The sequence below is a fragment of the Chenopodium album genome, chromosome 6 (assembly GCF_948465745.1).
Source record: "Chenopodium album chromosome 6, dcCheAlbu1.1, whole genome shotgun sequence".
Classification (NCBI taxonomy): domain Eukaryota; kingdom Viridiplantae; phylum Streptophyta; class Magnoliopsida; order Caryophyllales; family Amaranthaceae; genus Chenopodium; species Chenopodium album.
This window is the reverse complement of record NC_137839.1, coordinates 53,916,510-53,988,319: the sequence shown is the minus strand read 5'-3', so window position 1 is coordinate 53,988,319 and position 71,810 is coordinate 53,916,510. Positions and strand designations below refer to the sequence as shown.

Here is a 71,810-nt window from a genome sequence, read left to right as displayed (position 1 = left end):
TCTGATCAATGAATGTGGGGCAGTTGACCTTCCTAGTTTCAGGACTCGGATCGAGCAAAAACTAGAAGGTGAAGCCAACACCTGAATGGCTAGCTGAGAGGAAAGAAATCGGTAAAGGGTCGAGAGCTTGGAGGGTGATGTGAAGCGTCTCAACAAGGATGTTGAGAGTAGAGAAAACCGGCTCGACGATGCTCGTACCTAATCTGAAGCCCAAAATAACAGGCTGGCAGACTTAGAGACCGAACTGAGAGAAAGAAATTGAGTTGTCTCAAGCTTAGACTATTATGGGTCGAGATCAGCTGAAAATTCAAGGGGAAGAAGATGGGGGGGTTCAGCTCTAGCTTGATGAAGTCAAGAAGCAGCTGGCTGATGCTAAGAAGGAGCTGAAGGTTAAGATCTATACCCAAGAACAATATGACCAAGGCTATGACTACGACTTCAACGTGGTCAGGAGACTGGCCCATCATGCCGATCCTACCATTAGCTGGGACCATTGTGAGATTTGGGCCCTGAATGCAAATGACCCCTCACATGATCGCTCCTCATCAAGATGAAATTGAGCTGATGATCAGGTTGGATGCTGCTGAGAAGAAGGAGGCTCTTGCTAGGAAGGAAGCTGAAGAAAAAGAAAAGGAAGCCAAGTCAAGGGCTCAGCCTGCCTCTTCCACAGCTGGAGCTAAGACTGAAAAGGAACCTACCATTGCTGCTCAGCTAGATCCTCCAGCTGAAGCCTAGAAACTCGCGCAGTCGTCTTCAGAATCTTGCGGACTAACATGTGCTTAATCTTTAAACTTGCCGCTTCTGAATATTTTTTGCCTTGTCTGTTTTTGCTTCACCTTGCCTTAATGTATAAAACTTTATTTGTTTTTGCCTTGTACGTATTTCGGCAGTAGTAATTTTCCGCTTGTGGGCGGCTGCCGATATTATTTCTATGTTCTGAAACATTTAACTTCTTTGTAGCTCGGAATCCGAACATTCTTTTCATGAATCTACTGCTTTTCTCTTAATTGCCTTGCTTTAGACATTTTATATCTTACTTTTCTGATTTTTCGAAAATTTCTAAAAATCTTCTAAGTAAGAAGCTTTAGATTAGGAAATTTCAGCTAAAGATAATTTGTACTTGTACACTTGTTGCCCCCCCCCCCCCCAAAAAAAAAAAAAAAAAAAAATTGAAGGCTCTGTCTTCGGATTTCTAAGATGACTGCTTGCCCTTTTTTATTCAGACAAAGCTTTTTAGTGTTAACAATATTTTTAATACTTGTGCTATTTTTTTTGGTTTTTTAGTCTATCCGAAAGTATGGATATTTGAGACACAGGGCCAACTTAAAGGCTTTGTCTCAAACAATAACCCTCTGAGGTACAAGGCTCAGTTAAGGCAATACCCCAGATTCGTCCATGGACTCACTGCCCTGAAGAACAAGTCTTGCTATCAGAAGCATTTTCTTTGGTTGGGAGACAGATGTTCCGTTTTAGGCAGGTTTGTCAGCAATCCGAAACATGGTACCTGCAAGGCGAATGTTTCGGATAGTGCCGAAGAAGAACCCTTAAAGAGTAGGTGGAAGACAGAAAAATAAAAGAATAAAATATTTGCAAGTATTTATAGAAATGGTGGCTCTAAGGCCCTTTCATTAATAATAGAAGATGCACTTACAAAGATTGTTCAGCCCCGAAGGGTTTACACATGATATTTCTTAAGTACATCAGCATTCTAATGATTTTTTAGCTTGGTACCATCCAACCGTCGAAGTTGGTATGTTCTAGGCTGAAGCTCATCATAAATTTCATAAGGTCCCTCCCAAGTGCCTAGAGAGTTTCCCATGGATTCGGCTCTACTATATAGTTGCAGCATTCCAAAGGATGAAGTCTCCAATTTTAAGAGGTCTCTCATGGACTCTTTGGTAGTAAAATTTGCTGATTCTCTGCTTATATGCAACCATTTTATCTCGTGCTGAATCTCTAACCTTGTCTAGGAAATCGAGGGATTCCTTAATGAGTTATTCGTTTTTAGCCGAGAAATGGTGCAATCAAACACTTTCAGTGCCGATTTCCAATAGAAGGACAGATTCAGATCCATACACCATTTCCAAAGGTGAATGACCTATAGCCTCTTTTTCGATTGTCCGAGGTGACCAGAGAGTTTCAGGAAATTCCTCTAGCCATTTGGACTTTTGATCTTCAACCATTTTCTTGAGAGCTTTAAGGATCTGTTTATTAGCAGCTTCGGCTTTACCGTTACTTTGCGGGTGGCACATTGCTGAGTGTGCCAACTTAATGCCAAACTGATCAGTATATTGCCTCAGCGGTAAATTATCAAATTGTCTTCCATGATCAAAGACAAAAACCTTCAGGATACCGAAGCGAGTGATGAAGTCTACTTTGTAATGTTCGAGGCTGCCTCGGGCTTGATCCATTTGCTGAAATAGTCAATGTCGACTATCAGCCATTTTTTCTGGTACGGAGCATCAAGGAAGGGACCCAAGATATCTAACCTAATTTGAGCAAACGGAAGCATATTCAATATTTGCTGAAGATCTCGGGTGGCTGATGGACAACTAGTGCGAACTTTTGACATTTTTCGCATTTTCTGACCAGCTCCTTAGCATATGAGATCATGGTGGGCCAGTAGTACCCTGTCCTCAATGCTTTATGGGCTAAAATTCTTCCCCGAATGTGGTTCTCACATATGCCGAGATGAATTTCTTGAAGGATGTAATAAGCATCTGCTGGTCCCACGCATTATAGCAATGTGGCTGAGAAAGATTTTTTCAAAAGCTCCCCTCTAAAGATGATGAACCTTGAGCAGGTTCTCTTCAGCTTGGAGGCTAAATTTCTGTATGTCTTCGGGAATTTCTCCCCGAAGTTTATAAGCCAAGATAGGGTCCATCCAGCTTGGTTCTGGGTCGACGCAGCACACTTCTGGTGCTTCATTAACACTTCTTTCTTGGTGCATTTCCACATATACAGATAGGTTCAGCTCGGTTAAAGTTGAAATTGCAAGTTTAGAGAGTGCATCGGCTTGTGCATTCTGACCCCTTGAGATTAGTTGAACTTCGAAAATTCTCAGCTTTGTAATAATTGTTTTGATCTTTGCGAGGTAAGTTATCATTAAGGGCTCTTTGGCCTTATATTTGCCTCGGATCTGATTTTCAACGAGATGAGAGTGTGTCTTGAGACACATATGTTCGATTTCTAGAGAAATTCATAGTTTTAGGCCAGCGATTGCTGCCTTGTACTCGGCGTCGTTATTCAAAGATTTGAATGAAAATTTGTGTGCATACTCGAAGGATTTGCCTTCAGGAGAGGTTATCACTACCCCTGCCCCCGAACCATTTACGGTGGAGGATCCATTCGTAAAAAAGGTCCTAATTTTCTTTTCTTCGTGTAGCGTCTCCTGGTACAAGCATTCGTCCATGAAGCCCGCTAGAGCTTGAGCCTTGATAGCTGCTCTTGGCTGGTAGCTGATGCTGAACTGAATGAGCTCGAAAGCCCACTTTGCTAGCCTACTAGATTTTTCAACTTTGCCAAGGAATTTTTCCAGCAGCTGTTCATTTAAGGCCACTATTTGATGGCAATCAAAATAAGGCCTCGACTTCCGAGCGGCTACCACTACTGCATAAGAAATTTTTTTGAGTAGGGGGTAGCGAGTCTCGGCATCCGTTAGAGTGTGGCTGACGAAGTAGATTGGCTGTTGGACTTTTTCTTCTTCTCTCAGCAGCACTGCACTTATAGTGGCTGGGTTGACTGCCACATACAAGTACAGGGTTTTTCTTTTAGCTGGATGAGCCAGTGTAGGAAGTTGAGCTAGATGGTCCCAAAGCTGCTTGAAGGCCTCTTTTTTCTTGTCTTCCCAGATGAGCTCTTTGGTTTTTGGGAGTTTAAGGGCTTTGAAGAAGGGAAAACCCTTATCCGAGGCTCTGGAGATGAACCTTAAAAGGGTGGCCATTATTTCGGTGAGCCACTAAACATCCCTCTTTGTTTTTGGCTCGGGAAGATCAAGAGCTGCTTGCAACTTGGCAGGATTGGCATCAATCCCTCTTTTGCTGACCATGAAGCCAAGGAATTTCCCAAACTTAACGCCAAAGACATACTTCTTCGGATTCCTCTTCATTTAGTGTTTTCTTAAGGTGGCGAAGGTCTCGGCCAGGTCCGTGACATGGTCTTTATCTTCCTTGCTTTTGACGATGGAATCGTCAACATAGACTTCCATGTTTCAGCCTTTTTCATCGGCGAAGACCTGATCCACCAGCCTTTGATATGTTTCCCCCGCATTTTTTAATCCGAAGTGCATCATTTTGTAATTGTACACCCCGGCGTTTGTGACGAATGTCATCTCTGCTCGGTCGTTGGGGTGCATGAAGATCTGATAATACCCCGAGAATGCGTCCATGAAACTAAGCAGAGCATGGCTACTTGTCGAGTCAACCAGCTGATCGATCCTCGGTAAGGGGTAGAAGTCCTTCGGACAAGCTTTATTTAGGTCCGTGAAGTCTGCACATTCTCTAGGTGCCATTTTCCTTCTGAACCATCACCACATAAGCCAGCCATTCAAGATATTGAAAGGGTTCGTTGAAGCCTGCATCCAGCAATCTTTTAACCTCGGCTGCAATGTCTTGGTTCTTGGTTGCAGAGTAATTCCGCTTCTTTTGTTGAACAGTCCAATACGTGGGTCGACGTTAAGCTTATGGGAGATGAGGTTCGGATCGATCCCGGGCATATTAGCTATCGAGAAAGCGAACACATCTCTGTTATCCCAAAGGAGTTAGATGAGCTCCACATGGACGTTCGAATTGAGATCCAGTCTGATTGTGATGCACTTTTCATAGTCTCCTTCGGTCAACTCTATCGTTTCAGTCTGATGGTCCAGATCCATTGCTTTGGGGCCGGACTCTTGGCAATCTTTGGCATGCTGTCGATATAAGCAGGCTTCCCAGACTTTTTCTTAGACTGGCCCTTTGAGTATTTTCGGCTCAGATTAAGGACCAACTCTTTCTTTCCCTGGCGATTTTTCTTTTGCCAGGGAACCTTGAGTTGAAGCACTCAGGCCTTTCGACTTCTTTGCACTTCGCTCAATTTCTTTTTCTTTTTCCTCCTCATCCACGTCGTCGTCCTCTTTCGAACAACTAGTGGATGGCTTGAGGTAGTTGCATCTTTGGGCCTCCTTTTGGCTGCCCTCTATTCTTTCGGGGTAGTCGGCGTCTGAAACGTAAATCAAAATTTGATGGTACGTGGAGACTACCCCTTGAATTTCGTGAATCATGGATCTCCCCATGATCATGTTGTATACTGATGGAGCGTCAATGACCAAGAATTCGGCCATGACGTTCCTAGCTGCTTCATCGCGGCCAACGGTGACAGGAAAAATAATCTTCCCATAAGGGTAAGTTAAATACCCGTTGAATCTAGATACCGGGTAGGGTACTGGCGTGAGGTGCATGGTCTTCATATTGATTTGATTATAAGCCTTTAGGAACAAATTATTTGCTCCGCTACTGACAGGGTAAAGTCGTATCCCCAAATCAAAAATAATTCCTAAGTCCTCTAACTAAAGTAGATAGGGAAGTAGGGTCGATCTCCACAGGGAAACAAGTCTTTTTACTCCTAATTAATTATTATAATCTAAATTATTTGTAGTAACCAATATTTATAATTAAGTATGAAACTAAACTACAAAGAATAAGAGTAGGGAGAAAACAATACATAAAGGGATCTAGGGCATAGGTTCACCAATAAATAATACTCCAGGGTAAAACATAGTAATCAATCATTGACATTGCACAAATAACATGATTAACAGGCTCTCGCAATTTATTAATCAACATAGATCTAACAGGCTCTCGCAATTTACTAGATCTAAGTTCTTATTGAAAATAGCCTTTAATATCAAATTAACATCTGCTCGATTCATCAATTTAATATTGCTATACTTTTACAAGCCGCAATTGTAAAACATTAAAACAATCCGATAAGAAATTATCACGCAATACCAATAATCAATAATAGTCAATCATCAATGCATCAATTAACTAATTTGTAAAGGGCTTTCGCTACGTATTACAATCACACAATTAATTTACCGGTATAAAATCTCATCTCTCGAATCTTGACTTAACCATTTATAAATTAACCTGCCTATTGAAACTGGACCTAAACATTAATTCTCATCTCTCGAATCTTGAATCAATATTGTCAAACTCATGCATAAAAGATAGGTCTATTCTAGTCACAGAGCATTAAATCAATCAATAGGAAATTAATCTAGCATTGATAATTAACAACATTAAATTACCCCTTCATATTATTTATTAGATCCCCATAAACCCTAGAAATTAAACTACTCACACATATTAAAAACTAAACTAATCAAAGTAATAAAATAAATCATGATGAAAGGAATAAAATAAACAACTAAGATTAAGGGAAGAGAAATCGTTACCAAAATAAATCTGGAATTAAAGGAAGAATTAAGAACAAAGGTTTAAGAGAAAAGAAATCTAAGAGAATAATTAAGAGAGTAAAGAAAAGTGAAAAGAGAAGAAGAAGAAGAAGATCCTAAAATCGTATTACGGAGGAGTATTTATACTCCGTACAAAATCTTAAACTAAAACAAATTAAAACAATGTTAATAGTCAACTAATAAATACACGCGCCCGATCGGGCGAGGCATCGCCCGATCGGGAGCGCCTTTTTTGTCTCTAGTAGCAATCTCGCGCCCGGCCGGGCGCGTCACCAAGCGCCAGCCTTTGCTTCTCCCGCCCGGCCGGGCGCGCCTCCGGGCGCTAGCCTCTTTGGCCGGGCGGCTCATTTGGGCCACTATTTAGACTTCGATTGGGCTCCAATTCTTCGGGCCAATTTGGGTTTCCTCTTTGGGTCTTGAATACTCGGTCCAAATGCTCCGGTATCACCTATACCGAGCCCTTAATCACTGGTTTGATGGCTCTAACCGGCCCTGGGCTATAAACTCTGGTCGTGCTTCTCCAATGCACGTGATTGCTCCAAATTATCTCGGGAAAATACTCCAAAAGCATAAATCCTTGCAAAAGTCAACCAAATCTACGAAAACACTAGAAAACACCAATTAGTAATAAAAGTGGCTCTAAAGAGCCAAAAACACTACTAATTATGACCAAGGGACGGGGGTAAAATACTATATAAAATAGACACATCAAACTCCCCCAAGCCAAACCTTTGCTTATCCCTAAGCAAAGATCTCATCAATGAATCAATAAATATACTTCACCCCAAAAGTAAAAATCAAGCACGAACGATCCAGGGTAAATCAAATAAACATGCTTCAGAGTCAACCAATCAAATCCATCCAATTACCTTTCTTCCCTAACAATTGTCAAATAGAGCAAACCACAAGAGCATATAGAATTCAAGACTAGTGCTCACACACTCAACTCTCATTTATGTGGCGAGTAAAAGATGTACTCGATCGCTCTCCAACCACCCCTTTAATGTGAACAATGCCCTCCAACTCACACTCTCGTGTGTATAAAACAATGAACGCTCAATCCTACTAGTCGACTCGAAATATGCCAAATCATAACTTGCATTGATAAACAACACTTTCACATTCATACAATTCTATGCACAAAGGTCGGAAGGTCTTTAAAGCTTGTAATATAAGGCTAGGGTAAAGGGTAGAACAAATTTGGGAATAAGTGAGAGAAAAGCTATGCTTAAAGGAGCCATATCCTAATAAAACCCATGATCAAAATAAATAATGATCATACATCTCCTACATAACCAACTCTAACATCAACCAAATATACTCCAATCATAATAAATAAACCCAACTCTTACAATTTCACTCATAAGATATAATCATGAAGAAGTAGAGTGAATAAACAAACTTGATTTTCCAAACTTGAATTTTTACATTGAGGCTCAAAATTATTTTCCTTTGATCAACCTCCAACTAGAACATTTGAACATTTTTTTTTCGAAGTTCACTTATTTTTTTCATATCTTTTTTTCTTTGAACTTCTCTTTTTTTCATAATATCATGCTTTATTTTTTTCAAGAAAATATAACTCTCAAACTCATCAAAAATAAACATGAATAACAACAAAAAAACTTCTCAAATCCCACAAAAATTGTGCAAATAGTAAGCACACTACAAACTCCCTCACCTCACTCACTAATAGCTCCCCCAAGCCAAGCTTGGGACTAGTAACCAATGGGGAAAAATAGGCTTGTAATGTGGCTAATAAACAACAAAAAGGTCAAGGCAACAACATGGGTATCAAGAAGGGAACAAATGTATCTACAATTATCTGGAGGCTACCTAAAAGAACAAATGCCTTCGTCCTCCACAATGTGCATAATAATGAATCATATAAATATTACTAATAGTTGCAAACCAATACTCAAATTCATTGACATACTAGGAAATATGGAACTATCACACATTCCTTACCAAATCAACTAGTCAAGCACTATATTCACAGGTAGTTCGACAAAATTGACGCATGTTTAGGAATCCAAGCAATCAAACTTCAAATCATGACCAACAAATCCACAATATTCATCATCAAATACCAAGAATCAAAACAATTTTTCTTAAGTATGGGGCACAAGGAAGCATAATTTATAATTCATTGGAACGTATTTTTGAATTTTTTTATATTTTTATTTATAAAGAAAGCAATAAAACTAACCTAGAAAGCAAGAAATCTAACCTAAGAAAACACACCAAAAATAAAAGAAAAGAGAAAAAGAAAAATACTGAACCAAAATCTCCCCCAAGCCAAAATCAGACAATGTCCTCTTTGGCTCGGAAACTAGCCCAGCATAGCTAGTCCTCATCATCCTCGTCCATCGAGCCGAAACCCGCACCTCCACTGCCACCTGCACCACCTGCACCAGAAGAGCTAACACCAAAATAATCAGCGTGAAAACTCCCCCCCCCCCCCCCCCGCCGGTCCCCCGAAAGGAATGTCCTGCTCGTACCCAAAGAAGGAAGAATAGTCAGTGTAAATACCACGGGCAGTGGGATCCCTATAGTATCCCTGGGGTGGAGGCTGAAACCAGTCAGGGTGGATAGCGTCGTCGGGAATGTTGCCCTGACGAGCATAATCATCGTACATAGGGTAGAGGGCTCTACCCTGGTTCCTCTATAGGTACCCTAATCTCTGGTCTATGGAGCCAACCATCCTCCTAAAGTCAGTATGTGAATGCTCGATACGTCCTAGGGCCTGACCTATACTCTGAAGATCCCAAACTAGGTCAGAATCAACATGAGGGACGGAGTGGGACATACGAGGTGGAGAGAAAGCCACCTCGGGCTGAGGCTGGGGTGATGGAACTGGTGGTGCCTGCCCCCTAGCGTTGGCAACTAAAGCATCGTAAGTGTAAGAAAGTTGCCCTGGGGGAAAGGCGGTCAAGTCTGGACTGGGAAGGGGAAAATTAGGCAAAGGTTACTCGTTCTTAGTCCGAATACACCAAAAGGGTGTCTGCTCGCTATCCTGTCTAACCCACACCACATCCTCAAAATACTTAGCAGTCATGTAGGTATCTGGTCCACAGTTGGTCAGCTGGTGGGGTCTTTCTACTACAAAACCGGCCTTTTTCACCGCTATTCGAGTGATAAGGCCACCTAAACGGATAGGGGACTTGGAAGTGGTGCTGGCTGTGGCATGCCTACTCAAGTGGTGAACTATAAACCTGCCTATGTTCAATTTCCCGAACCCGTATACATAGTGTCCTATGACAGCTAGTTTGTTGGTTTGAGCGTTATGAGGCTCGGCCCTTCCTAAAAAACACAAACCTGCAAATCTTTGCCATATTTTTGGGACAGGGTGGTGAATAGGTTTGGTACTAGCATGTTGGGGGTCGGGGGCAGGTAAACCAATCAAAGCATAATATAAGTCACCCATTTAATAATCTGCATGCCACTGGTGAGATAATTAAGAATTTAATTCAAAAATTTTACAGAATTCAACAAAAGTTAAACTAATATTTCTATTATTTAACCTGAAAAAATAAATTAGGCCCATTCCTACTACTAACAACATGAAAAGTGGACAGGAATTCACAGGTAAGTTCTCGGTATGTAGGATAATGCATGTCAACAAATTTTCTCATGCCAATATCATTCAAAAATCGTTTAACAAAATCATACAAACCAAATGATTCTAAGGTAGGGCGGTGTAACCACCGAGAAGGAATTACCTCACGACCGACCAAATTCTCTAGCCGTTCCTTTTGTTCCCGGCTCACAATCCGGATCGTTGGCCAATACAGGAGTTGCAAGTCCGGGTCGTATTCCTTTCTCGAACTAGAGCTCCTACCAAAAATGGACCTAGCCCTCTTTGATGCCATGTTCAAGAAATGGGTTGAAAATTTATTGAATTAAAACTGAAAAATTTTTATATGAAAGTGAAGAGGGGGAAGAGAGGATCACAAATATGTAAAGAGTTTTGAATTTGGATAAGAAATGAAGGAGAAATCTTAGAGAGAATGTAGAGAAAATTTGAGTTTTAGAGAGAGAAAGTAATGGAGGAAAGAAGAAATGGAGGAAGAAAGGAGAAAAGAAAGAAAGAAAAACACGCGGATGGCATTCGCGCCCGGTCGGGCGATCTGCAAAACTTAGAGGCCTGTTCTCGCGCCCGGTCGGGCGGATTTCGCCCGGTCGGGCGATCTGATCGCTTGAGTTTTGTAACCATTCGCGCTCGGTCGGGCGATCTTACTATTATTTTCGTCTTGTTCACGCGCTCGGTCGGGCGCCAGACGCCCGATCGGGCGATTTTTAAGTCTAAAATTTTGCCCTTCTCGCGCCCGGTCGGGCGAGTCTTGCCCAATCGGGCTGACAAATTAGTCCGTAAACGTCAAGTTTCGCGCCCGATCAGGCGCCACTCGCCTGGTCGGGCGAAATTTCTTATTTTCAGACCCTTGCTCTCGCGCCCGATCGGGCGGGCTTCGCCCAGTCGGGCCCGAGACTAAATCGGCGAACTTTATTTTTCTTCTTTTCTCCAAAATTTGGCTAACTCTTTTCCTTCAAACATGTAAAAACACTCATAGAACTCATTCAATTCCCTCATCCCTCCTCTTGTAAGAAAAAGAAAAGAAAAACTAGACTAAAAAAAACATTAAAAATACGTGTTGCCTCCCGCAAAGCGCTGGTTTATCTAGGTCCCGCATGACCTTCTTACCAAGTACAATTTCTAGAACCCTTGGCCTAACGCTTGATCGGGTGGTTTCTCACCCGGTCCAGCGATGTTTAGGCTGCGATGCGGCTTCCTGACATAACCTGTGGGACGCTAGGTCGCCTTATCTGGTGGATCCTCCTTGACTTGGACTGGGGGATCTTCAATGCTACGCACTAAAAACCCTTCTTCGATCGAATTTTGCTTCAAATTGTCATTACGTTCAACACTTGCAACTCGATCTGGTGGAACACTTACCGTAGGCTCGATTCGCACAACTTGCTCGATCGGTTCAACTTGTTCATCCTCAAAACCAAGACCAACATTGTAGAGTGCTCTTTTTATTGCATCGACTTCCTTCTGCCGTTTGTCTATCTCATCTGAAAAGGATGCAACACAAGATACCGCCTCCAAGGGATCTTTTTCAAGAGCTTGGGGCTTGTTAGAATAATTTACAACCAAATTAACGCTGAAACATTTCTCCTCAGTCATGGAGCTTTTGGGGGAATTATTCAGATTAAAAACAACTTTATCGTCCCCTACTGATAGTGTTAGCTTACCACTTCTTACATCTATGACGGCTCCTGCAGTGTTAAGGAATGGTCTACCCAAAATAATTGGGGTTTGCATATCCTCAGCCATATCAAGAACAAAAAAATCTACAAGTATATAAAATTTACCTACTCTAACGGGGACATCCTCTAAAACACCTAAGGGGTATTTGAAAGAACGGTCGGCCATTTGTAGAGTTATATTGGTAGCTTTTAATTTACCCATATTCAACTTAGAACACACAGATAATGGCATGACGCTAATACTAGCACCCAAATCACATAATGCATTATCAATCAAGAGATTGTCAATATGACAAGGGATAGAAAAACTACCCGGATCTTTTAATTTAGGTGGAGACTTATTTTGAAGTACGACACTACACTCTACAGTGAAAGCTACTGTCTCTACCTCACTAATAGACCTTTTTCTCGTCAATATTTCTTTCATAAATTTTGCATACGAGGGGATTTGTGTGATCAATTTAGTAAAGGGAACTGTTACCTTCAAATCTTTAACCACCTCCAAGAACTTACCAAACTGCTTATCCAAGTTTGTCATCAATTGACGATTGGGGAAAGGAAGTTTGATAATTGGCTTTGGAGCATTCTTATTCCTATCTGGAGTAGCCACCTTCTCTGGAGTTTTACCCTGCAATGTAGAATTAGATATTTTAGTATTATCCTTTAGCCCTACAGGGCTATCAACTACATTGTTTGGTTTAATGGAATCAAGATTAACATTATTTGATAAAACAGGTTCATCAACTTTGGGGATAGAGGGCCCTTCATAGTTTGAACCACTCCGTAGAGTAATTGCAAATGCTTGATCCGTAGGCCTAGTAGGCTGTGCCGGCAAGGCTCCCTGTTGGCGGGCTTGTAGAGTAGCAGAGAGTTGCGTAATTTGATTATCTACGATTTTATTATGCGCTAGAATTTGATCAATTGTTGCATCTCTGCTCTCCATGTGCTTTTGCATATTGACCAACATTGCTCTAATTTCCGCCAGAGAAGGGTCGGAAGATGAGGGGGGTTGTTGTGGTTGATTCTTCTGGCTAGCATTGGGATGATAATATTTCTGCTGCTGTTGCTGTGGAGCCTGTGGTTCTTGTGGTGGTGGATTTTGAACATTAGTGCTCCGATAGGAAAGGTATGGATGATTCTGATACCCATGATTGTAAGTGTTGGAGTATGTGTTATTCTGCCTATAAGCTTGGAAGGCATTAACTTGCTCCACGGAACTCCTGCAATCCTGCTCCCAATGACCTACAATACCACAATTTTCCCAGAAAGCCTCATTAGAATTATTATTAATCGCAGAAACTTTAGCTACATTAGCAGTGCTCAGATTATCTAATTTTTGGCAAATAGAGGTTAGTTGAGCTTGCATAAAGGATACAGAATCGACACTATGCTTCCCCTTGTTAGCAAATCCTCTGGGATTCCCATATTGGGAATTGTGTATCGCCAAATCTTCAATAACCTGACCTGCATCATCAACATTAAGATTCATAAATCTCCCACTAGCTGCAGAGTCTAAAATTATTCTAGAGGAATTTTCAATGCCGTTATAAAAGGCTTGGATTAACTGCCATTGCGCTAAATTATGGTGAGGGAATTCTCTTTGTAAGTCCTTGAACCTCTCCCAATTCTCATGTAAAGACTCGTCGGCTTCTTGGGCAAAGTTCTAAATCGCACTCCATAGTACTGTTGTTCTCTCTGCAGGATAATACTTGTTATAGAAATTCAAAACAAGAGTTTCCCAGTCAGTTATACCAAGTGTAGTTCTATTTAAGCCATTACACCACAATTTAGCTTTTCCAGTTAAAGAGAAGGGAAAGAGAATCTCCCTGATTTGGTCTTGAGTGACCCCGGCTTGCCTGATGGTGTTGCAATATTGACAATAGTCGGCAATGTGAAGATTCGGGTCTTCGCCCTTTGCTCCACTAAATTGCTTCCTCTCTATCATCGTTATAAATTGAGGTTTAATTTCAAATTGAACCCCATCAAGAGCCGGAGTAGGGGTGAGATGTAGAAAATCCGTAAGCTTTGATTGTGAATAATCACTAAGCTTCTTTGGAGCCGTCATCTCTGATTCTGCGTCGGATGATGCCTCTAAATCGCTAGAATCAGTTGGAGGATCGCGGTGATTATTGTTATTATCACCAGAATCCGCCAGGATTTGCTTGTAAAGATTTTTCTGTCTATGGAAGGAACGTTCGATCTCAGGATCGAATGGGATGTAACCTGATTTGGATCACCTGGGCATAAACAAAAAACTAGAAGCAAATATGAGATTTGTCTCAGAGAACTAACGCTCTCTGAGACAAAAGAGAAATAATCTAGACTACAAAAACAATCAGAAATAAAAATAAAACCGTTTCCCCGGCAACGGCGCCAAATTTTGACAGGGTAAAGTCGTATCCCCAAATCAAAAATAATTCCTAAGTCCTCTAACTAAAGTAGATAGGGAAGTGGGTCGATCTCCACAGGGAAACAAGTCTTTTTACTCCTAATTAATTATTATAATCTAAATTATTTGAAGCAACCAATATTTATAATTAAGTATGAAACTAAACTACAAAGAATAAGAGTAGGGAGAAAACAATATATAAAGGGATCTAGGGCATAGGTTCACCAATAAATAATACTCCAGGGTAAAATATAATAATCAATCATTGACATTGCACAAATAACATGATTAACAGGCTCTCGCAATTTATTAATCAACATAGATCTAACAGGCTCTCGCAATTTACTAGATCTAAGTTCTTATTGAAAATAGCCTTTAATATCAAATTAACATCTGCTCGATTCATCAATTTAATATTGCTATACTTTTACAAGCCGCAATTGTAAAACATTAAAACAATCCAATAAGAAATTATCACGCAATACCAATAATCAATAATAGTCAATCATCAATGCATCAATTAACTAGATTGTAAAGGGCTTTCGCTACGTATTACAATCACACAATTAATTTACCGGTATTAAATCTCATCTCTCGAATCTTGAATTAACCATTTATAAATTAACCTGCCTATTGAAACTGGACCTAAACATTAATTCTCATCTTTCGAATCTTGAATCAATATTGTCAAACTCATGCATAAAAGATAGGCATATTCTAGTCACAGAGCATTAAATCAATCAATAGGAAATTAATCTAGCATTGATAATTAACAACAACAAATTACCCCTTCATATTATTTATTAGATCCCCATAAACCCTAGAAATTAAACTAATCACACATATTAAAAACTAAACTAATCAAAGTAATAAAATAAATCATGATGAGAGGAATAAAATAAACATATAAGATTAAGGGAAGAGAAATCGTTACCAAAATAAATCTGGAATTAAAGGAAGAATTAAGAACAAAGGTTTAAGAGAAAAGAAATCTAAGAGAATAATTAAGAGAGTAACGAAAAGTGAAAAGAGAAGAAGAAGATCCTAAAATCGTATTACGGAGGAGTATTTATACTCCGTACAAAATCCTAAACTAAAACAAATTAAAACGACGTTAATCGTCAACTAATAAATACACGCGCCCGATCGGGCGAGGAACTGCCCGATCGGGCGCGCCTTTTTTGTCTCTAGTAGCAATCTCGCGCCCGGCCGGGCGCGTCACTGAGCGCCAGCCTTTGCTTCTCCCGCCCGGCCGGGCGCGCCTCCGGGCGCCAGTCTCTTTGGCCGGGCGGCTCATTTGGGCCACTATTTAGACTTCGATTGGGCTCCAATTCTTCGGGCCAATCTGGGTTTCCTCTTTGGGTCTTGAATACTCGGTCCAAATGCTCCGGTATCACATATACCGAGCCCTTAATCACCGGTTCGATGGCTCTAACCGGCCCTGGGCTATAAACTCTGGTCGTGCTTCTCCAATGCACGTGATTGCTCCAAATTATCTCGGGAAAATACTCCAAAAGCATAAATCCCTGCAAAAGTCAACCAAATCTACGAAAACACTAGAAAACACCAATTAGTAATAAAAGTGGCTCTAAAGAGCCAAAAACACTACTAATTATGACCAAGGGACGGGAGTAAAATACTATATAAAATAGACACATCAGCTACCATCGTCGACAAGAGTCCGCCAAACGTTGTGGTTAGCCACCGTGGTGATGATCACCAGAGGATCCTCGTGAGGGTACGTTACCCCCCGACAGTCGGCGGCTGTGAACGTAATGTTCGGCATCGGCGACTGAAGAGGATGAATGTCGGTGTTGTTCACTTGATGGGTTAGCGCCCTAAGGTGACGTTTCCATTCCCTCCGAGAACATGTTCCTCCGAAAATTGCCATGATCAGAGGATACAACTCCTTCTCAGATGCCTTGTTGTTTTTCGGGGGGGAAGTTAATTTGTTGTCGAGAGTCTTTCTTGGCATTTTCAGTTTTTTTTATCCTTACAATGATTCGCGAGATATTTTTTTCAAGTATCCCCTTTAGACCATATCTTTAATTTGGTCCTTTAGTTGGATACATTCTTCGGTGTTGTATCCAGGGGACTCATGTAATTCACACCACCGATCTTTTTTTTTTTTCTGCTGATACCACTGAGGAATTGGTCTCGACTTTTTGTGCTTAAGCTCGTCCTTTGTCATGTTGTAGATTTTTGCGCAGGGAAGGGTGAGCAGCGTGTACGTTTCGAATCTGCCCGTGTGAGGGGCGGACTTGTCCTTTTTCGGCTCGGTCGAAGATGTTTCAGGGGCTTTTCCCTTCCCTAGTTCTGGCCTTGGCCTTCGGACGATTGTTTTTTTTGTTTCCCAGCCCCAGTTTGGGGATGGTTTTTTGCCTTGTTCCACTCTTTGACTCAGATGAATTGATCCGAAGCGTTCAGAACTTCCTCTAGAGTCTGCGGGGGATGCATGACCATGAAGTCAAGGAACTGTCCAGCTCGGAGACCGTGTTGCAAAGAAAAACCGGCCAACCTTGGTCCAGACTTGTAATCCCAGACGACTCGGTCCTGAAGCGAGTCCAGTAGTCTCAGTGACTTTTTATCTTCCCCTGCTGCAGGCCCATGAGCTCTACAGTTATCTTCTCTCGGCGATTTGTCGTATAATACTTGCTTTTAAACTTGGTGGGAAGATCGTCCTACCAAGTTATCAAACCTTCCTTGACCCCCTTAGAGATCCACGCTTGCGCGACCCGTTTGAGAGTAGTAGGAAAGTATTTGCACCAAGTCGGGTGGGGTTCAGATACATGTGCCCCTCGTAAGAGACAATGTGGTCCTTCGGATTCGAAGTATCATCATACGTAATATGCGACGGGATTTTAACCGTCGGCGCATGATCTTCCAGAATCCATTGCTCGAATAGAGAACAAGTGGGAAGAATCACGGCCTTTCCTTTATTCCTGGCCGTTGGGACCGCGCTCCGCCCTCTTAGAGAGGTAGAAGTGGTTTTTGTCCCCGGTCGGGAAGATTCAGGACGACAGCGCGGTCAGGAAAGAGAGGCGACTATGCACACTTGGTTCCCTTGTGCCGAGACGGTCGTAAATCCTTCGGCAGGCAGACTCTGGTAGAGAGGCAGAGTTGCTGCTTTTGTTGCTCTCGTAAATTTGGGTGTTGGACTCCTTGAAGAAGTGCAAGTTCTTTTTCCTTTCCCGCTCAATCCTCCAAGTGTCCTCTTTCCATTTATCCTCCAATTCCTTAAAGGATTGGGGCTAGGGATGGCAATGGATCCGTATCCAACCCAGATCCATGGATCCATTTCCGTTTTCATGGATATGGATCTTGTAAAATTGGACCTGACGGATCCGAGTCGGATACAGATTATGTCCTATAAAAACGGATACGGTTACGGGTCTGACTCAAATACCCGTATCCGGATCCATTTACCCGTTTTTTAAAGCTAAAATTATTTTTAAAATACAAGCCCAGCCCACACCCCACATGATTCGATGTCTTTCTGACTCTTAACTCAACCAAACCCCTAAACCCTAAAATCTCACACACACCTCTCTAACTCTCTCTCCTCTCTCTTTGTCTCTCCCAAACGACTCCACCGCAACAACTCCACCGTAGCAACTCCGCAAGTGACTCCAACAGCCCTTTCTAGCGATCGTGAGTCAAACACTCCAACCCATCCTCTCCGACGACTGCAAGTCCGCAAGTAACGGTATGTAGTTTAATTAATCCTTAAATTCTATACTTTACATTTGGTTTTGTTAAAGCTATTTTTGTCATGTTAATGCTTTATAATTTTTTTGTTAGTATATTATCCAAATGAGTGGATTTATATGGTTATTGCTCACTGTTCATTTCTTCAGTAATTGCATGTTTTGGATTTTGGATGTTCACTGTTCGTTTTTTCATTTTTTTTTCAGCCTCCTGGTAGTTGGCCCAAAGGCTTCTTGAGAGATGGATTTTTGATGCTCATCATATTTCATAAATTGTTGTACTTATTTGTATTGTTGTAACACCCCAATAATTCTCTCTTAAAACTTGTAAATACCCGGAACAAAATCCAAGAGAATTACTGGCATGCTACCGCCATGTGTTATAATGTTAAGGCTATATCATAAAATAGCAGCGGAAAAACTAAATCAATTATAGATAAGTTTCAAAACTAATAACCAAAACCAAACTAAATCTTACAACTTGGAACCATTAAGGCCTTTATTCAAAACTCAAACCAATAGAATTAGTATGAAAGTAAAATTGATTTTAAATAACTTCAAAAGTAATTAACAATAAAAATAAGAAAAGCAACCAACACTCCACTCAATATCCCACCACCTAGCTACGGATGCTGCATGTGTAAGAACCTGTGGTTAATATACTCTCCAATATTACAAGTGTAAAAATTGGATCGTCACAGGGTCATTAAAAGGCGAAGGCCATGATCAAAGAAAGACACACAAAGCACGCAATCAGCAAAGCTAAGTACATACAAGCTGCGAAACATAAAATAAATCCCTAACATGGTACTAATAATTAATTATCACGCATCATTTATTTGTAGACTCAACACTTGACTCAACTATTACTTTACTAAAACTCCACTAATTATAAGCAGTTAACTCATCATTTTTATTCATTAGATTAAACAATAGACAAGGTTGTCCAACCCATGCTCCATTTGGAACATCAATAAAAGAAAACCCCAAGCCTCCATTAGGAAACATCAATAAAACATCCAACGACCACGGGCGCGACTCCGTGACTGTAGCTAGTATGAAATCTAATCTAACTTCTAGTTTTGATAAGTATTTGAAATAAGAGACTCGTAGATCAGACGACCTCGAGAAAAGTGCACGACTAATACCCCGTGTACCCCAACCCTGATTGTCATTACTCTAGATGTGCACAAATCCAGAGTTTTATTGCTCATCCATCTTGCACTTTACATGATTTACAAGTTTAGACTTGGTGATGATTCATACGCACAACAATACAATCAATCCAATATCAATTCAATCAAGCAAAGCAAGTTTCCAATTTCAATTCTTGATTCATTTGTGACAACCAACATTTGTTATTATTCCTTTTACTACCTCGATGTATAAACACCTTGAGTGCATAAGGCACCCCAAAACCTTAACATCGTCTCATAAGATTTAAAATCTTCTTTTACTCATTCTATCTCCATGATCATGAACGAGTAATAAATGAATCATTTCACCAAATCACATACCTTTGCCTCTAAGCACATCTTGCATAATTAAAGCATAAATAATACTTGCAATATCGAATAGTGCTTAACATATGAAAATCACAATGTATAACAAAAAAATTTAGCCCAGTCTTCTCTATACATGATACTAAGTTCTCGATACATCCCTAAACATGCATCTAAAGGCAAGGTTTCGTAACTTGTACGTACCATGAATAGTAAACAAATTGGTAAACCGCTTTTCCAACTAAAAAACCTTCTATAAAGTCTTCTCAATCGATATCCGAACAATCAAATTTACAACAATACTAACTTATTTTAAATCCTCCAAATTAAAATCCAATTAAATAACACTTTAAAACCTTTCCTTTAATTAAAATAAAAAACTTATATATAGTTCTTTAATTTTACTTCATAAAAACCTTAAAATACACCCTTATACTTGAAATTATAGCAAGTTTAAAGCTTACTAAAAATCTGAAAATTATTTGAAAACACCTAATAATCTCACTTTTTAATGGGTGATTAAACCCTCTTTATAAAACATCAAAAGTATACTTAAAACTATTTCCAGCACTTTAGATTAATTAAAAACCCTTCAAAACTTCATCAACATATCACTTTTATACTCAATCATCAATTAAAACACTAAGTACACAAAAGCCCCAAATTTATTTGATCATAAGAACCCTAGAATCTCAAATTAAATAAATTAAAACCCTAGGTTTTATAATTCATAAAATCTAAAAAGTTAAGAACAATTAAAAATCTGAAATTATAATCTTTATAATATCAAAATATAATTTTTCATACTAAATTAATCAATTTCAAACAATTAAAACCAAAACCCAAAACAATTAGATTAAATATTGAGCAAAAGAAACAAAGGAGGAAGAAAAAGGGGAGCACGGCTGGGCCATAGCTGGTCGGTGGTGGTGCTCCGACGGACTGGTGGCCGGCGTCAACTCCGGCAGCCCGTGGTGACAAGAGCAGCAACAATGGTGGGTAGCAAGGTGAATTCTTACGTGAAGTAGATAGAAAAGAAGGAAAAAAGAAAAGAAAAAAAAAAGACAAAGAAAAGAAAATTAAAGAAACATATATAAAATAAAGAGAAAATAAAGAGAAAAGTAAATAAGACTAACCTTTTTGTGTGGAAAATTTTTTGGGGATTCATGGGGTATTTATTGGAGATAATTGTAGGGTAAATAGGAAAATTGGGCCTCATAAAAATAATGGGTCAATTAAGTAAACAAACGGGTTAGGCTTGTTTGATTGGACATAAATTGTAGAATAAAGGTGCATAAAATAATTTGTTCAAATAATTTTCGGCCCAGATTAATAATTTGAAACTTTTAAAATTAACTTCCGGAAAATAACAAATAAATATTAGAAATAAAGTAAAATTTTATTTATAAAATATTTAAAAATACGAGGGATTACAATTGTATTAATGGATTATTGAGATTTGTAAAAGTTGTCTTGTATTATTGGAGTTTGAAAGTTGAACCATTGTTTTACTGGAAAACTAAATTTTTTGCTTAAAAAATAGGTACAATGTGCAAGATCCATTTTAGACCCATTACGGATATGGATATGGATCTTCCTTTTCCATACCCAACAGATCCGGATCGGATATGGATCCAGGGTGCAAAAACGGATCTGGATCTGGCCATCCCTAATTGGGGCTTACCACCCTCCTGGCCGATTCTCCTCCGCCAATGCCTTGTATGCGGAGGTGATCGGTCACGCGGAGGTGGCATAACTCCGACTTTCATGGCTTCCATGAAGACCTCCAGTGCTCTCGCCATTTCCTCGGTCGAGGGCCCTGTTTGAGGGGTTCTCAACTGATAACGGGAGCGAGAATGGATGCTCAAAAGCTGGCTTCGAGCATTGGAATGACTCGGACGATGAGAATCCGTCCTGTGAGTATGATGGGAGGGAGATTGAGTTCTCTCCCGAGACGCCCCTTTCGAGCTGGCCCCCTCTGAGTAGTGCCTACCCGGTGAAAGCGGCGGAGACGGGGTGGAAAGTGGACCTTTCTCAGGTACCACGTGACACTTCTTGGACAAAAAAGGACCACTTTCGTCGGATTTTATTTCTTACGATTCTTAGCCATTGATACAAAGATTGAGTAGAACGATTAAGATTGGCTTTTTTTTTTAAAAGTCTTCCCCACAGACAGCGCCAAATTGTTTCGGGTAAAACAATGGCACCTTCGGTAAGGTCCTTAGAAGTGGGCTGAAGACTGAACTCGGTCCAAGGGATGCTAGGCCGAGGATTTTCTGCACAGTAAACACACGTAAACTTGCCTTGGGGGTTGTGCCGAGTAAGGCCCCTCCGATGCCAAAGTCAATACAGCGTAGAGAGAGAAAGTGTTATGCAAGAGTATTAATTGCTTGAGACTATTTGTGAATGAATACTATTTAGGGTATTTTTACCCTAGACACGTGGACCAATGAGCGGTCTCCACGTGTCTCGTTCAGGATGGCCCACGTGGCTCAACATCCTTTTGACACGTGGGCCGATGAGAGGTTGCCACATGTCGAGCTCAGGATGGCCCACGTGGCTCAATGTCCTCTTGGCACTTGGCGTCCTCAGATGTGTTTCTAGAATGGCGGCTTTCAAAGGCCCAAACTTCTAGGAGCGCCGTAAAACGGCGCAGCCTACTAAAATCTAGGTCAAGTGACCTAGGTAGGGGCACTTTTCCCAACGACCCTATAAATAGGGAGATATTTCCCCACTTTGGGGACAGATTGAATCATTTATTACACCCTTATTCTCTCACATCAGAGAAAGACCTGAGCTTGGAATCCGAGCAGATCCCTACCTAAATTTTCGTTCTCTTTATTCCGTTTCAAGTTACTAACTTGACCGTCGGAGGCGGAGCTCCAATCACCCGGAGTCTCCGTTATTTTGCAGGTGCAGCTCAGCCGGAATCAGACTTCGTGACGTAACTCTCCCAAGGGACAAAATCACCCAAAACATTTGGCGTCGTCTGTGGGGAGAGTACCTCGAAGATGGTTCAAGAGTCTGTACCACCCCCTAACCGTCTGGGTGAAGACCCAGAAGTTTTTACAGACCATGAGGAGGATGAAGACCCTCAGGTCGAATCTTTTACAGCCGAAGACGGCTCTCTCAGAACTAAACGCATCCGGCCCAAAGACACTCTGGAGCGGGGTGCCTCCTAGGCGGGTCCAAGTCGACCCTCTGGGCAGCCGGAAGGGGAAACCCAAACGACCGCTGGATCAGCCCCTGTCACTCGAGACGAACTCATGAGATTCATGACAAATTTCAAGGGTGAAATTACAGAGCTGATCACTAAAAGCCGGGCTGGCCGAAGTAAAGGTCAGTTGGCGAAGAAGACTCTTCTAGAGAAGGGGAAGTCAGTCAGAAACCGGCAGCCCACTCCCCATCCAAAGGAGAAGGCAGCCGGGACCATTGATTGGTCAAAGATTCTCCTTCCTGGGAGGAACACCAATAACACTCGCCGGCCTCAACAGCCGGTGAGAAGTAAAAAATCAACTATTGATGCCCGGGAGATCATCAACCGGAAGAGAAACCAATCGCTGTCTGAGTCGGCTTCAACGTCGAATTTTCTAGACAGCTTCAACAACATTTCTGCAGGGAGTGCACCTTCCTTGCATGAGAGTCAGACAGGCGGTAATACCGTCCGTTCTTGCCCTCATATGATTGGAGCTGTCCCGTATGTGCCTACTCAGGCTTACGGGCAGTATCCTCCTCACTTCATGCAGCCGGCCTTCTTTGGGGGTCAGGCGGCATATCCAAATGTCCAGCCATTGGACTGGCAGCTTCGTCTGCTGCGCCTGGGTGAACAACCTTCTGCGTTCACTCGGGAGATAACCGAGGCGGCTCAGCCGGCCAAGGTTAAGAATGTGTTGGTTGGTACCTATGATGGTACCACCAATCCAGAAGATCACCTCATGGCTTACACCAACCTCATGTATCTGCAGGGGTTAGATGATGCCACTTGGTGTCGATGCTTCCCGGCTACATTGAAGGGCATTGCCCAACAATGGTTTGGCAATCTGCTAGCCGGGTTCATAGATAGCTTCAGGAAGCTTGTCTTCCTGTTTGCTTCCAACTTCTCAATGAACATCCCTGCTAAGAAAACAAGCCTTGATTTGAGCACTGTTAAGCAGGGAGAGAGAGAAAGGTTGCGCTCATATGTCAGGCGGTTCAACCTGATCAGAATTAAGATTCAGGGGCTGTCTGATGAGGTAGCTTTTACAGACTTTTTTAAAGGTCTGAGAGACGGGTCGACCTTTAAGTTCGACCTAGTCAGAAAAGGGGCTTTCACCCTACAAGCGGCCCTGAGGGAGGCGGAAAGCTATATTCAAGCTACCGATCTCTGCTCGCCTGGTAGCCAGTCGGACTCTAAGAAATCTAACAAGCAGAAAGACAACCGGCCTGCTCAGCCGGCTAAAAAGAAAGAAGAGAGCAAGAAGAGAAAGGAGGTCTGGGCGGTTAGTGATTCTGACCAGCCGTCCCAGAAGAAGAAGAAAGAATTTAAATCGTACGTCCCAAAGTACGAGTTTAACAAGGACTGCAACTCCATCCTCATGGAGATAAAGGACCGGCTGTCCCTTGAGAAGCCGAATCCAATGAAAAGTTCCGTTCAATCCAGGAACAAAAATAAATTTTGTCAATACCATGAGGAAGTTGGCCATGACACCAACGACTGCTTCAGCCTACAACGGACGTTGGACCGTCTGGCTGACAAGGGGATGCTGAAGTCCTATATTTCTAAGTCCCCAGCCGGGGCAAAAAAGAAAAACAAGGGTCAGTCCTCCAAGACTACCCCCCAGCCTGCTAGTAGTTCGGATACCGACAAGGAGCCGGTCTACACTATAGCAGGCGGGTTTTCATGTGGCGGCCCTACCATAAGGGGCAACAAGAGCCATCTTCGAAAGATGAACAAAGATGATGATGAGCAGGCGGAAGCCAGCTCCTCCTTCCCAGACGTCTTGATCACTGAGAAGGACAGGGGCAGCGTCCGCCGCCCGCATGATGACCCGGTGGTCATTGAATGTAAGCTTGCCAACCAGCTGGTTGGACGAATCCATATTGACACCGGCAGCTCATCAGACATCATCAGCCTCCGGTGCCTGCAGAAGCTGAAATACAATATCAGCACCATGCATCCAGTCACCCACCCCTTGGTTGGTTTTGGGGGTGGGATGGTCTACCCAGCCGGAAAGATCGACTTACCTATCCGGCTGGGAGAGAAGGGCCAAGGGCGACATATTGTCGTTAGGTTCTTAGTCGTTGAGGAGTTGACCGCCTATAACATTATCCTTGGCAGGCCAACCCTCAACGTAGCCAAGGCGGTAATCATCCCATCTCTCATGCTCATCAAGTATGAGAAGGATGATGGCATTGTTGGTTCCCTGAATGGGGATCAGAAGACGGCTCGGGAATGCTACCTCTCAGCCGTCAGGGACACTGTAACCCCAGGCGTCCAAGAACCAATAGACCTTGACAATGTCAAGGATGCCGATCCAGCACCTGCCCCACCAGCAGCCGGTAAGAAAAGAAAGGCACCTCTGCTGGTGGAGGTGAAGAAGGAGAAAAAATAGCAATCACTGACCGGTGAGCGGTCAGATGAGCTCCATCCCCGACCGGCTGGCGAAAGCATTGATCTCTTTCTGGATGACAGCCGTCCAGAACGTACTGTTAAGGTTGGGACGGTTGCTCATGCTACTTTGGGTGCAAGCTTGCACCTTCTGCTAAAGGAATTCAAAGACATTTTTGCCTTTGAAGTGGAAGAGATGCCAGGCATCAGCCCGGATCTCGCTGTCCACAAACTCGCCGTTGACCCCAAAAAGAAGCCCATCCGGCAAAAGAAAAGAAACCACGGCGAGGAAAGAAGTCAGGCGGCAGCTGCCGAAGTCAAAAAGCTGCTAGACGCCAGGTTCATTCGGCCTTGTAATTTTCCCGACTGAGTGGCCAATGTGGTCCTTGTTAAGAAACCGAATGGGACCTGGCGCATGTGTGTTGATTACACAGACCTCAACAAAGCGTGTCCAAAGGACAGTTATCCGCTTCCAAAGATCGACAGTCTGGTCGACTCTACAGCCGGTCACGCCTTAATGAGTTTTATGGATGCCTACTCCGGCTTCCATCAGATACCCCTGTGGAAGAAAGATCAAGAGAAGACGACCTTCGTCACTGATCAGGGGCTATTCTGTTACACGGTGATGCCGTTTGGCTTGAAAAATGCGCCGGCTACGTTCCAGCGGATGATTAACACTGTCTTTGTTAATCAAATTGGGAGGAATGTAGAGGCATACATTGATGACATGATAGTCAAATCCAAACAGCAGACGGATCACCTTGCTTATCTCCGAGAAACCTTCACCACACTCAGGCGGCATAAGGTCATGTTAAATCCTAAGAAATGCGTCTTTGGTGTTGAGTTTGGGAAGTTTCTCGGATTCCTGATTGATCAAAGGGGGATAGAGGCTAACCCTTAGAAGATACAGGCGGTGATTGACATGAAGTCACCCCGCACTGTCAAGGAAGCACAGAGACTAACTGGTTGCCTGGCTGCTCTGGGGAGATTCCTCAGCCGGTCAGGTGACAAATGCCTTTACTTCTTCCAAGCAATCAGGAAGAAGACCAGATTTGAATGGGGGGATGAGGCTGAGACGGCCTTTCAACGGCTGAAAGAACATCTCCACTCTTTGCCAAGACTTGTTAGTCCATTGCCTAGGGAGGTGTTATACATGTACTTAGTTGTCTCAGATCATGCCCTCAGTGTTGTTCTCCTTGCTGAGAGAGACGGTGTTTAGCTTCCGGTCTATTTCATTAGCCATGTCTTAAAAAATGCTGAGCTCCGGTACCCTATGGTAGAAAAATTTGGCCTTGCTCTGTATATGGCTTTCAAGAAATTGAAGCCATACTTCCTGGCTCATCCGGTGGTAATCTACACCGACCAGCCCCTCAAGCGGCCAATGTCTACTTTGGAGTCATCCGGAAGAATGTTGAAATGGGTTATTGAAATGCAAAGTCTTGAAATCACTTTCGAACCTAGAAAAGCAGTGAAAGGTCAGGCGTTTGCCGACTTCATTGTATAAATGACCCGACCGGTGCAACCGGAAAATCTTGACCAGGTTTGGAAAGTGTATGTAGACAGAAGCTCAACAAAGAACGGCTGTGGTGCAGGAATTATATATGAGTCCCCAGAGGGGGACAAATTTGAATATGCACTGCGGTTTAAGTTTCAAGCCTCAAATAATGAGGTGGAATATGAAGCCCTGCTAGCCGGAATCCGCATGTGTAAGGCAGCAGGGGCAATGAAGATTGACGCCTATTCTGATTCACAGTTGTTCGTTAGCTAGTTTGAGGGAACATATGAGGCAACTCATCCGGCTATGATCAAATATCTTCAGGCAGTCAAGGAAGAGACTGGGGCACTTGAGGAGTTCCGTCTGAATCAAGTGCCCAGGTCAGATAACAACCAGGCTGCTGCATTGTCCAAATTGGCTTCATCCGCCTGCTGTGATACTCCTCGGTCGGTCTTTTGGGAAGTTCTTGAAAAAAGAAGCATACATGAAGAGCCCATTGGAACCCTAGACCGAAGCTCCACTTTGATGGATGCCATCCGGGCTTATCATTCAGACGGCACACTTCCTGATTCACCACAGGAAGCAGCCGTCCTGAAGAAGCGAGTTGCAAGCTTCGAGTTGAAAAATGGAGAACTCTTCAAGGCTGGGTTTCTTAAACCCCTATTGAAGTGTGTTACCCCAGAAAAGGGGAAGGAAGTTCTCGAAGACTTGCACTCGGGATTCTGCGCCTCCCACATAGGCGGCAGGTCCCTAGCCGTCAGAGCCATACGACATTACTTTTGGCCCACTCTTGAAGCAGACGCCAAGGAGTTGGTGAAGAAATGTGACAAGTGCCAAAAGTTTGGAAAACTTATTCATCGCCCGGCTACTGATCTGACGGCAATCCACAGCCCAATCCCATTTGCAAAATGGGGCATGGATATCTTGGGTCCTTATACGCCTGCTCCAGGCGGAAAGCGCTACATTTTGGTGGCTGTGGATTATTTCACCAGATGGGTAGAAGCTGAGCCGGTTAAAAACATCAAGACAAAGGATGTCATCTCTTTCATCTGGAAGAACATCATCACCCGGTTTGGGGTACCTATGTCTATGGTGTTTGACAATGGCCCTCAGTTTGAAACCCCACAGCTCAAGACTTGGTTAGGAGATCAAGGTATCTCGCATTGTTTTGCATCAGTCGGCCGACCCCAAGCAAACGGCCAAGTTGAAGCCTTCAACAAACTCATCTCAGACGGCATTAAAAAGAAAATTGAACGGGCCGGTGGCTTATGGGCAGAAGAGTTAATTCATGTCCTATGGGCCATCCGGACTACTGTGAAAGGGGCAACCGGCGAAACTCCATTTCTCATGATATACGATGCTGAAGCCGTTTTTCCTATTGAGCATTATGAGCCGACTCTCAGAGTTATGCTCTATGATGAAGAGGCAAATTGGGAGGCCATGCGGCTGGCATTAGACTCCCTCCCGGAACGTAGAGGCAATGCTGTCCTGCGCCATGAGATATACTGTCTGAGGATGACCAGAGCCTATAACAAGAGAGTGCACAAACGTCCTCTTAAAGTGGATGACTTTGTGTTACGGAAAATGGAGGCAACCGGTAGGGCCAATGAGCTTTGAAAGCTAACTCCAAATTGGGAAGTCCCCTACCGGATTTTTGAAGAAGTAAGGGATGGCACCTACCGCCTGGAAACCCCAGACGGCAGGCGTCTGCCTAGAACTTGGAATGTAGACAATCTAAAAAAGTACTACTTCTGAGATTGTAAACTTTTTTTAAACAGTAAGTCAATTAATGAAGATTCAGACTTTGTTTGCAAAATCGAGTTATTGCTTAATTATCCATCCGGGTAATACCCAGGCGGATTTTTCTTTGCCTAACTAAGTTTGACACTTAGTAAAGGTTACATTTGTTGGACCGCCTGGGTAATACTCGGATCCCTTGTTTATTTAAATTTAATACTTTGTTTATTCAACTGCCTGATTATCCGCCTGGGTAATACCCAGACGGACCCGCTTGTTTAAAAAACTAAAGTTTGATACTTAGTGTAAATCCAATACTGACTAAAAACTAAGCACAAAAACGTTTAGTGGCTATACAACCGGTCTCAAACAAGACCCGAGGCTAAAAAGCCGGATGGTTGCTCATTTTATAAAATCGTCTGTCCCAACATGGACAAAGGTGTCCGGCGACACCCCTCCGGGTGCAATCGTCGCAGAGAACAGACTATTTGTCGGTTCTACGTACCAATGAAGACGACAAAAATTGAACGACCAAATTGGCCAACTCATAGCCGTCTGACCAAAATAGCCTATAAAGAGCGAACAAGTTTCCAGATACCGGATGCCCATATGCATCAGTCGGTAATTGGTAGAAATTCCTACTTGGGTTATTTATTCCAAAGTTGCACTCACCTCCCCTATTGGGGAAAAGGATTGTGTAACCGCTACACGTTAACCCCAGACGAAATTTAACCGCCTGGGTAAGAAGCTCAAAGCACCCGCTTTTATGGCCGGCTGTGCACTTGGTTTGGGGCAATCACCATTGTGATTGATTGGCCTAAAAACACTCCATACTTCTCCAAGTATCAAGTGTTTTCAAGCCAATCAATCAGCCTGGCACTAAACCAACCGCACAGCCGCCCAGGGGCAAGAGAACCCGGATTGCAAATTGCCGCATGCTTTTTTAAGTTAGACAAAACACTATAGAATTGCAAACAGATGAATAAAAATTCAAATTAAAAAAACTCAAAAGACATATAAAATCCGACTGAGTCGGAATACTTCATTTATATAAAATGGCACAAAGGCCAGAATAATTGTTAACCGGACACATCCAGAGAAGAAAGAAAGTGGAAATGTTAATCCAACCCCATGGTTGGTAAAAAGATACAACAAAACACGGCATGCAAGCCGGTAAACAACATTGTTGGCATACTGCCGCAGAAAGGTGGGAGGACCGCCTAAGGCTTAGGCAGAGTCTTCTCCGGCAGAGTTTGGCTGGCTTGGCCCTCTTGTTGATCATCCGCCTGCTCCTCATCATCAGAGACTTCATATCCCTGCTCAGAAGCCTAATCTTTGAAGCGAGGCGGTGGAGCATCGCCCAGTTGCTGGGCATCATACACCTCAGTGGCGTAATCATACCTCAGCTTATAGACCTCAAAGTCTATTTCTGGGTAAAGGAGGCCCCAGGTGATCTTCAGCCGGGCCAAGTTGTCCCGCTCATTCTCCTCGGTCAGCCGGGTCTGCTCCTGGGCCAGCTCATCCGCCTGCTTGTTGCGCAAGGTCATAAGCTCGAGCTTCAGGCGGTCATTGTCAATCCGGAGTTGGGCATGCTCTTTGTCAGCATCCTCTAATGCCTTGAGATCAGACTTAGCATCTTTCAGCTGCTTGTCAAGGTCATCAGCCCGGCTGTTAGCTTCATCGTTTGCAGCTAGGGCTGTACACCAGTCCAAAACCAGACCGGACCTGACCCGGACCTGAATGGACCGGGACCTGAATCCTTGATTTTTAAGGACCGGAGACCGGACCTGAATCAACAGGTCCGGTTCCGGTCTAGACCTGAAAAATCAGGTCCGGTCCGGGTTTGGACCTGAATAGACCTGATTATTTTTTTTTTGATTTTTTTTTTTAATAATATGAAAGTGATGACCTGTTTAGACCTGTTTGGATTTATTTAGACTTGATTGGACCTGTTTAGACCTGTTATGGACCTGTTTGGACCTGTTTATGGACCTATTTAGACTTATTAAATAAAAAAAAGTAGTTTTACCGGTTTCAAGTCCGGACCTGAAATTTCCGGGTTTTACCCGGACTGGACCTGAAACCCGGAATCCTTGAATTTCAAGGATCGGGACCGGACCTGAATCTACAGGTCCGGATCAGGTCCGGTCCCAACAGGTCCGGTTCAGGTCGGTTTTCAGGTCCGGGCCAGTTTTTGTGCACCCCTATTTGCAGCCGTTAAACTATGGATCAGCTCCTCCTGTTTCAACTCTACTGCTTTAATCTTTAAATTAAACATATAATGAGAATGTTCAGCAAAGTTGAGGTTTTCTAGGGCCCTCCGTTTGGCGTCATTTACCTCTTCTTTCTTCCGCCTGAAGGGGCCCCGGAGATTGTCCACCCTCACCATAGCCTGAGTCAATAACAGTCGGTTAAAGAGTTACTTAGTCAAATTAAAGATGAAAGACATCAAGATAGAAAAATCATGTACCTCAGCTAGAGAGCCCATTATCCGGTCAAAGTCCACAACCTGCAGATCAGGTATGGATGCCTTCTCGGGCCGGGTAAGGGTCCTCACCATCCGCTTTGCGAAGCTTGGAAGGTCCGACTGGTCAGAAGTCAGACCTGCATCAAAAGTAGTGCTATGTGAGATAGAAGCAGCGTAGCTGGCATTCATCCGTTGCCGGCTGCTGACGGACCCTTTTGAAGAATCAACCTTAGTCTTGATTCTCATGAAATCAAGTGGCCAAGGTATTTCAGTTCCTTCCTTACCTTGAGCTTCCGGATGGGTCTCCGGCTTGTTCTCCTCCCCGGTGGTTGCAGCACCGTCTGCAACCTTAGGTGGCTCGCCACCCTTCGATGCCGTTGAGACATCCGGTGTCTTCTACTGTTCTGAGCTTTCACTTATCTTTTTCAGAACAGCAGGGGATTTGCCCCCAGTCGTTGGACGACCAGATTGGGCAGAACTTTGTTTTTGGGGGGGGTCCTTCCTCGCGGCTTTTACAGCCGGAGCCTTTTCAAGATCATCTCCTTGCCTTTTGAGAAGCTTGGAGAATGATCGAGGGATTCTCTTGGCGGGCTCCTGAGAAAGAAGCAAATATAAGTATACCCAACCGTATATATATATATATAAAAAAAATGCAAACATTAAGTCAGGCGGTCTTACCCCGCCTTTCTTGTTGTCCTTTGCCTCGACGGCTGCCTTTTTGGCAAGTGCCGCCTCCTTGCGCAGTTGCGCCGCTGATTTAGCAGGAGTCTTGTCCTGGTCAACCATCTTCAGGGCTTCTTCTGCAAAAACAAGAATTTCAAGTTAGAAAAGAATCAAGGCAAGTTTGCAATAAAAAGAAAAATAACAATTGTTCCGGGTGAGAAGTATTCTACCCCTGGGAAACATTGTGCTCAGTCCGCAGGCGGACAAGAAGCATTCATCCTTGAAAAAGTCCGGATGGGGGATCCAGTTCTTAGGAACAATAATGTGAGTCTCATCCCCCATGGGCTCAGTTGTGATTTCAAAAAATCCCGGCTCCATGATTTGCTCCCGGGCTTTAGTAGATAGTGCCGAGAGAGGGCATTTGCGTCCAAGAAGAGCCGGCTCGGTGTTGTACCGGCGCAGTGTCCGGTTGTGTCTTAGGGTAGGGGAGGAAATCAGATAAAACTTGTCCTTCCACCCGGACCATTTGGACACTTTGTCCAAAGTCATTAGATATTGGGGCAAGGTAGTCAAAGTATACCATGCCCCATGGCCGCCTGGAGCCTTGCTCAGGTAGTGCATATGAGCGAAGGCGGAAAAGCTTGGGTTCAAATTTTGGAACTCGCAGGCGGCAATATAACTTAAAATGTTCACCCACGAGTTTGGGGTGAGCTGCCAAACCCCCAGATCGTACCCCTTAAGGATTTTCCTAATCCCGGGGTGGAGGGGGAACCGGAGGCCGACTTCTATTACCGCCTCATAGCAGATGAAGTAGTCATCTGCATGATCAATGTCGTCCCCCCAGGCCATCACAGCATCAGCCGGAGGGACAATAACTTCCCATCCCCTTCCAAAGGGATGTTTCTCTTTAAAGGCCCTGAACCCGCTGTTAAGAAGGGCAATGTTGCTCGGCAGCATCCGGGTTCTTTTAGGGTTGGGATTGTCAGCTACTTTGGGCTGCTGCTGATAGTCAGCCGCAAAATCCCCCTGGTCAGAGCCGGAAGACTCTGCTCTTGATCCCTGGCCGGCCTCAGCGTCGCCGACTTCATTGGAGGAGGCGGCTCCCTCGCCGTCTACCTCTCTTACTCCATAGCTCCCGGATGTAGAGGGAGCCTCTTCGTCGGAACCACTCTCCTCCCAATCCCTCTGATCCCCATCCGGGAAAAACCTCATCGGCTGGCACTCTCATGATGCGCCGGCTCTTAGACCGCCTGGCCGTTTGTTTCGTTCTGGCCATTATATCCTGCACAGACACAGAGAGGGAGGAATTCGGAGATGAGCATATTGGTTCCGACAGTCCAGAAGAGGCACCTCCTGTTCTAGACTCAGCCGTTCCGGGGGATCGGCTGAGTGTCCTAGGCATTGCCGAGTGGGTGGATTGGGAACTCATTTATATTTTTTATTTTCTAAAGAAAGCCGGGCATACAGGTGGAAAAAATGGTATGTAAATCGAAAGGGAGAAAAGCTAAAATGGTACAGGCCGTTACCTTGCTTTGACTCTGAAAAATCTGAAAACCGCTACAGTCGGTGAACCGGGTGATGAACTGCTAGCACTCGGAAGCTTGAAACTCGCTGATTATGCAGGCGGGAGCAGAGAAAAGTCTCTCTAGAATCTCTCTTTTTCTCTCTCTAAAAAGTCAATATGAATGTAAAGTGTGAAAAGAAGGGGGGGTAACTTTCTATTTATAGAAAGTAAAAGTGGGGGGCAAATTTCGATTTGAAATTCAAAATTTTACCCCGTTACTGTTCACCTATGAAAGGTGGACACGTGTCACAGGCCCCACGTGACATGCACGTACGACCTGTGAGGGGCAAATGTTTAGGGTATTTTTACCCTAGACACGTGGACCAATGAGCGGTCGCCACGTGTCTCGTTCAGGATGGCCCACGTGGCTCAACATCCTTTTGACAAGTGGGCCGATGAGAGGTTGCCACGTGTCGAGCTCAGGATGGCCCACGTGGCTCAATGTCCTCTTGGCACTTGGCGTCCTCATATGTGTTTCTGGAATGGCGGCTTTCAAAGGCCCAAACTTCTAGGAGCGCCGTAAAACGGCGCAGCCCACTAAAATCTAGGTCAAGTGACCTAGGTAGGGGCACTTTTCCCAACGACCCTATAAATAGGGAGATATTTCCCCACTTTGGGGACAGATTGAATCATTTATTACACCCTTATTCTCTCACATCAGAGAAAGACCTGAGCTTGGAATCCGAGCAGATCCCTACCTAAATTTTCGTTCTCTTTATTCCGTTTCAAGTTACTAACTTGACCGTCGGAGGCGGAGCTCCAATCACCCGGAGTCTCCGTTATTTTGCAGGTGCAGCTCAGCCGGAATCAGACTTCGTGACGTAACTCTCCCAAGGGACAAAATCACCCAAAACAAATACAATGTAAGAGAAGTGAAGGCTTTTATACCTTAGCAAAATAAGGGGAAATGGGCTTAAGCCAAGTGGGTTTGCCACGTTGACTGGACCCTTGACTTGACTTGGCATGGATTAGAAGGTTGAACCTTTGACAATGGGCTTGGAATTGAATCATTTATGGACCGGGACCAATTGAAATAAATTGGACCCAAACACATAGTTACTTACAAATACTCTAGAAGCTCCCAGTGCTAATGCTTTGAAAACATATGTGCCACGACGAACACCATCATCCAGGAAAACAGGAATTCTACACTCCACAGCTTTCACAATCTGCCATATGCAATAATGGGGAACATATGTAGGTATGCTAGAACTAGTATATCAAGCCCTCTTAAGTATATTTATAATACAAATATGATTCTTTCCTTATTCAGAGCTTCAATTATTTTATATTACATTAATAGACATGATGGTCACACCGTACTAATGACCTTGTTTTGTAATTAGCGAGTAGATGGTTGCATTGCCTGAGTAGACAGTTGCATTAGACGTTTTGACATGTTGCTTGGTTAGTTGTATTAGTTATGTAACTCATTTGGGAAAAGTTTCACAGCAAATATACATACAACATTCAATTTGCAAATTTATTTAAATTAGAGAGTTGAGCACCACCGGCTCATTTTTTGTTTATCTTTGTCTCTATGCTTGTAGGAACGATAAGAGATAACATTAATTTAATTGGAGAGCTTTGAGGTGGAAATACATGCTTGCACTCGATTGTAGAAAATCTTCCGTGCATACACTCTCCACAAATACAGAAAATAGATGAATGCAAAGAAAGTATGTCATTAAGTGCTTATTGGTTTTTGCCCCTAGTGCTTATTGGTTATTTGTAGGTTTTTGATAAAGGTATCTTGTCCAATAACCAGAATAATCTTTATCAAGAACTCATTACAAAACTCAAAAGGAGCTTTACCAAATCGGAAGCTCAAATATACAGATGTATCAGGTGTATGGAGGTTAAATTTGAATACCAACCTCTTCCAAAGCCATGATGGTTGTAGGAACAAAATCAAGTTGTCGAGCTCCATGGTTGGAGACGATAATTCCTGCTGCACCTGCTTGCACTGCCAGTCTCGATGCAGACAAGAAAACTTTCTGACATAAAGGTCACACAAACACGATATAATAGCAATCATGTTTCTCTAATTAACTACACATTTTACAAATACACTACTTACCATCCTCAGCAGTACTCCATTCAGCAAAATTGGCAACTTGGTGATGGTCTGAAGCCCCTCTACATCCTGCAAAAGGTATATATTCACGGGAAAGATTCTTTAAACTTATGTCACCTTAGGCAATGACTACATCATGAGTACATTTCCTCTTACTGTAGCAAACTGATCATTCAATTTCATCATGAACTGAATCACCAACTTTTGATGATGTCTCCAAAAAATTCTCTTGGTACGGTATGGCAGAGGACATGCTTAAGCTATTGCATCCCAAACAAAATATATTGCAGTAAAAAATTCAGCAACTAATTGAGTAACTACTTTAAGTAGCCTCGACTTACTTCTACTCAAGAGCATAAACTTGGGCCAAAGAAGTGTAACCAAACCTTTAATCTAGATCTAGCCAGATTTGTCTTGCTGATCTCAAGAACACCATACTACATACTAGCAAATACTTTCATCCAAATTGAATAGAATCCATGAACAAACCAAATTATTGCACCTCTTCCAAGCCTTGAACTCAACAATAGATTCATCATGTGGTCTAGAGTAAGTTCCATTGACAAATCTTGCCTTGTTCTTAGTTGATAATGTCAACAACATAGACCCTTTCTAGCTACTGAAACCATCACCATTGAACTTGAAGGAAACAAGTTGTGCAGAATTGCTATATGAAGGATGAATGTAATAGATGCTAGCATGATTTTGCTTTAGAGGTAGATCGGAAGAAGTTTGTGTAGTTTTAGTAACCATTGCTTAACCAAGAACTTAGAGATTTGATAAACAAATTCAGGAAATTCAATGTAACAGTGAATGAAACTGGAAGAATTCTGGAAGAAATCAACTAAATCAGCTTCTACTTCATTCAAACAAGTATTTACTTTAAATTTCAGCTTCAACAAAAGAATTCGAATTGTCAAATTCAAAAAATCAGCAAGAACTTCAAGCAATTGATGAAGAATTATTGGAGAAATCAAACGAAAAACTAGAATTCCAGCTCTAATACCATGTTAATTTTGGAAAAATGAGAAAAAATGAGGAAAATTTTGATTATGATTGGATAACTTAATTATTTTACAAGCTAAGAGGAGTATATATACATCATTAAATACAGAATCTAGAAGCTACTGTAAGAAAGCCAAAATATCTGTAACCAACTTAAAATATCTGACATGCCTAGTTTGTAGCTGTAGTCTGAGTAGCTTAATATATTCCTTACATTATTTTGAGGTGCAAGGTGCAACCTTAATTTCCAAATTAAGTATTTCCAAGTTAAGTGTAACCTTTAGCGTAAAACCACACAACTAGAAGGTCTAGAAATCCTTATACATACACATGAATGGAATTCATGACCCTGAAACTCTATCTTATGAAACATGCAGATTAAACTTCAGAGTTCAAACGACTTATAACTTGAGGGAAATTTGTTGAGTTTCAGTGCCTGTCATGACATGGTTACGAGAAATTTCCTTGACTGTACGACACCCACTTAGCGCCATGGTGAGCTCATACTCATCACGAAGCATTTGAAGCACTTTTCGCACACCAGCTTCTCCATCAACTGCTAATGAAAAAACTATAGGCCTTCCAATCTGGAAACAAGAGAGTCTTTAAACTTCTGAATACGGAGAATAATTACTAGTAGGCTTTTATGTGGTTAAAATACAAGTGCAGTTACTAGTTTCACAAGCTAGTTTCATTAACAGGAATATATATTTGAAAATTAGTATGTCTGCAACACGCCAACACATTTAACTATAGATCCAAATTACTGGAAACTTGATCACTAAGAATATAGCAAACATAGTTACTTACAAATACTCCAGAAGCTCCAAGTGCTAATGCTTTGAAAACATCTGTGCCACGACGAACACCACCATCCAAGAAAACAGGAATTCTACACTCCACAGCTTTCACAATCTGCCATATGCAACAATGGGGAACATATGTAGGTATGCTAGAACTAGTATATCAAGCACTCTTAAGTATATTTATAATACAATTACGATTCTTTCCTTATTCAGAGCTTCAAATATTTTCTGTTACATTAATAGACATGATGGTCACACCGTACTAATGGCCTTGTTTTGTAATTAGCGAGTAGATGGTTGCATTGCTTGGCTAGACAGTTGCATTAGACGTTTTGACATGTTGCTTGGTTAGTTGTATTAGTTATGCATACTCATTTGGCTAAACTTTCACAGTCAATATACATACAACATTCAATTTGCAAATTTATTTAAATTAGAGAGTTGAGCACCACCAGCTCATTTTTTGTTCATCTTTGTCTCTATGCTGGTAGGAACGATAAGAGATAACATTAATTTAATTGGAGAGCTTTGAGGTGGAAATACATGCCTGCACTCGATTGTAGAAAATCTTCCCTGCATACACTCTCCACAAATACAGAAATAGAAGAATGCAGAAAAAGCATGTCATTAAGTGCTTATTGGTTTTTGCCCCTAGTGCTTATTGGTTAGTTGTAGGTTATTGATAAAGGTATCTTGTCCAATAACCAGAATAATCCTTATCAAGAACTTATTACATAACTCAAAAGGAGCTTTACCAAATCGGAAGCAAAGGGGAAAAGAATCCAGATCTACAAATATACAGATGTATCAAGTGTATGGAGGTTAAATTTGAATACCAACCTCTTCCAAAGCCATGATGGTTGCAGGAACAAAATCAAGTTGTCGAGCTCCATGGTTGGAGACGATAATTCCTGCTGCACCTGCTTGCACTGCCAGTCTTGCTGCAGACAAGAATAAAACTTTCTGACATAAAGGTCACACAAACACAATATAATAGAAATTATGTTTCTCTTATGAACTACACATTTTACAAATACACTACTTACCATCCTCAGCAATTAGCACTCCTTTCAGCAAAATTGGCAACTTGGTGATGGTCTGAAGCCACTTTACATCCTGCAAAAGGTATATATTCACGGGAAAGATTCACAAACAAAACAATTGCACCGCAAAGAGTCAAACAAAAGGCTAAATTACTTTGTTTTTTTACCTTCCAATTCAATGACCGATCAACTTGAATGGGACTGTCAGTCTGCAATTTGCAAGTTCAATCCAGAAAAAGAATGGGACTGTTAATTTCAATCTCTTGAAAGGTTACCAGTAGTCAGCTTTGATGTATTACTTTCACTCACCCGATTAAGCATACCAAGATCCAGCCCCTCAAAGTTCTTTAATGTCAAGTGTTGTGGGAGAGCAAATCTGCAAGGAATGTTAAAAACTGTTAGATCATATTCACATGTTAATGCATACTTTTCATAGAAGTGAACTTAAACACAATATAACATCAACAACTTTCGCCTTTCACTGAAGAACGTATAGCAAAAGACAGTTGAAATTATATAATTACCTGTTCTTAATATCTGCCTCCCTTCTACCTACCCTGGGTGTATCAACTGTGAGAACAATAGCTTTAAAACCAGCCTTCTCAGCTCGTTCAACAAGCTGTACCACGATACTTCTGTCTTTCATCACCTTGATTATATGGATACATACAATCATCATCAGCCTGACTTCAGTTTAGCAGAAGCTTAAAGAAGACAAATTATACATACAGACTAAGAAAATTAGGACTTTAAACTATTTGCATTTTTGCACTAAATATATTCTTCACCATGAACCAAAAATTGGAGATACAAGTTTGTATCTATGTTATGCTGTGATTTGTATAAAACAAAATACAAGACATTACATCAGGGATAGCAGTTGAAAAAGAGAACGATTTTGATGACATACTGACATTCGTCCAGATTGTCACAATGTACATGAGAAAATGAATATTAAGATTATGAATCTTTGGCATAATCTTACAATTTAAGAGGACTTTAACCCGAAATTCAGAAAACAGATTCTTTGATACTGAATAAGCATATATTAATTTACAATTTGTTTTGCACTTATTATACTCACATAAAGCTGGAAAAATCGAATTCCTGGTCCAGTTGAGGCAACTTCTTCAATGCTAGATGTGGCTAATGTTGACAATGCCTGGACCAAATAATCACACATGCAAATCAAAGAATGAGTTTGACAGTCAGAAAAAAGAGGAAAAATGTTAAGGGAAAGAAATGCGAGTCCAAACCATAATTGTGCCAGCAGCAGATGCTGCCCTCGCTGTTGCCAATTCTCCTGCAAGAAAACGATCACTTCAAAAAAAGGAGGATTTTCAAAACCAGTTTCTCAAATTATAATATAAAGTGTGTATTCATGATCATTAGCTCAAGATTTCACTCTTATATCAATAAATGGCTAATGAGACTAAAATATTCATGACCCAAGAATTAACTTATTTATCATCTATGCTCATGAGACTAGAGTATTCATGATCATTAGCTCAAGAACTAACTCCTAGATCCAAACACAGTCAGAATACCATTAATTACATTATCATCTTCAGAACTATTTTTATATATGATAGAGCATCAAGTTACATCATTTGATTCAAAGCATTGATCCAGTACTGCTTAAGTAAAAAGAAATATCAGGCTAATTAGGCTTTTCTAAATTCAGATCATAAATCCATATGTCACCATAACCTATAGGCTACATGACTGCAGGTGTCTGCCAGCCTTGCGTTAATTTTGACCAACTATCCTGAAAACAAGAATAGAAATAACATCAAGGACTTGAATTTTTACCTTCGGGGTGAGCCATTTTTTGCATAGCTGAAGGAGCTATCATGATTGGCATGGGAATCTTGAAACCCAAGACAGTTGTTGTAATGTCTATATGACTTACATCTATGAGGATGCGAGGCCGGAACCTGAATTTCGTTGGGAGTAATCAATAATTATATTGCAAGTCAGCCATAGATATAGAAATAGGTAAAAAACTATAAGATGAATGAGAAAATATATTTCTGATCTCACTTTTATCTTCTATATTGTTGTTTGATAATAATGATTTGCTAATGTTACTAAAATATCCTGGCACATTCAAGTGACCATAAAGGTTATGACACTACATGATAGAGAAACACATACAAAATCCTCGCAAATGCATTTATGTTCTCTTCTAGAGTCCATTCATCTTCAGCACCTGATGCATAATAATCATATATCATCTTCGGCAGTCTCTCTTTTGCCAGCTTATCATATTCAGAAACATTTGTTATCTCCATCAAGCTGTTAACGATTCTGCTGTATGATTTCCCTGAAAACGTCAAAGCACTGAAGCATTTTCAAAATTAAGAGCAATACCAATTGAAAATTTAGTAGCAGCAGCGTTTTCAAATTTATTATTGGCTATCAAAGAGTTGCTCCATCCAAGATTTGACTCGCCTAAACTATACAGTACCAACCTTTAGTGTAAGGGGTAAAGATAGATTTTCTGTTCTGAAAAGCAGTTTCATTCTATAACTTTCTACAACGGATAGACTACAGATCAGACCAAGGAAATATTTATAGTCCTTTCCAGAGTAGTATGTGAGTGAGCAGAAGTACTAAGTCGCGGAAGGTGCTTATAGCAGCTTATGCAGCAGTTGTGTAGTGACTAGTGATCATAGTAGATAGTAATTGGTTTGCTAATTTGTAAAGAGTTTCTTCCGCCACTATTAAGTTTTTTGAGATATTTCAAAGGTGTGTCCCTTCACATCAGACTATAGAATGCAAACTGTTCTTCAGAATTTTGCAATAAGCCACTTTGCTTACCAACTTACCAAGAAACACTTAACAAGATGAAATGATCATCGATACACACGGAGAGATCACTCACAAACAACAATAATTCCAACAGTGCTAAACATCTAAAGGAACTAATTTAACTTCATTAGGTGACAGTGTTATACTCCTATATGGCTGACTTCTTCATTAAACCTCCTAGTCTCATGGAAAATCATAATAGTTTAAACTCCCTCTGTTTTTTAGTGCTTCAGATATGTGATTTTCAAAACATTTAATAGGGAATAAAACCACTAAGGGCATTTTCGGCAAAATATAGCTGTGAAGTTAGCTGTAGCTGTGGAGATAGCTGTGAGCTGTAGAGATAGCTATTAGCTGTCAACAAGCTGTTAGCTGTGAAAAAAAAAAAAATTAATTTAGGCATGATTGTTAGGTAAAGTAGTGGTTGACTAGCTGTCACATTTAAGAATCAATATTTTATTTTTAAAAGTAAGGAAAATTTTTAAATTACCACCAAAAAATGTAACCATTTTCGAACTACCCACCCGTTTAACTTTTTATTTTAAATTACCACCCCTTAAATTAAATAAATGCTCAGATTACCACCCATTTCAAAAATCCGGTGGATTTTCCGTCTGTGGACCCGATCTAACGTTTATTTGACCCTTTTGACTGATTTTTTCCCTCGATTTTTCTCTTTAAAAACGCTCTCTTAACTTCAATTCACATTTTCCTCTTTGAAATTTGTTAGAATTTGGTGAAGGAAATGTGAATTAAAGTTTAGAGAGCATTTTTAAAGTGAAAAATCGGGGAAAAAATCAGGCAAAAGGGTCAAACTTAGTGTTAGGTGGGGCCTACAGACACAAAAGCCACCGGATTTTTTAAATGGGTGGTAATCTGAGCATTTATTTAATTTAAGAGGTGGTAATTTAAAATAAAAAAATTAAACGGGTGGTTAGTTCGAAAATGGGTACATTTTTGGGTGGTAATTTAAAAATTAACCTTTTTAAAATTATACATTAAATTTTCAAAAGCTACTTCAAAAGCTACCTCTAATTTCAAAAGCTAATAATCCTAGCTTTTAATAAAAGCTACATCCACCACTAAAAGCTACTTGAACTATTACTTTGCCAAACACTCACATTTTTTGTTGAGTAGTGGTTTGACCAAACTACCTAAAAGCTACTCAAAAGCTAGCGCCGAACACGCCCTAAGTTTAGGGTTCCTTTACGTGTGGTTTTTTGGTTTTTCGTTTTTTATTTTCAAAATCATATGATATATGTCAAATAATGAATAAAAAAATAGTTAAATCATTAAGATTATGATAATTTTGAAAAGTCAAAAGGCATTTTTCTTATTTTTGGTAAATGAAATCTGAAAACAAAAAACGATGTCAAACAAACCCTTAATTTATGTAACTTAATCTCCAATCCCAAAATTTGTATAATATATCTAAAGTTTGATTGATCATCAAGAAAAAATATAACTTCAGCCGGATAATGAAATTATTACTTAGCTAAAGCTAATTATCATGCATGATGAATTAATTAAGAAACGATAAAAAAAATAAATATCTAAATAAATAAAATAAAAAAATAAAAATTAACAAACAATAAAAAATAAAATACAGAGTAGTTGAAAGAAAGAAACATTATAAGAGGGGTTGGTGTGACTAACCTGAAGTAGTGTCCAAGAGAAAATGAGAGTGCTTGAAGCTAAACAGCAGAAAGAGTTGGGGGTTTCTTCTGTTTTATATTCAAAGAAGCTGCCATTACAGTGGTACGACGAATCAGATGATGGCGGCTAAATTTTTTTAGTGAAATTACCAAATCGCGTTTCACTGCATAAGGCCGTATTCAGTTAATCTTATTTTTCTTACTGAATTAATGAATTTTATTTTTATTGAATATTTCCCATGTATTTAATTATTTGTGTCATTTCTCCATTTTTTCCATGCCCGAAATTTTGGGAACAAGAGTAGAAAGTATTCATAAAATATGAAAAAATAAATAAATAAAAAGGGTTGGTGAAAAAATACAGTAGTACAATGAGGAGAAGGAAGAATATTAAAAATATTATATTAAAGTAAGATAGTTGGTGGGAGAAAACAAGAAAATATTAAATATTGTAAAAGATTTTTAAAAAAGAAAATAGAAAAAGTAATAAAATACGGCTGTAAAATAAAAGTTGAGCAATTAAGACATTACATCAGTCAGCAGTTAAAAAAGAGATTATTTTTGAGGACTTATGGACAGACGTCCTTTTTGCTTTTTTACTTACATAAAAAGCAAGAAAAATGGAATTCCAAGTCAAGCTGAGGCAACTCCTTCAACACTAAATGTGGCCAATGTATACAGTGTTTGGATCAAATCATCAAACACGCGGATAAAAGAATGAATTTGACATTCAAGGTCGTTCAGAAAAAGAAGGGAAACCAACTACAAGAAATGTGAGTCCAAACCATAACTTTGCCAGCAGCAGATGCTGCCCGACCTGTTGCAAACTCTCCTGCAAGAAAATAATCACTTCACCACAGAAGGAACTGATATCAAATATGGTTTATGAGACTGAGATTCATGACCATTTGCTCAATAATAAACTCTTAGGTCCAGACATTGTCAGAATGCTATTAATTAGGATATCAGCTTTAAGATCACCATATATGATAGAGCATCTGTTTTGGTCAAAAAACTGATTACTAGGTTCGACATGGGTTACGATAATTACAGCTAGATTGGAATGGCGAAATATGCTAACAGAGATTAATGGAAGAGAAAAGGAGGGAAAAGAGGAGAAGACACAAAGAATGATGACGCAGAAAACCCCAAGAATAAGGGTAAAAACTGCAGGTGGCTATGAGTCCACCAATCCACTAGGTGTTTATGTGAAACAGGTTACAATAAGGATTACAGATTATAGAACGAGTAATAATAATAGGTGTTTTCTATGATAATGCTTAGCAGTAAGGCTAATGTGTTTTGTGATGCCTTGTACAATGATTAGGCTTGCCTATTTATACTAGAAAAGCACTCAAAAGATCTTCAACGGCTCTTTTCCACAATCCCTAGGAATCCGGAGCTAACACCTCAAGCTGTTCCTACTTTCTCTCCATGTCTCCAGGTCTGGTACTCCCACGTTTGAATTGGTCTTTCTCAACGGCTTGACTGCTAGTAGTGGTTTTGATTTCTTTGGATAACATTCTGCACCTTTTCCCACTCGAAGATTCCTAGAAATATTCCTTGAGAATATGCTCCGTTGCTTGGTCTTGACTTGGCAGCTACCTTTGACCTGTACGCTGCTAATCTGCAACCTGTAACCTGTCTACCTGTAGGTCATAGGAATTTAGGGTGAAAATTCTAGCGCAACAGCATCTAGTTGCAGCATTTTGTTCAATACATTGATCTAGTACAGCTTATATAAAAAAACAGAAGGAATATCATGTAGATTAAGTTTTAACGAATTTAGATCATAAGTCCATAACTAATCCCTAAAGGCTACAGGACTGCAGGTGTTAGTCGGTTCTGTATTAGTGTTGACAGCTATTTTGAAAACAAGAATTTCAGAAACAATTCCAAATCGTAGATTGAGGATACATTCGTAATGACTTGCATTAATATTTGCATACGAGCATTACCAAACAGAAATACAAGTTAACGACCAAAGTAGGATCCTTAATTTGATCATAACTGGCAACAAAGAATTACTCCATGTCTTCATCCAAGATGTGACATACATAGTACTAACCTTTGGTAAAGGGGACTAGGCTCTGGATAGGTTTTCTGTTCTTAAAAGCAGATTTTTCCTATGACTTGCTCTAACAGAAAGACAACAGATCATACAAAGGAAACATTTATCAAGATCATGGAGTCTGTGCCACTGAGCTCAGTTTAGTACTTTAGTGTGTGCCTATGCAACTGAAATCCTCCAGTATCTACTTTTCAATTGCTACTTTAACTCTTAATGCTTGCAAACAATTAAGTGGTGTCTCTATTATAAAATTAATCCTTTTTCAGAGTAGTATGTGTGTGAGCAGAAGTTCCCCCATGGCACACAGTTTAGGCGAAAGGTGATTATAGCAGCTTCATTATGCAGCAATGGTTATCTAGTTTGTAAAGAGTTTCTAACTTTGCTTTGCCTAAAAGCCACCTAAGTTGCTTACGCTTATGTTTGTGAGGGGTCGTTCTAAGGTGTATACCCTTGCATTAGACTGTAGAATGTAATGTTCTGAAGAATTTTGCAGTAAACCACTTTTCATACCAAGAAATAATTTACTAAATGAAGTTTTCATCGATACACACTGAGAGATCACTCTAAAACAAAAGTGCTCAACATTGAAAGGAACAAAACCTCACCCAATAGACAGATATTTTTTCTTTAGAAAGAAATATCTTCTAAATTTATTCGGTTGATGACAGTATTCAATCAATGAAACAATACCTAAGTAAATCAAAATGATAGTAGGTAGCTGGTAAGCCTCTCTATAGATGTATATGAAGACCCGCCTTCCTTGACACAAAGAGTTGCCTTCTCCTTCAAAGCTGTGATTCTGCTCCTCATTTCTTCCCCTTCTTCCAGCATTAGTTTTCTTATCGACCTTGATATTTCTTCTCTTTTGATCCCCTTTTCCAATTTCATCCCTATCTTCCAACCATCACTCACATGCCTCGCGTTCATATCCTGGTCAGCAAAGATAGGCTGGCAAAGCATAGGCACTCCCTCACAAATACTCTCCAAAGTTGAGTTCCATCCGTTGTGAGTCCAAAATCCTCCAACAGCTGGGTGGGACAAAACCTCTAATTGAGGTGCCCATTTTACAAAATGCCCTCTTTCACCTAACATATCAAGGTAGCCTTCTGGCAATGAGTTGTTGACTTCCGAACCTTGGATCAATCCATGGCGTACCACCCATAGGATTGGCACCATGCTTTCAAGCAGTCCCCAGGCCAGCTCGAGAAATTCAGCTTTACTCATTGCTGCAACACTCCCAAAACTAACATACAGTACAGACTTGGGTGTTTGTTTATTCAACCAAGTGATGGAAGTTTGGTCTTGTGCCCATATGTTGGTATCAGAAGTCGGAGATTGTTTGTGTAAGGGGCCTATAGGAAAGATGGGAATAGGAAGGGATCGTTTAACTTGAGCCGTTGCATAACTTTCCAGTTCCTCAAAGGTATTGCATATGACACCATGAGAGGTCTCGGTTTCTCGGACGAATGTCTCCAGTAAATGATGTGGCCATTCTAAAGGAAGGTCCCTGACTTTTAAAGGGGAAAGCTCTGGCAGTGTTTCGTCTAAATTATTATCTGAAATGTGTACACAAACTCACAAAGAGAGAGGAGTCATGCATTTGAAAGTAATATAACAACCTGAAGTTTAATGAGTCATAAAGCAGATATTGTACAGTCTTGAAGGTTGTCCTTCTGAACACTATTTTTGGCTCATTTATTATTTATTTGACATTAATTGCAGAAGTCCTTTAATCATATGAGTTTGTGTGAATTGTATGATTGTATGTACGGATGTACCCTGCAATTACATAGACATAGCAATTGTACACGGAACCTGCAACTCGTTTGCTTACTATGCTGCTGTTGAGAGTGCTGACCTAGGAGGTTATAATTCTAAGAATTGAATCAAATCTGCAGCTAGTAATGATTATGTTTATTTCTTTATTTAATCTAGTTTGTTGGTTTCCATTTTATATTTAAGAAAGCAATTAGTACCTATGAATTAAATAAAATCTGGAGCTAGTACTGATTCTGAATATTTTTCTGTTTATTCTAGTTCATCTATATCCCTTTTTTTTTCTTTTTTTTTTTTTTTTTTTTTTGAGAAAGCCAATAACTCCGTTCAGGGGACCAATTCAGCAGTCTCTATCAATACATAAGCTAATAAAATAATGCCGTGTCTACCTGCACTCGGGTAAAACTATCTAAACACATAATTGCCATACATTGGCACTTGTAGAGTTGTAGGGGATGAAAAGCTGATGTATGTGCCAATGTTTAGTTACATCCAGCGATTCAGGTATGCATTGATATGAACATATTATCAATTGTCAGATCAAATAAACTGTATTGATTCAGAACATTTGGCAAAAATCTCTTGAAACTATATCAAGATTAGAAGTTACCTCGAGCAGGGAGATAGCCCTTTTCTCGTAAAGAAGGCAGAGAAAGATAAACCAGCAAAGCCGATATGCTACCAGTCCTGATCACCAGCCTAGGAAGGTTAATGCTAGCAGTAAGAGACCCAACAAATTTCCACACAGGATCTGCTATCAAGGCAGCAATATGCTCCTTACGCCCATCAGTATCAGTATTAGCAGCAGCAGCCTCGCGTAAAATTTGAGACAAGCAATCCCGGAAAGCCTCGCAGCATGTGTCCATGCTAGATATGACGGTAACAGTATCCGGCGGAGGAGACTTGGAATAGGACTCGAGTAAGCTGTTGTGAAAGGAGCAGAAAGTGAAGTGTGGGAAGTCGGTATGATTTATAGGATTGTAAGGAGTCTGAATGATGGTAATGGAGAAACCTTTGGAGTATAGCAGAGTTGCTAGTTGTAGCATTGGATTTAAATGACCGTGAAATGGTGCAGGAAATAGCAGTAGTCGACGGCCGAGCTTGCTCGTCTGTTTCATGGTCCCTTCCATTGGAGCTTATGGTTGTTTTCTATGGATTTAAGCTTGTGTTTTCTATTGATTAAAATGAGTTGGGTTTCTGGCCTTTATGCTATAGAGTGGAGACAGGAAATGATTACCTAATGGATGAATATTCTATATACTTTACCCAATTTCATTTATATGAATCTTAAAGTTTTTAATTCTGAAATTTCTCAATCAGATTCCTCTTATATACTGCTTAAATACTGTAGTCTCATGTTATCCTCAGTCTGTAATAACTAGTGGCTACCTTTTTTTTTTTTTTTTTTTAACAAACTAGTGGCTACTCGCACTTGCTTAGTTGCTACTTTGCTACTTTCAACTATATTCACGTTTTACACAATAACATAAAATATTTATAAAAAAAACAAAACAAAAAGAAACAAAACACAACACCTACTTCGTACTATATATTTACATTTTAAGTCACGCGTGAACATGTATTTGGGTAAGACCATAAGAGAGAGCATAATTAGGGATGACAGTGGGTTGGGTTAAATGGGAGACCTACCCCATCCCCGCCCAATTCAAGTGGGGCGGGGATGGAGAGAGATTTGGCGGGTGATGGGGCGGGGATGGATATAAAATGTGTGTCTGCCATGGGTGATGGGGCGAGTATGGATTTTATAGTAGACCCGTCCTAAATCCGCCCAGCCCCGTACCCACCTTATACCCGCACCATATTTCTTTTATTAGAGTTGAGAATTTATGAAACTTGATACCCCTAAGACCCAATAACCTTGAATAGTGAAAGTTTTAATTTTCTTAACCTAATTTGATATAATCGTCATTAATGTGATACAATAGAGCATCATGGCAAAGGGATTGGGACGATTTTGGGGCGGGTATAAGGTGGGCATGAATATCCAATTGGGTGATGAGGCGGAGATGGATCCTATCTTGTACCCGATGGGGCGGGTATGGATATGGATATGGATATTGTACCCGCCACGGGTGGTGGGGCGGGGATGGGTATAAGATTTTTAGGCGGATATGGGTATGCAGGTTCCATCATCCGCATCCGACCCGCCCCATTGTCATCCCTAAGAATAATTAGTGGATCTACAAATCTTCGACAAATTCTGGTTAAATTACATAAAGAGCATTGTTTAGGTTAGAATCTGATTGACATATATGACCAGGTTCAATTGGATAACAACTAGATTAATCAATATACAAATAATGATAAGAACAACGATTAATAATCTAAGGAAGTGAACAAAGGGGAAAGGGAGGAAGAGACACAAGAAGATGACGTATCAGGGTAAAAATTGTGGGTGGCTATGAGTCTACCAATCCACTAGGTTGAATATTTGATACAAGTACACTATACATTTCGAATAGATTTGTAACGTTGCAAATAATTGCTAATTGTTGTGAAATATAAGGCTTTGATATTTTTTGATGCCTCTTGAGTCTTTACAATGATTATTACTCTATTTGTAATAGAAAATCTTCCTAGGGTGCTTCAACAACCTTCTCCCAAATTCTTCAAAATCCGGGATTAGTTACTCGGCTTAGTTCTGAGTCTCTTGCCACGTCCTGCATAAACTTATCCGTTGTAGTTTTGACTTGTTCCATGCTAACAACTAATTGTAGTTTACGGTTCCGATTCTTATGGCAGTTCTAGCTCTTGACTCCTTTAAGTTGGACCCTTGTAGAATGTTCCTTGAAAGACTTTTAGTTTACTTCTTTTGATTACTTAGAATCGGACGCTGATTTTGTGGCAATTAATAATTTGCAACCTAGCAACCTCCACACATTCAAACCTGCAGTAATAATTTAAATTAGGCATAAGAGTTTGCCCCCAGCTTGGCTTTTAGATGTATCAGACGCGTCTATAAGGCAAGCTTATTAACCAAACAAGATAAACTTAGAAATAAAACAAAAAAAGATAACTTTAATCTTGGATCTGTTAGAATTTTCGTAGCAAACCCTAGATTTTCTCTTTTGAAATCAAATTGAAAGCTTTGACATTGGCACTTCGGGTGTTGTATGGACTCCTTGGAGTGCTTAGGGAAGGAATAGTGTAATTAGGACAATAGGTTTAAGGCTTAGAATAGTGATAATGTGTGTTGGTGCCCCAAAACTATTAAACCAGCTTTGTAATTATAGAGGAAATACTAAAGGTGAGGTATAGATCCCTAAAAACAAGGCGGTGCAAAGGAGTAAAGCGTCGTAGGTTAAAAAAATTGCCTTGGTACGGAAATATATGCCGTGGCAAGGCAACTTCTGTCGATTCACGGTATTTTTATCGTGGCATGGTAATTTCCACTTTTATACATTTTTAAAACTTTGATAACTTTTGGTTTGTAAATCGGAATAAGACATATAATATATTGTTGGAAAGATCTTCAAGTCTACTTTCCAACCCAATCAAAATCAGGTCAAAATCTTTTGTATATTGATATGGACATTTTTGAAGGAGTTTATAGGTACGAATGCGGAAAACATGAATCATATTCATATAGCACCTAATCCCAAGATCATGCATACCACATAAAGAACTAGAATTAATACCTTTGAAGCGTGATTCAACGTGCGATCGAACAAGAACAAGGGAGATAAAGAACCTCAAGCGTGATTCCTCTACTTGGTCCACAGGCACAAATTAAGTCCTCCACTAATGCTAGTTAGTTGCAATTGAACACTTCAATTGACCTTCTATGGAGTAGAACGAGCAACGAACAAATCACGAACCACCACAAAGGGAGGGGATAGGCGTGTGGTACAGAGAGAGAGAGAGAGGTTTTGGATTACCGGTTTCTTGGTGCACAATTAACTGTTAATTGTGTTGTGTCGTACAACCCTAGGCATGAACTTTATTTATAGATCTCAATCTCTAAATAAGAGTCCATGACAAAGCCCAAATCCTAACTCTAATCTAACTATACTAGCCCAATCCAATTCATGATTAGTTACTTGTTTATGAGGCCCATAAATAGGCCTCTAACTTGCTTAACCCAATACCTTTGTTGTGTGATCTCATAGGATCCATTCTAGTGGATTTTGGACTATTTGACTAGCCCAAAGATCAATGATCATAGTCTAGCAACAGATAATGACGACCCAAAAGAACGAACTTATTATCTCCATAATATTGATCCTTGATATATCTAGTAATTGCACTTATCTAAGACAGAACTCCTTCAATCTCCCACTTGTCTGAGACAAGTGCTCAATATTCAAATTCCTTAAGTCAATGTTTGTCGATTTGATAATATGATTGCATCTCATGTCATGATCATATTAATCTACAAATCTTTTCTTGAGAAACTGAGTTAGAATCACAAAACAAATGATTACTTTGTAATCCATTTGAGTACGGCCATACATTTTCTGAATTCTTCCTCCTCAAGGGGCCAAGACACATTCCTAATTAAATAGGTAGACTCAATCCAATCTTGTGACAACCAAGGCTCCTACTCAAATCATGAGGTAACCAGGAAACACCCTTTATAATCTCCAGTTACGGGAAGACGTTTGAATGTACACAGTTACATCTATCATTGAATGAAATCAATGTTCCACTCATGTCAAAGGAATCCACTAATATATATCTGGAAGCTCTATACTTGAACTTCAAAGCAGGTCTATAGTCCGATCATGCATCATTCATGCATACCCATGTGATTGACCGAGCATCACTACGCTCCTATAGCCCAAGAAACAGTGCTATCCAATCAATCTTACATGCTAGTCCATTTAAAGAGATCATTTATGTCCACTTTAATGACTCTAGACTAGGAACTGGAATAATGTATGGATTTTGTTCACCTGTGGGGTTTCATTCACCAGGTTATTTAAATAAATTAACTTGATGAGCCCATCAATCCATAATTATTTTGGAAATTTTATTTAATTTTGAAACCACGATTAAATAAGATTGAAACTTTGTTTCAATTGATAAACATAATTCTGCAAATAAATGTATTACATATGTAACTTGTTTTTCTCCAAAAACAATTACAATTTCTAATTACATCATTTGCCTCAATCCAATTTCATTAGCATGTTTCTCATGCTTTGGAAATGGAAGGGGTTTAGTAAGTAGAGTTCATGAGACATTCTCATAAACATGAATTTTGCAATTTCTAAATTTTATAATAATATTCATCTCTATACACTAAGAATTCTCCTTCGTTCTTTCGCAAGGAACTTAGGAATTTCTAATTTGCATTCCAACATTGCATTGGATTTTGATTTGAAATCTATCATCACTTGTCTTTAAAACACGTGAATCAAGTAGATGAGTATAGTCCATGATATGCATGATGCATCCTTCGCAAACTGCATAAGGGGCATCACTCAAAACATTAATTTTAGCATTGCTTGACTCATCGACTTGACACGACTCAAGGCATAAACTTGACTCGCTGTGACTGACTCGAGGTTGACTCGACTCAAAGTGTTTGACACATGTATTAGACTCAAATCAAAGTGATATGGCACGACATGACTCGGTGTGTACATGACTTGTGTGTGCATTGTAATGTGATCGTGCGACTCAAAAAATGCAAAAAAGCAAAAATTTTCCGTCATTTTGTGGAGGGTACCGACTTTCTCCCGAAAAAGAAAGACGTGAAAGAGAATCAAAAGTTTGAAAATGCATGTTGAATGAGCTTAGTCAAATGTTGTTTGATACTATATCTCAAGGTTCAAGGATTAATTCATCCTAGGCTATCTCAATGGTTGACTCAATGATGAAAGCATTTGGGTAACTTAGGCACGGAGGCTAAGCACTTCATACTTCGTGATGCAATGACAATTATGAGTGATTTTGACGAAGCATGCTTCAGCGTTAAGATTTCATGACAAAGGGTTCCTAAGGGAAATATATTTGGTCATGTATGCGTGATGTGTGTGATAGTGACACTAAAGTTAGGCCGCAAGAGCTAAGTGTGTGGAAAAATATTATTGTTAGAAGAGCCAAATAATGGTGACTCTTAGGCTAGGTAAGCTAATGATGTAGGGATCAAGCCTCCAAGTCTAGCTCTAAGTGAAAAGGGATGAGCATAGTAAATCCCTTGATATGATCATGGTGGAAGTGTGTGAATGTGAATATGAATGCATTTTTATTACGGCCGCACCTCGATGTGAGGTTGCCTACGTATCCGTTAGGAATCAGGCCGAACGTAGCTCTAGCCAAACCTCGCACAAGTGTGTATACCTCAAAAAGGTCTTTTTAAGGGTTGTAACGTGGTTAGGCTAAATGTTTTAAAGAAGAAGGGGATAAAGGCTCAAGACCCTAGATAAGCCCCCAAGGTGTGCAACCTTGCTTTTGAATATTTGTATTTTCATGCTTGAGGTTTTCTACTCTTTTTTTTTTTAGCTCTTTCTTTTACTTTAGCATTTATTTTATTTTAATAAGTGTGGGCAATCATGATCATGCGGTCTATCACTCACTTGGCATTCATGTTTCTCAGGCACGGTACCGAGCACTCGATAAGAGACGCAATATGAGACATGTTCTTATCGAAGATATTTTCACATCAAAGACATTGGAACACTTGCCCTTTTGCACACTTTTATTTACTTTTCGCTATTTGCTTATTTTTGCTATTTATTTTGATCTTTTGAAATCACTCAAGCTTTTTAGAATTGCATAAATTATACACCATCCCATCCCAAGGTTAGGTAGATGTAGGTTGAAAAAAGAAGGGTCTATCGTTAGACGAGACTCAAAGTGGTTTATGAAGAAAGGATTGCATATTTGAAAGGTGAAAGGAGATATGATGTGGCTACAAGGGGTGCCTCAAATCATTGGTATACCTTGTGTTTAATTTGACATTTTTTTTTTTTTGAATGCAATGTAATGAAATGATCATATGCAAAGAAATAAATGCTCATTTTATTAAAAAGGAAAAGAAAGAAAATAATCTACAAAATTAATCTAAAGGAAAAGAAAAGGTGCCTATGCTAGACTTATTGGGAAAAGGAAAAAATGAAAAAGAAATAGAAAAAGAGGTCATGAAATCTTGTCATTGAAGCTCGCCTCTTGTCTTGTGTTGTTTCATCATCACCCTCATTTTTTGTTTGTCAATCATATGACTCAAACTCGATTCAACACACATGGATGGAAGAAGTGAAGAACAATTGAAAAAGAATGTGAAAGAAGATTTAGATGGAGGGATATGAAGAATTAGGAATAGAATGTACCCCCAACTTAAACGACGAAAAAAACCGACACATGCATGAACCTAAGACATGGACATGGTGATGTGTACTCAAAGTGTGTGCTAAGACTAGTGAGTGTAGGTGATATGTTGAAACTTTTGTCATGACCATGTGGCTAGACTATGTAACTAGACTCAAGCAAAGACTAAGTTAAGACTTCACGTATATGCATTAAACTGGACAAACTGTGGTATTTTAGTCATAACTTTTTATCTGCGACTTTGATTGGGATGAAACCAACGCCGAATTAAAGATAAAACTCGGGGCTACAGATCCATTGGTTGTACGACTCGTAGTTCTTTCTAGAACTCCAGATATGACCAAAACAAGTTGACATTTGTGCAGTATACGGGAATAAAAATCCGGGTTGACTTAAAGGAACTATGACTCGATTTTATGTTTATTTATTAGCTCAAATTAATTAATTAATTAATTAAACAAAGTCCTTTAGTCATTAATCAGTTTATTTAGTCTTAACACAAGTCAAACAGACGGTTAGGAAAAATCACATACAGTATGCACAACAAATAATGCACAATTAGTCAAGTAGGCACAATATGATGCAATGAGTTTGCAACCTAACCATGGCTCTAGTTCTCTAAAGTTCGGGATATGGGTTAGTCAATAGAGGGTCCATGGTTAATTGTCCGGATGCACCGCGCGGAAGCCTAACCGTGAAGGGTTGGCGCGAGTGGATGGGACACCGCGAGTTTTAGAAAAAAACTCGCTTCCATGGTTTGGTGAATTCAACATCTCGGATGTACCCTTTGTTGCCAGGAGCGTTCAATCAGGTAGATGGAGCATGAATTCCCAGAGGGTTATGTCCATATGTAGAACACATATGGGTTTCAGAAAAGTGAGAAAAAATTCAATCAGGAAGTAGGATCGAGCAAACAATACGAAAAACTGGTCTAAATTAGAACGCATATTTCTGGCTCGGTATTGGGGGAAATTGGCGCCAGCAAACAGAGACTGGCGCCAACTTTTAAATATAGCGCCTGGCGCCAATACTGGCATCTGGCGCTACGGCTAAAATTTTGGCGCCAAGCTCTGGCCCCTGACGCTACTTCCCACATGCCTCAACAGCTTTCTGTGCTCGATAAAATCTTCCAGTTTCGCGCGGTGTTATTTCAGTCCTAGTTGTGACATACATTTCTCAAATTTCCTACGTGTAAAATCTTATGTTTTTGACTCATTACGGATGGTCTTTCCAATGAGAACCTTTTTATGCATATGACAATAATGTTAATCAAAATTACGCACATGAAATACTTAGAACTTTTCGAGTCTCATCCACTCATTCTAAATCATTGCCGAAACAAATTCAGGAATTAAAATAGAAATCCTCCCCAGTGGAGTCGCCAAAAACTTTAGGGAATAATTTCAAGCCTTTAAATCCCACTAGCTTGAACCCCACTGTGATCATACACTAAAGTACGGTGGCATCCAAAAGGGAAGAAGATAGAGCAAAAGAGTCGCCAACAAGTTTTTAAGGAACTTGTAAACCATTCACGAGGTGAAGGTTACACCCCTTAACGATCCAAGAGATCGTCAACTCCATAAGGTCATGAAGCAAATAAGGGTTCGGGGATGATGGTACAAATCCAACCTAAAAGAGATTGAACCTGCCCTAATAATAGGCCTCTACTTTATTCTGCTCGTATTCATGTGCGCTTTCTGACTAACATACAATCAATAGGATTAACCATAAACCTGTTTAATCTATGTTGGTTGAACATTAATGCACAAATAAACTATTATTCGCGATCACTTGAATTATAATCACAATTAACCCTAACAAGATTATTAATTATCTTATTAAGCGTGATTACAAGTACCAATTCCCTTTAAACATGCATAAAAGGTGATCAAGCAATAAATAATATAAAATATGATACATATCAAGCAACATAAATAAATAATCAACATCATTAATAATAATAATATCAATCATAATCATAATCATGTTAAAGCACAGCAAGATCCTAGGCATGATACTAACAAGATTAATAACAAACCCTAGCATGTCACTAAACAATAAAAATCAAATCTTTAACCCTAACATGATACTAACAATCATAAATATTAGGAAGAGAATAAAAGGCATCATAGAAATCATATTTGATATTAAAATTAACCTAGACATGATACTAGGAATATCATAATAACAATATAAACATGATTTCTACATCATAATATCAATAAATCAATTAAAGCACTTACTTTGATGCCTCGTACCTCTTTCTAATAACAAAATACACACGTTAGTAACTTCAAGGAAAATAATAATCAAAACAATTAAATTAAATAATTGAAAGAGAGATTTGGGACCAAACCCTCAGAAATTAAAACCTTTCACGTCTAGGGCGAAGGCAACTTCGAATATGGCTAGGTGTTTCTAGATCTTGTGAATGTGGAATTTTGTATTTGAGAAAAGGCTAGTTTAGAAAAAGAGAGAGAGAGAGAGAATAATCAAGAAAATCTTGATGAGAGTTGATGATTGAAAAAGGGGAGATATGACCTCTATTTATAGGAAAAAAGAGGGTCAAAGAATTAAGAAAAGAATCCAAATTCGAATCGAAATAAAACTCGTAGACAGCAGTTTTTGCGGATTTTGTTTTTATCATATCTTTTTATCCAGGAATTGGAATAAGATGAATAAGATGTCATTGGAAAGATATTGAAGTCTACTTTCTAACCCAATTAGAATCAGATTAAAATATGTTGTAGAATAAAAGATATGAACGAAATAGTGAGACGGTGTCAGTTTTGGATAGAGTTTGATATCTTATTCATATCTTTTCCGTTATAGCTCGGAATTATTATTATAATATATCATTGGAAAGATAATTTCAAGATCTATACAACCATATAAAATTTGGATAAAAAATATGAGGCACGAAAATAATATCTGACTGTCTTTGAACATGTTTAAATCCGAAGAGAATTAGGACTTTAAAAAAGGAAAGTTTTATAAAAAAGGAAAGTTTATATTTAAATCAAATTCCTTAATCTTATCTTTTCAAAAAAGGATAATTAAGATATTTTAGAAACTTATAGAAGATTCTAATCAATCCTAATTAGTTTAGGAATAGGATTAAACCTTTGGACCCTCCTCATGATCATTGGGTCGTAGGTATAATCCGGTTTGGGCCCAGTTTAGTATTTTGGCCATAACTTCCTCATTATCCATCGGAATTGGGCTTATAATATATCGTTGGAAAGGTCTTTTCAAGCCCCATCCAAATAAACCATTATTGGACCCTTATCATGGACCAAAATAAACTGGAATGGACGTTTTCAGAAAATAGAGTGGGTTTTCGAAAACAGAAAGAAAGAATTTTAACAAAAACTAACCGCAACACTAGACTTTTCACACTTTCACTTCATTCTATTATGGTTCGACGTGAAAGGTATTCATCACTGGTTTTGGTTTTGGGGAGACACAAATGGGTGTCTACATATATAAAATAACCCCATAAGCATAATTACTTGAAATAGTCATTATATAGCAAGTTAGTGTGTTAAAAACCCAAGAATATATCAATTCAATGCAATTAGAGGCTTCAAAATAAAAGGTATGAAATCTGAAAATTATTTTTAAAGTTAGAATATCAAGTTCAAAGCTTTTTCAATCATAAAATACTCACAATAATTATTTTATAGGTTTAGAAGCATAAAAACATGAAATTAACACTACTTGTTCATAAAAATTGAAACTCTAATAAATCTAAACATTAATATACAACCAAAATAATCATACTTTGACATACTTTGAACATAGAATAATTAAGTAATTTGTTTAGTACGTTATTAAGCCTTAAAACATGAAAAATCAACACTTTAAACCCTAAATTCATACATACCCAAATCTGAAAATTAATATAATAATTTAAACATGTTAAAACCCATAAATTTATAATCTTTTGTAATTTATACATACTATTAAAGCCTAATAACAATAATTTTATAATTGAAATCAAATAAAAAGTGAATCTTTAAATCAAAATAACAAGAAATAAAGGAAGAGAAATAGGGGGAAGGAGAAGGGAGGAAGGCGAACTGCAGGGAGGGAGGACGGTGCTGGGCTGCGCGGCGGTGCTCGGCAGCGGTGCAAGGGTTTGTTTGTTTTTTTTTTCTTTTCTTGCTGAATGTCGTGAAGAGGGAGGAAGAAGAAAGTGAGGGTTTTTTTTTTTTTTTTTTCCTTTAATACCACGTGAAAGAGGAGTAGGGGAATTAACGTGGGTTTTTTTTTTTTTTTTTTTTTTTTTTTTTTTTTTTTTTTATAAAAGTTGGGCCTAAACTCCTAACCCAAGTAGAATTAGGAGTAGGAACTTGCAATTTGGGCTTGAATAAGAGGAATTAAGTGTTTGGGCTAATCACAACTTAGTAGTTTTAGTTTGAAAATAATTAAAATCTTAATACTTTACCTCAAATAAAATTCATACTTATAAAATAAGAAAAAAATATAAAAATATTTTTAAAATAAATACTAAATAAATACATTATTATTAAATTGAAAATACGGGGGATTACAATCTACCCCTCTTAAAAGAAGTTTCGCCCTCGAAACTTAGCCCAAAAACCATAATTTTCCAAAATCATTCAAACTTTTTGTGTTTTGTATTGCTGTAAATTGCTTGATCCTCAACATGTATACTCAACAATCTGAACTTTGTACTCAATAAACTCATATTTGGCCAAAGTTTACATAATTTCATTGTATGTAAACACACTAATGATGCATAATGATAACCAAAACATCTAAAAACGTGCAAAATCAAGCAATAAATGGTATAATTGAGGTAAAAGCGCGCGAAATTACATCGCATTCTTCCCCCCTCAAAAGAAAAGAGTTACGCCCTCGTAACTCACCTCGTCAAACATCTCGGGATATTTGTTTTTCATCTCTTTCTCGGCCTCCCAAGTAGCCTCTTCGTACTCCTGGTTTGACCAAAGGACTTTCACTATCTTCACATCTTTGTTTCTAGTACTACGCACCTTGTGGTCTAGTATCTTGACTGGTCTTTCTTCATAAGTTAGAGACTCATCTAGTTGAATAGTCTCCGGCTACAAAACATGGGTTTCACTAGGCACATACTTTTTCAGTTGGGAAATGTGGAATACATCATGCATTTTCTCGAACTCCATTGGCAAAGCCAATTTGTAAGCCACTTTCCCCACACGTTGGAGAATTTCATACGTACCCACATATTTTGCACTAAGCTTCCCTTTCTTGCCGAATCGCATCACACCTTTTGTTGGAGAAACCTTTAGAAATACTTTCTCCCCAACATTAAACTCATCATCTCTCCTCTTCAAGTCAGCATAACTCTTCTGTCTATCTTGTGCTGCCTTAATACGCGACTGGATTAGTCTCACCTTGCCCACCATATCCACAATGAAATTTGTACCCAAAGTAACCTGTTCACTGTAATCATTCCAGCAAACTGGGTTTCTGCACTTCCTTCCATGCAATGCTTCAAAAGGTGCCATCCTGATGCTTGCATGGTAACTGTTAATGTAAGAGAATTCGATCAAGGGTAGGTGATCCTCCCAATTTCCTTGGAAATCTAAAGCACAAGCTCGCAACATGTCCTCCATGGTTTGGTTTGTTCTCTCAGTCTGACCATCAGTTGCAGGGTGAAAGGCAGTACTCATCTTCAATGCTGTCCCAAGGTTCTTCTGCACTTTTTACCAAAACTTTGATAGAAACCTCGAGTCTCTATCTGACACTATGTCTCCGGGAACTCCGTGCAACCGAACGACATTCTTCACATAGACGCTTGCTAGCTTCTTCTTTTTCCAGGTTTCTTTGATAGGAATGAACATCGCTGACTTAGTAAGTCTGTCTACAATCACCCAAATCGTGTCATTCCCAGTACGAGTCTTTGGTAAGCCTGTCACAAAGTCCATGGATATGGAATCCCACTTCCAACTTGGTTTTTCTAATGGTTGTACCTTTCCCATGGGTCTTTTGTGGTCTATCTTCACTTTCTGGCACGTCAGACATTTAGACACAAACTCAGCCACTTCTCTCTTCATATTCGGCCACCAATAGAACTCCTTCAAATCCTTATACAACTTATCGCCTCCAGGGTGAACTGAATATGGTGTATTATGGCACTCCTCCATGATTTTCCTTTTGATATCCTCACACTTCTGTGGTATGCACCATCTCTCCTTGTATCTCAAGCTCCCATCCTCATGAATCTTGAATTCAGTCTCCACACCACTAGTCACACGATCTCTAATCTTCTGAAACGACTCATCCTCCAGTTGCTTTTCTTTAATCTCCTCAAATATGGAAGGTTGGATGGTTAAATCACCCAGTAATCCCTCTAACTCTCCTTTATTGATAACCTCAAGGTTCAATCTCCTCATATCTTCACACAATTCATTGGCCACAATCAAAGCATTGACATTATGACTCGACTTTCTACTAAGGGCATCCGCAACTACATTCGCCTTTCCCTCGTGATACTGGATGTGGACATGGTAGTCTGTAAGATATTCCAACCATCTACGTTGCCGCATGTTCAAGTGATCTTGGGTAAAGATGTACTTTAGACTTTTATGGTCCGTGAAGATCTTACAAGAAACCCCGTAAAGGTAGTGCCTCCAAATCTTCAAAGCGAATACAACAGCTGCAAGTTCCAAGTCATGGGTAGGGTAGTTGACTTCATGCTTCCTCAGTTGTCTCGATGCGTATGCGATCACCCTTCCATTCTGTTGTAGGACACATCCCAGACCATGCTTCGAGGCATCACTATACACTTCGAATCCTTCTATCCTATCAGGTATTACCAGCACTAGTGCAGTGGTTAATCGCTCTTTGAGGGTTTGAAAAGCTGACTCACAACTCTCGTTCCACTCAAACTTGCTCTGCTTCTTCATCAGAGTAGTCATGGGTCTGGCTATCCTCGAAAAATCCTTGACAAACCTTCTATAATATCCAACTAATCCAAGAAACTACGAACATCAGTCACATTCTTAGGTGTAGGCCACTCACTCACCGCCTTGAACTTCGCAGGATCTATGGATACACCCTCCTTCAAAATGTAATGTCCCAAAAATGCCACTTTCTCCAACTAGAACTCAAACTTGGAAAACTTAGCATACAGTTTGTTCTTTCTAAGAGTTTCAAGGGTAGTTCTCAAGTGCTTAGCATGTTCTTCCTCATTCTTTGAATACACCAAAATGTCATCAATAAACACAACTACAAACTTATCCAAATACTCATGAAATACTCGGTTCATCAAGTCCATAAATATGGCTGGTGCATTGGTTAACCCAAAAGGCATGACTGTAAACTCGTAATGTCCATACCGAGTTCTAAAGGCTGTTTTGGAATGTCTTTATCTGCAACCTTCAAATGATGGTACCCCGACCTCAAGTCAATCTTTGAAAACACGCTCGCCCCCTTCAGTTGGTCAAACAAGTCATCTATCCTAGGTAGAGGGTACTTATTCTTTACAGTCACATTATTCAACTCTCTATAATCAATACATAGCCTCAAACTTCCATCCTTCTTTTTCACAAATAGCACAGGTGCTCCCCAAGGTGATGCACTAGGCCTAATGAACCTCTTGTCTAACAACTCCTGCAATTGAGCCTTTAGTTCACTCATCTCAGCCGGTGCCATTCTATACGGTGCTTTGGAGATAGGTGCAGCTCCTGGAACTAAGTCAATGGTAAACTCAACTTCCCTCTTAGGTGGCATTCCCGAAATATCTTCTGGAAAGACATCTAAAAACTCATTCACAATGGGCACATCCTCCATCCGCCTATTCTCACTCATACTCAAATCTTGAACACAGCAAAAGTACAATGGACATCCCTTATTCACTAGCTTCTTCACCTTAATCGCAAAAATGATCCCAAAACCTTTAGGCTTCCCTAATCGTCTATAGGACACTTTCTTACCCAAAGGATCACTCAGTTGTACCCTCTGCATCTCACAGTCTATCTTAGCCTTGTATAAACTTAGCCAATCCATCCCCAGAATTACATCTAAGTCCCCTAGGTTAAACTCAATAAGATCTGATGGAAAGATAGCTTCTCCTATTTTCAAAGGCAAGCCTTTGAATATTTTATTACAATGAAAAAGTTTGCCCGTAGGCAGACTGACTGACACATCAACATGACTCGATTCAGTTAAGTTTAACTTGCGCACAAGAGAAGTAGAAATGAAAGAATAAGCTGCTCCAGAGTCAAATATAGTGTTGACAGAGATAGATTGGATAGAAAAAGTACCGGTAACTACATCTGAGGACCGCTCAGCTTCTCCCTTGCTCATCACAGACAAGCGGCCGGGAGTGTTGTTTCTTGCCTGATACCCATTGTTGTTGTTGCCTGAGTTGTTGCTGTTGCCATTGCCATTGTCAGACCTGTTGTTATTGTTGCTACCATTTCTAAACTTCCCATTTTGACCATTTCCCCTATTCCCCTGGTTATTGTAATTGTTAGGCCTCTGCTGGGTGTTCCCACCATTCCCACTATTTCCCTGTTGTCTCTGTTTGGTGTAACACTCATACTCCCTATGTCCCTTCTTGTTGAAGATCCTACAGGTCACCAAATTCCCATCACAGTCTCTCCCAGGGTGGTTCCTTCTACACTTCTTACAGTGGTAGGTTCTCTCCCCATTTTTAGCATTGGAAGAACTTCTAACATTCTGGGTACCCCTATCAAACGAGTTCCCATTCCTAGACCTCTTGAAATTACCCTGGTTCTCAGATTTCCCAAAGTCCTTCCTTTTTTCTCCAGCTTTAGCACTAGCAGTCCTAGTATTCAGATGGTACAGATGGGTAGCTCTCTCATACACCTTATCAAGGGTTTTGAAAACTTTTCCAGCTAGGTCCTTCTGTAACTCGTCAGTCAACCCCTGCTCAAACCTCTGAGCCTTCAGCTCTTCAGTTGGTACTACCTCAAAAGAAAACCTAGAAAGGGTCATAAACTTATTATAGTACTCAAAGATTGACATGTTTCCCATTGCCAGGCTTATGAACTCCTGAGCCTTCTGTTTCGTTAGGAATGGGGGGTAAAACTTGTCCCTCAAGGAGGTCTTAAACACTTCCCACCCAAAGTTAGGTTTGGCCCTAACGGTCACAACATTGTCTCTCCACCATATATCAGCCTCGTCCTTAAGGTACATAGCGGCCTGGTCCACTTTCATACCCTTAGGACAGTTGAGTGCCACGAACAACTTATCAAACTCCCGAATCCAGTTTTCTAGGAAAGTAGGGTCAACACTCCCCTAAAAACTGGTGGTCTAACCTGGGCCAGCTTTTTAAACATTTCAGCTTGGGGGTCGACTTGGTCTCCCCGGTTTTGGATCACATTTTCAGCCAACAAACGAATAGCATCAGCTAAGGCAGCGTTCTCAGCCATTCTAGCTCTACGCCTGAAATAAAATAAATATGCACTCCATTTTAAACGAAATCCAAATTTTATTCACACATATTAATTGAATCACAATATTATATTTATCACCTAAATTGGTTCAAAAGGGCACCTTGATATTGCACCCCCTTGTCCCAAGCAAAACCACACAATATAAGCACGATTCATACGCAGGATTATATGAATTTAAGAAAGAAAAGAAAAAAAAATCCCATTCCGCGACACTGTCATTAAGTTTGATTATAGACAAAGAGATTTCGCAAAAAAATAAATAAATATTTTGATTACAAAAATTAAACTTGCTCTTGCTCCCAAATAAAAGTGAAATGAAGCTCTTGAAAATAAAATATCAACTTCTTATTATAACTTATATAAAGGTCTCAATCCCAAATAAAAAACTATGTAGCACTAGCTACTTATTAAAATACCATCCAATTCAGACTATAATGAGGTGCTAATAACTATTATCAATGGCAAATGCCTTATTCATGCTAACTCCATCCTAACAAAAATAATCCTCAAGGTATCACATTACTGTTCTTATCTCTCTTCTCATTATAATTATTAACATCAAAATCAAGGTCATTTTCGTCATCTGAGTCTTCAATAATAATTGACTTGTAGAGCGGATTTGGATTTCTTGTAGCTCTCTTCCCAACATTTGGATCTTCAGGTGGTGGTTGTAACCATTCAAGCTTATCCTCATCTGGAAATTCAATAAGAGTATAATCATGGAACATTCTTTGGTAGGTTTTAATTTTATGCTTCTTATTCTTTGCTGTTTTAAACTCATGTAAGTACTGGTAGTCTTCCTTATCTGGATAGGTTGGCGTCATAATCTTTTCAAACCTTTCCACAGTATCGTCACTTTGAGTTTCACTCTCATCTTCAGACACAGCAATGGGGTTGTTCCTAATATCATTACTCACGCTTTCAGACGTGATTACTAAGTCGCTCATCCTTTTTCTACGTTAACCCAACGCAACGAACATTCAAAAAGCATAACACAAGCACATCATAGAAGTAAATCAATTAGAACATAATTATAACATGTTAAATAAATAAGAAAATAACACTTCATGTGATAATTAAATGCAAGAGAGAAAAAAAAATATGTATGATGTATACATGCATTCCCTTCTTAAGTCTACCCAAAACTCACCAAGTAGAAAAAAATAAATTTAAAATTTGTTTTAAATAAAATGGTTTAAAACATACTTAGTTTCAAATGGATAAAAAAAAATTCTTCATTAAAATTAAAATTTTAAATCATTGAATAGGCACCTAAGTCATACTAAGCTAATTGGCTTTAGTGGTAATTAAATCTAACCTAAGCTCCCAGATACCACTTTGTAACACCCCAATAATTCTCTCTTAAAAACTTGTGAGAAACCTGTATATAACCTGAACAATTTCAAGAGAATTACTGGTGTGCAACCGCCACGTGTTCAATCGTTAAGGCTATCTCAGAAATTTGCAGTGGAAAACCAAAACAGTTTTAAATAAACCTGAAAACAAAGGAATTAAATCAAAATAAGTATTACAAGTGTGAACCATTAAGGCCCTTATTCAAAACCCAATAAAAGTAGTAAGTGATTAAATTCAGAGTTCCAATAACTTCAAACTCAAAAGAATTAGTGTCTACTAAAAACGAATTAAAATAAATTCAAACTTTGCAAAATAAATAATATAGAAACAACTAACTCTCTACTCAAGATCCCATAACCCTGATGAATGCTGCATGTGTAAGAACCTGTGGTTATTCTGCTTCCCAATATTACAAGTGTAAAAATTTGATCGTCACAGGGTCATTGAAAGGCGAAGGCCATGACCAAAGAAAGACACACACAAAAGCACGCAGTCAGCAAAACTGAGTACATACAAGCTGCGAAAACAAATTGAGAAAATACCTAACATGCTACTAATATTCAAGCACAAGCATCATTAAATATAGACTCAATTCACGACTCGATTAACAAATTTATTAAGACCTCACTAATTAATATTAACTGACTTGTTTATTTATTTCATTGGATTTAGCAATAGACAAGGTTGTCCAACCCATGTCCCATTTGGAACATCAATAAAGAAAAACCCCATGCCTCCTTTCGGAAACATCAATAAACATCCAACGACCACGGGCGCGACTCCGTGACCGTAGTTAGTATGAGATCTCACCTAACTCCTAGTTTTAGAAAAATAATATTTGAAAGAAGAGACTCGTAGATCAGACGGCCTCGATAAAATTACACGGCTAATACCCCATGTACCCCAACCCCTGATTGTCATTACTCCAGATGTGTACCATTCCAGAGTTTTATTGCTCATCCATCTTGCACTTTACGTGATTTACAGGTTTAGACTTAGTGATGACTCTTATACATATCAATACAAACATCCCAAAAGAAATTCAATCAAACATGGAAAATTCTCAATTTAGATTCTTAATTTATTAGTGACAAACAACATTTATTAATTATTCCATTACTACCTCGGTGTATAAACACCTTGAGTGCATAAGGCACCCCAAAACCTTAACCTCGTCTTACAAGACTTGAATTTCTCCTTTACTCATCCTGTTTACATAATCATGAACGAGTAATAATTTGATCTTTACACCAATCACATACCTTTGCCTTTAAGCGCACCTTGCATAAATAAAGCACAAATAATACTTGCATTATAAACTAGTGCACATCATTTGAAATTCACAATGTATAACAAGACAATTTAACCCAGTCAATCCTATACATGATACTAAGTTCTCGATCCGTCCTTAAACATGCACCTACAAGCAAGGTTTCGTATCTTGTACGTACCTTGTGTAAACATCCGGTTGGCCACTTTAAAACTAGAAGTCACCTTCTACAAAGTCCTCTCCTAAACCAAACAATTAGGAATAAATCAATACCAAAGCAATTAAAATTACAGCAATACTAAACTACTTTAAAACCTCTTAAATCACCAAAATAAAGTCTTTAAGGTGTCCCCAAAAATCAAAGTTAGTAATATAACATCCCAACTTTAAGTTTACATGTTAGAATTATGAAAATATAGTATTTTATATCAAATTACAGCAACTTTAAAGTGGGTAAATAAATCTGGAATTTTGTTTTAAATATATAAAATAACCCCATAAGCATAATTACTTGAAATAGTCATTATATAGCAAGTTAGTGTGTTAAAAACCCAAGATTATATCAATTCAATGCAATTAGAGGCTTCAAAATAAAAGGTATGAAATCTGAAAATTATTTTTAAAGCTATAATATCAAGTTCAAAGCTTTTTCAATCACAAAATACTCACAATAATTATTTTATAGGTTTAGAAGCATAAAAACATGAAATTAACACTACTTGTTCATAAAAATTGAAACTTTAATAAATCTGAAAATTAATATACAACCAAAATAATCATACTGTGACATACTTTGAACATAGAATAATTAAGTAATTTGTTTAGTATGTTATTTAGCCTTAAAACATGAAAAATCAACACTTTAAACCCTAAATTCATACATACCCAAATCTGAAAATTAATATGATAATTTAAACATGTTAAAACCCATAAATTTATAATCTTTTGTAATTTATACATACTATTAAAGCCTAATAACAATAATTTTACAATTGAAATCAAATAAAAAATTGAATCTTTAAATCAAAATAACAAGAAATAAAGGAAGAGAAATAGGGGGAAGGAAAAGGGAGGAAGGCGAACTGCAGGGAGAGAGGTCGGCTGCTGGGCGGCGAGGCGATCAGAGGGGCGGCGACTGCTGGGCGGCGCGGCGGTCAGAGGGGCGGCGACTGCTGGGCGGCGGTGCAAGGGGGGTTTTTTTTTTTCTTTTCTTGCTGAATGTCGTGAAGAGGGAGGAAGAAGAAAGTGAGGGTTTTCTTCTTTTTTTTTCCTTTAATCCCTCGTGAAAGAGGAGTAGGGGAATTAAGGTGGTTTTTTTTTTTTTTTTTTTTATAAAAGTTGGGCCTAAATTCCTAACCCAAGTAGAATTAGGAGTAGGAACTTGCAATTTGGGCTTGAATAAGTGGAATTAAGTGTCTGGGCTAATCACAACTTAGTAGTTTTAGTTTGAAAATAATTAAAATCTTAATACTTTACCTCAAATAAAATTCATACTTATAAAATAAGAAAAAAAATATAAAAATATTTGTAAAATAAATACTAAATAAATACATTATTATTAAATTGAAAATATGGGGGATTACAAATAATTGGACAAAAAATATAGGGCCACAAAATCATTTGAGCTCTGTTTTGTGATGTAGACACGAAAAAAGGAAAATAAGTTATGGTTTACGGAAATGGGCTAAGAATTGGGTTTGTTTATGAATTGTATTGAATTGACTATGGATTTAAGCACTCGAAATATTAAATAATCAAACCGACCAATAATGGCGGTGAAAGGTTGTTCATCATTTGGTTTGATTTTGGGGAGACTTTTTAGTTGTCTATAGGAATGGATTCAAATTTCCCTTTTATCCATCAGCTAGACATATCTTGGATACCTTTGACCTGAGCCTAGGTTAATTGACACATGTTGTTTGGAGGGTGATTAATATGGTAGATAAGGTTACGGATAATTGGGAGATGAATGTGAATGTGGCTGATTTCATTAGATGTTTCGAGATTAAGATTTGAGCAGGGTAACAGTGTATAAAAGGACTTCTGCTTATCCACCTTTAAGTATTGGGTATGAGATAATTGACCGGGCATGGAAATTAAGGTATTTAATTTCTTTGTTTTGATGGATACTTTTGGTGAATATGGAAGGTGGATGAGATTCGATTGGCATATAGGTAGCTACTAAGTCTTAAGTAAATTAGTTGTATGGCCTAAGTACATTAACTAAGGGTTTTGATAATTAGGTGGGAATTAGGTCGTTGACTAACTTCATAATATCAAACAATATTTATAAATTCCTAACTAACCACTAAACAGGCATAGAGGCAAGTTCATAGTCAAACCACAAGGACTAAGTGTATCAATTTGTGCTAATTAAACTAGTAGGAAATATGTGAGACAAAGAGATGAACAACTTAAAATCTACTTTAAGTAATTAACAAAATACTAGGGAAAGGGAATCCAATTACATTAATGAATTCAACAACAAATTGCAATTAGATGATCATGATCTCAGTTAAGAACGATTAACACACTCAACTAACTCTCGCGCAACTAAGCATGCTAATTATCCTACTAAGCAAATTCACTCTCGTGCAACTAGCCTAGCATAGGTGTGGAAGAATCTAGACTCTCTATCAACTGACTTCCGCACAATTGATTGAAAACACAATTAAAAACCTAGAATGAATTAGCTAAAAAGAATCTAATCAATGTAAGCATCATCCACACAAAATAATCAAGAATCAATTGTATACTAATCACAATTAATCATTCAATTTATCAACATAAACTTCACCCATTACCCTAGAATAAAATCTAAGCAATCATAATGAAGAGAAACATGGAAAACAATGTAAAACAAGAATTAAAGCAAGAATCAAACAAGTAATCTAATTATCTACTTTAATCAACAGAGAATTAAGCCAAAAACAAGAATTAAATAAAGGAATAAAGGTGAGAGCAAGTTAGAAAAACTCATTGAATAATTGAGAAGAGAATCCACAAAATATCTTCTTCAAGCTCTCAAATCTCCATTGAAATCCCAAGCTTTCTCCCTTTAAAACTACTCCTAAAATAGAGAGAGAAAATCCTAATCTAACCCTAATACTCATTAGAGAAGAAAGAAAGTGTAAAATTCTACTAAAAGAAGTCTTAAAGATGCCCCCCACCCCAATTAAAAAATAGGGTCGTACACTAATTATTTTACAAGAAGAAAAAGGAGAAAAATAAGAGATTAAGTGCGAAGAGAACCCAGAATACCGTGCCCGCGCACCACTTGACTACGCCCGTAGTGGACCTTGTCGCGCTCGCACTGGGGCATCTCTAAAGCATCTACATGAACAAAGTGAAATCTGGAAAAACAAAGCACCGCGCCTACGGTGGGCTAAGGCAAGTTGACGTGCAAAGGCGGGTCTGACCTTATCACGACAGGCCTGACTGCGTCATAATAGAGCTGACTGCGTCGCTGTAGGGCTTGCCGTGTCACGACAAAGCTGATTGTGTCACGACAGTCTGCTGGCGCTTGCTTGGTTCTTGTGCTTCTTGCTCTTGCTTGGTTCTTTGCTTCTTTTTGGCTTCAAGGCTTATTTTTATGAATTTTTGGCTTGCTCTCGGGTCATTAACATAGAGGAAAGTTCCAAGTACTTAAATAAATAGACCGTGAGAGCAAAGAGTGAAAGATCACATGGAAAAGCATGCAAATTAAGCTAGAAATCGAGTAAAAAGCGCATTTTTCACAACTAAGGCCTAAAAACATAAACTAAGATTTAATTAACTAAAACAAGAATAAAATGACTAAAAATAACCCAAAGAGACTAAAATAAACCAAAAACTAAGGGAGAAAACCACCCTGTGTCATAAGTGACACTTATCAGGTTTCAATCTTTCTTTTGCAGATCTGCGTTTGGATGTTCTTAAGCTTGAGGATGGCTCCCAAGAAGTGGTAAAGGCATCGTACCGGGTTCCTATCGCTGACAGAACATTTAGTGGTACAACTGTCCTGCATTCAACTGCAGTACTACTATGGCTTCAGGTACTCTTATGACACTTAGATATCTTTAGATATCTTTGCGTTAAACTAAAATTCATTGTGCCTTTATGCATTAGGCAAGAGTGACAATGTTATGACTCATGAAGATATTGTCAATTGTGCCAAGAGAAGGATGGAGGATGGTTCTCAGGACAAGTCAGATGAAACATCAACTTAGTCATTGGAAGTGACCTTTCAAAGACTCTAACTGATACAAACATAAAGGTTCCTTCTAGGAGTCACCGCTTAACTAGGTCTAATGCTCCGATTCTCTTAACGGATACTTATTATATCAATTTTCCAATTGATTTTCTGGCTAATTGAAGGACTAGCAATAGGATTTGGCCAACTGCTGTGAAACTTTTGTTTCAAACTACTAAGTAGCGATTAGCTAAATTAGATGGTACTAATATTCTGGCAGATGGAGATCAACTAATTTTGTTGGTTGGTTGATTTCACTAGATATGTGAATGGTGTTTCTAGGTTGGTATGTTGTTGACTTGTATTTTTACGAAACAGGGTGTAGGGGATATTTCAAGCATTACCCAAAACTTTAACCCCACTGTGATCATACACTTAAGCATGGTGGCGTCAAAAGGGAAGGAAGCTAGAGCAAAAGAGTCGCCAACAAGTCTTAGGAACTTGTAAGCCGTTCGCAGGGTGAAGGTTACACCCCTTAACGATCCAAGAGATCGTTAAATCCAATAAGTCTGGAACCAAGAATGGAAGTTCGGGGATGAAGGTACAAATTCAATCTAAAAGAAAAAGAACTGCCCTAATAAAATAGGCCTCTACTTTATTCTTCTCGTATTCATATGCACTTTCTGATAAAATGCAATCATTAGGTTTACCCTAAACCTATTTAATCTATGTTAATTGAATATTAATGCACAAACAAAACTATTATTGGCGATCACTTGAATTATAATCATATTATCCTAAACAAGATAATTAATTATCTTATTAAGCGTGATTACAAGTACAAATTCCCTTTAAACATGCATAAACGGGGTGATCAAGCAATAAACACAAATATATAAAATCAAGCAACATAATAAAATAATAATAATCATCATCATCATAAATATAATCATAATCATGTTAAAGCATACTAATAGCAACATCCTAGGCATGATACTAACAAGATTAATAAAAACCCTAGCATGTCACTAATAAAAATCAAAGCTTTAATCCGAACATGATACTATCATGATATTAAGAAAGAAAGTAGGAAGCGTCACAACAATCATACTTGATATTAGGAATTTTTAGTTGTTACCCTAAACATGATACTAGGAAGCAATAAAACATCCTAACATGATACTAGGAATTAAAATAACAATCTAAGCATGATTTCTATATCATTATATCCATAAAACAATTAAAGCACTTACTTGGATGCCTCGTACCTCTTTCTAATAACAAAATACACATGTTAGTAAGTTTAGGGCGAAGGAAAATAATAAAAAAAAAACAAATAAATTAAATAATTGAAATAGAGATTTGGGACCAAACCCTCAGAAATTAAACCTTTCACGTCTAGGGCGAAGGAAACTTTAGCTTAGAGAGAGAGAAGAGAATTAGAGAGTTTTGGTTGAGAGTTGATGATTAAAAACGGAGGTCTAAGGACGCTATTTATAATGAAAACAGTCCGGATGTGATAAAAAATAATCAGAGTTTGAAGAGGAATAAAACACGTCGATGTCGCCGCAATAGCCCCTGTCGCTCGACTGGCCTGTCGTCCGGCGCTGCAAGATAGTTTTTGCAGATTTTGTTTTTATCATATCTTTTAATCTAGAAGTCCAAATAAGGCACATAATATGTCGTTGGAAATATCTTGAATTCTACTTTCCAACCCAATTAGAATCAGATTAAAATCTTTTGTAGATAAAAATATATGACCGAAATAGTGGAAGGGTGTCAGTTTTTGATAGATTTTCATATTCCATTCATATCTTTCTCATTATATCTCGGATTTAATATTTGTAGACACCTAAAAATGTCTCCCCAAAACCAAACCCAATGATGAACAACTTTTCGCCGCCATTATTGGAGGGTAGAGTATTTAATCTTGTACTGCTTAAATCCATATTTCCATTTCATAAACCAACCCAACTTCTAGCCAATTTCCCCAAGCCATAACTTATTTCCCTCTTTTTGTGCCTTTAAACCCAAAATAATTCATTTCGTGTCTTTTAAAATCATTCATTTCGTGTCCTTTTTATAAAAACGTTTAATCCAGTTTATTTTGGTCCATAATCTGGTTTTAATGATTGAATAGTTGGATGAATCTTTATAATAGATTTCCAATGATATATTATAAGCCCAAATCCGAGTTATA

General features: G+C 39.3%; 4 protein-coding genes across 6 annotated transcripts; all 4 read right to left on the bottom strand.

Moving 5' to 3' along the window:
- Positions 1-2,024: 2,024 nt before the first annotated feature.
- On the bottom strand, positions 2,025-3,943 carry LOC145636965 (uncharacterized). Its single transcript, XM_081688494.1, has 3 exons — positions 3,335-3,943; positions 2,795-3,139; positions 2,025-2,414 (listed from the first exon to the last, which is right to left on the bottom strand). Exons 1-3 carry the CDS (start codon positions 3,941-3,943, stop codon positions 2,025-2,027), a joined length of 1,344 nt encoding a protein of 447 aa, XP_081544620.1.
- A 32,058-nt stretch (positions 3,944-36,001) lies between these two features.
- LOC145634907 (glycolate oxidase 1-like) lies at positions 36,002-42,599 on the bottom strand. 2 transcript variants are annotated; one of them, XM_081686239.1, is made up of 12 exons: positions 42,238-42,599; positions 39,925-40,110; positions 39,580-39,704; positions 39,024-39,070; positions 38,852-38,929; positions 38,292-38,416; positions 38,077-38,143; positions 37,935-37,976; positions 37,771-37,840; positions 37,565-37,665; positions 36,729-36,833; positions 36,002-36,505 (listed from the first exon to the last, which is right to left on the bottom strand). In XM_081686239.1, exons 2-12 carry the CDS (start codon positions 40,059-40,061, stop codon positions 36,320-36,322), a joined length of 1,083 nt encoding a protein of 360 aa, XP_081542365.1. In that variant the 5' UTR covers positions 40,062-40,110; positions 42,238-42,599; the 3' UTR covers positions 36,002-36,319. The 2 variants fall into 2 exon arrangements, with proteins under 2 accessions (XP_081542365.1, XP_081542366.1); XM_081686240.1 differs by having other exon boundaries at positions 39,925-40,093.
- Positions 42,600-43,762: 1,163 nt separating this feature from the next.
- On the bottom strand, positions 43,763-47,292 carry LOC145634906 (UDP-glycosyltransferase 76B1-like). 2 transcript variants are annotated; one of them, XM_081686238.1, is made up of 3 exons: positions 46,694-47,292; positions 44,998-45,863; positions 43,763-43,885 (listed from the first exon to the last, which is right to left on the bottom strand). In XM_081686238.1, the coding sequence occupies exons 1-2, from the start codon at positions 47,211-47,213 to the stop codon at positions 45,007-45,009; spliced, it is 1,377 nt and encodes a 458-aa protein (XP_081542364.1). In that variant the 5' UTR covers positions 47,214-47,292; the 3' UTR covers positions 43,763-43,885; positions 44,998-45,006. The 2 variants fall into 2 exon arrangements, with proteins under 2 accessions (XP_081542364.1, XP_081542363.1); XM_081686237.1 differs by lacking the exon at positions 43,763-43,885 and having other exon boundaries at positions 44,796-45,863.
- A 10,814-nt stretch (positions 47,293-58,106) lies between these two features.
- Positions 58,107-62,789, bottom strand: LOC145636964 (uncharacterized). The gene is made up of 8 exons (XM_081688493.1): positions 62,676-62,789; positions 61,755-62,577; positions 61,326-61,601; positions 60,986-61,136; positions 60,042-60,345; positions 58,527-59,084; positions 58,275-58,469; positions 58,107-58,163 (listed from the first exon to the last, which is right to left on the bottom strand). The coding sequence occupies exons 1-8, from the start codon at positions 62,787-62,789 to the stop codon at positions 58,107-58,109; spliced, it is 2,478 nt and encodes an 825-aa protein (XP_081544619.1).
- Positions 62,790-71,810: the final 9,021 nt, after the last annotated feature.

What these genes read in the sequence shown, in the direction of transcription:
- LOC145636965 (XM_081688494.1), bottom strand. Translation starts at nt 3,943, where the DNA reads ATGGCCACCCTTTTAAGGTTCATCTCCAGAGCCTCGGATAAGGGTTTT. An exon ending in TTACGAATGGATCCTCCACC is followed by an intron (nt 3,140 to 3,334) that starts GTAAATGGTTCG and finishes GTTGAAAATCAG; the next exon opens with ATCCGAGGCAAATATAAGGC. An exon ending in CTGAAGAGAACCTGCTCAAG is followed by an intron (nt 2,415 to 2,794) that starts GTTCATCATCTT and finishes TGACTATTTCAG; the next exon opens with CAAATGGATCAAGCCCGAGG.
- LOC145634907 (XM_081686239.1), bottom strand. Translation starts at nt 40,061, where the DNA reads ATGGAGATAACAAATGTTTCTGAATATGATAAGCTGGCAAAAGAGAGA. An exon ending in ATCTTGGTATGCTTAATCGG is followed by an intron (nt 37,977 to 38,076) that starts GTGAGTGAAAGT and finishes TGCAAATTGCAG; the next exon opens with ACTGACAGTCCCATTCAAGT. An exon ending in CCATCATGGCTTTGGAAGAG is followed by an intron (nt 36,834 to 37,564) that starts GTTGGTATTCAA and finishes TGCATATGGCAG; the next exon opens with ATTGTGAAAGCTGTGGAGTG.
- LOC145634906 (XM_081686238.1), bottom strand. Translation starts at nt 47,213, where the DNA reads ATGGAAGGGACCATGAAACAGACGAGCAAGCTCGGCCGTCGACTACTG. An exon ending in GGGCTATCTCCCTGCTCGAG is followed by an intron (nt 45,864 to 46,693) that starts GTAACTTCTAAT and finishes TACACATTTCAG; the next exon opens with ATAATAATTTAGACGAAACA.
- LOC145636964 (XM_081688493.1), bottom strand. Translation starts at nt 62,789, where the DNA reads ATGGCTGAGAACGCTGCCTTAGCTGATGCTATTCGTTTGTTGGCTGAA. An exon ending in TGTTTAAAAAGCTGGCCCAG is followed by an intron (nt 62,578 to 62,675) that starts GTTAGACCACCA and finishes AACTGTCCTAAG; the next exon opens with GGTATGAAAGTGGACCAGGC. An exon ending in AGTTCGAGAAAATGCATGAT is followed by an intron (nt 58,470 to 58,526) that starts GTATTCCACATT and finishes CATGTTTTGTAG; the next exon opens with CCGGAGACTATTCAACTAGA.